Below are 69,486 nucleotides of genomic sequence, written 5' to 3' on the forward strand. Positions count from 1 at the left end.
TTTACTTAGAAAAAGTAAAAACTCAGCAACGAGTGAGACTCTGTTGCTATGACTGACGTCAACTCTCATGGATGAGCTCGCTTGCAAGAACCACAGCCCCCACCTGTTTTAATGTAGCTGTGGTCCTGGCTGTGGGTTGAGGTAGGGTGTGATATCCACTGTCCCTCACCAAGTGACATCCAGCTGGAATATGATGCTTTTCAAACAGCTGCCTCAGGCCACTCTCCATTAAGATCCAGGAACCGTGTGTAGATCCTGGCCACTTTGCAACAATGTCTAGATTTGTATAGGTAACATCGAATTCAATCCGTGTGTAAATAGTTTGATTTTTACATTTTTTTTCTTTTGTCTGTAGTTGGCGAAGATCTGAAGGAAATCATGTCAATTGCCCTTTGATGTGGAGTTTACAGAGCTCATTTATTGTTTGGTGATCAGATTACAGACAGATGAGAGATCTTCAAGTTGTCAGAAATACAAAGTTGCATTTTCCCTGTTGTCAGGTAGCACAGCCTTGCAAAACACTTGGATTTTGGTTGATTGGCGATTGAGTCTGTATCTTTTCAGTGTTTCAGCATCATTTAAGGTTTCCAAAACACTACAATTCTGTGTGACTTGGTCTTAGTGAGTTTGGAGTCCTCTTGACTACTTCTAACTTCTACCAGACTTAGGTGCTACTTTTGGCACTAAGTGGCTTTGTGAATTAGTCTTAATCAAGGAAATTAGAAAAAAAAAGTCATAACTAAGTCGTGACTGACACGCCCATTAGGAGTTAGGATCTACAGGTTAGGATCTACTTTTAACCTTAAGATGCTTTGTGAATACAGACCCAGATCTCTAACTAGTCTTGATGTTATGGCTCTGATCTCTGAATTAACACAAGCATTATTATATTTTAGCAGGAAGGTGAAGGAACAGCAGTGAACTATGCAGCACTGGATTTCTCTGCAAGAAGAGTGAAAAGAGGAAAGAAGAAGACAGATCCACCAAAAGAGTGTGTGTACTCTGTTGTTAGAGCAGATTACCACAACCAGCAACACCCCTCTCTATAGGCAGAGCAGGGCCTGAGCACCACACACAAGTTCTCACCTTAGGTTATGTTGGGTGGGTGTGGGGTGGAATGTGGGGTTGGGGGATTCATATACCAACTTATCTGAGGACCTCTGTTTGTTTTTATTGTTGTGTTGTTTTTAAGTTTCTGGAGACTGATTAATTATGTCTTCATTCATTTATTGAAAAGATCTGCACTGAAGGATACTGAAGAATCCATGTTGAAAAGAACTTTGTTTTAAAAGATATTCATGTGAAAAAAATGCAACATGCTTTCAGAAAACCACCGAGCAATCAATCCTGTTAAGTCCCTCTGAAGCTGTCAAAGTTTAAAACTTGGTAAAGACTGTTTTGTATTGTTGAAGTGTGGCGTGGATTTCAGTGATTCTGACGTCTGTTTGTAAATCTCAAGAATAACCAACACTTCTTTCCCACAATGACAGATCGTAGCAGGAGCAAACAATTTTTTTATTGACGTAGTTTAATATAGTTTCAAATCACATTCACAAATAGTTGAAATGGTCACACAACAAAAACAATCAGATACTGTCGGCCACTGAACAACAGTATAGTTTGATGTCCTCTAAGAGTTTCCTGAGTGATACAAAACTGGGTTAAAAATCGAAGACCCAAAACATATTCAGGGAATTCAAAAAAGCTTATAGATGCTGAAAAAATTTTTAAAAAATTGATCACATTATTACTTTTTAGTATCAAATATGTCCCCTCCATACAGGAATACTAATCCACTCTGTGATAGCACAGTGATACAGTCCCTCATCTTCTTGAGTCGTCCTCACTATGGTCAGGTTGATAAAATTCTTATCATCATATACCTTCAGTCTGGATTCAGAAAACTCTGGTGCATACTCAGGTTTTGCAAATTTCTGCTATGTCACAATTCATTTCAGAGTATCCCCGGCACTTTGCTTGTACCAGCTGAGTTGTCTGCTGCTGATCCCAACATGAAGCAAAGTACATGTGAAGGTCACAGGTTCCCCAAGCTGAACTGTGATCACTGGAACCAGTGAGTCTGAATCAAAAGAAAACATTCAATAAAAAATTGCATACAATGTGGAAAAGTTATGATGCGAGATGATGCAGCTGGTGAGATGATCGTGAGGTCAGACCACCAAAGCATCTGATTGGTTATAACAGAATATAGATTCAAAGCTGCTTCCTGTCTCACTGGTCAAGAAGTGTTCACTTCGTTGAAACTGTCATTTTTCATTTCATCACACATTCCTTTTTTGCATGTGTGTTTGTTTTGGGGTCAATTGCTTTTGATGAACTCTGTTCTTGATCACTCTTTTGTTTGTGTGAGATAGTAACAGTTGTCATTGTGGCTCTTATCGCTTCACATCTGTATTAAAAAGAAAATAAAAAAACAAGACTAATGCCAGTTTAAGAGTAAATGGTCATGAACAAATAGTTTGCATTAGGCAAAATGAAGAACAACAACATCATTCTGCTAAGCAGCTAATTTGGATGCTGAATGTGAATGTGAATAATCACAACATAAATGTCCCAACCTTGTATCCCCACCCACCCTAATAATTTCTGGGTTAAGGGTTAGAGAGAATAGAGTTTAAAAAAAACTAGAGGAATACAGAAATGTACCTTTTGCCATTTCTCCTCTATAATAAATTTGTTGTTGTCATAATTGACAGATCCTAACAATAGCAGAGTCCCATTGGACAATGCTAACACTGTAACTGTGAATGTTTACCACTGTAACTGTTCAGCATTTTAGCACGCTAATGTTTTCTAACTAGCACTAAACACAATGTGTAGTTTGGCTGTAGTTTGGCTGTAGTTTGGCTGTAGTTACAGTAGTTTGGCAGGTATTTAATCATAAATCAGTGTATTGGACCAATTGAAAGTTTGATTTGATGATGCCACTGGAAAAATCAGAGGATCACCAGTGTTATTACAGAGCTGTCCACGCCTGCTCCACAGGCCTTTGGGAGCAGTGGGACATTTCCTGGTGGTCTGGGTCATTTTGACCTGCTATGAACAGTCAACCTTCCAGTGATAATAGAGCAAGCAGGAAAGAGATGACAGGCCTCAGACATCAGACACCACTCTCTCACTCTCACCACAGTGTAAAGATTACGTCCATATGTCTCTTGGCAACGCACATACCAACTGACCTACCTGCTTCTAGATTAATATGTGCTTTATTTATGCAATTATCAGTCTGACTGTAAACCGAGGTCAGACAATCAATGACTGCACAAAATGCAAGTTTTCTCATTCTGGAAATGTGCAGTGAGATAGAGAGACGTTCAGGAACAGGGAAAAATTAATGCACTGAAAGTCCATTTGATTAATTTGCCAATCCTCTGTCCAAGGATTTTGACTTCATTTATTCCCAGTGTATTCCACTCTAAAGATAGAAGATGACTGATATAAAGTGAAGTAACTCATTATTTGTACTGCTCAGTATGTTTTACATTTGCAACCTTCAGCCAACAACTGTATTTGTCAAACAGGGGCTTCTGTGCATTGCTGATAGGAGCATCTCCTAACCAAGTACACATATGGTGTTACTCACAAGTCTTCTACCTTGTGCTAACTGGCACCACTGGAGTTGATGTGGCAAGTGAATCACTTCCTCACTGAATCATATTGCAGTAATCAAACAAACACATAAACAGATGAAACTAGTGAGGACAGGAGATATAGATGAATTGGAGTAACTGGTGAACCCTGTTGGTGGGTCAGAGACGAGGCCTTGAGGAAAGTATTGCGTCCTCACTATGGAAATATTTGAAGTATGTAACCATAACACCTCAAGGGTACAAGGATGCTCTCCTAAGGTATGAAACCATAATTACAGCTGAAGTTTTTCTCAGGAATTTTGAGCAGATGTTGGATATCCTAACAGCATAGAGCCTGGCAATGGGAACAGAGGATAATGTCAGGGGATCATCAAATAACTTACCAGCTTACATCTTCAGGAGACCACGAATGTCTGTACAAACTTGAATGCCAAACATTTGTCAGGATATTTCATTCTGGGCCAAAAGTGGTGGACAAGCAAATTGCATACAGTCCCCATGAGGCTTTTAGTCTACATTTGATTTTTTTTTGTTTTACCCCTAAATGCATATTTTTTATTTGCAGAGTGGCATGCATTTGTTTTTCTTTTCCAGGAAAAAAATGTTGCACTGTGAAGTGTTGATGGCAATGAAAAGCTACTGGGATTTTTGTGTTAACAGATCAGTGTCTTTTTTGTAAATGCAAAAAGGTGAGAGCAAGCAATAACAAACAAGCAAACAAATGTAAAACTGTTATGCCCTTCGAACATGAGTTACTGTAAAATGCTATAGTTGTTTCTATTGTGTTATACTCTAAACATGATATTCAACACTTTCTTACTCCAGCTGCTTCCTGAAGTGATTGAAACTAAGTCTTTTCAAAATAATCACATACTGTATATGTACATACACATTACTATTAAGAAAACAGACACTGCATTTTAGATGTTGGTTTATTAACAAATGAAACATCACAAGTTTACACATGTTGATTATCTTTAGTACAGGTTTTGCACTGAGAAAGAACTGAAAGTCTTGGCAGGAAATTAACACCCATAAAACAGAATAAGAGATAAAAGAGACAACAGAAACTATTCTCATGGCTTTCTCAAGACTTTGAAAATCTTTGAAAACACCATAATAAAATGGACACAAAATTATAGGGAGGACATGCACATAAGTATTAAATGTTCTTATAATGTTGTGTCATAAACAAAACACAAAAAATATTATTCAATGTTTTCAAACAGTTTGTCCAAAATATCTAGAAATAATGTCAAAATTATGCATGATGCTCATTTAAACACAGTTTATCCAAAGTATAATATTATGTGAACAACTGCAAAGGTGAAATGCAAGCACAAGTGCTGCCACATTGGTGTATTTCTGACATTCTGTGCCACACATTTTTTTTTAACCATCATAAAGCCAGTGTTTGTTAATCAATTACAAAAGCCCTGACATCAGTGTAGCTCATCTCCTCTGTTTCTTTCTTTCTTGCTGCTTTGCCAGGTTTTCTCCTGGTAAAATTTACTGAAGAATAACTGAGAGACTCCTCATTTCTCTGAGGAAATAAAGTGCAAAATTTAAAAGAGGTACATAAAACAAAAAAAAGAAAAACCGATAAAGTTTTTTAGCGACATCTGTATATTCCTTACCTGCTGACTTTGCTGATTACCACTGGCTGCTGCAGCATTTGTTTGCAGATTGACACGAGCTACATTGATAAAAATAAGTTATAGTATTTATTTTTTGCAAAGTTTGCTTATACATGGGACAAATCGAATGATCAAATCAATCAAATGATTAATAGTTTGATATACGAGTGACTTTTCTTACCGTTGCAACAATCACAAGATTTTTTAATAATGGCACAAGCAAGGACGACTATAACAATCAGACTTATAGCCAAAGCAGCAAACAACAGAGGGACCATTGCATCATTCTCTTGTGAGTCACACGTGCTGACAACTGAAATATTGAATAAAGAAAATATTTATTTTAAGATATAGATATAGATAGATTAATAATTTACAAAATTTGATAATGTTATGTGAATAAAATGATTATTTCCTCATCATAAAGAAATATGTTGTGGTTATCTTCAATGTCCAGTTTTATTCCATTTCCAAATAATATCTCTCCACACGTGGCCACAGCACAGTAATGAGTCCCAGCATCAGAGGAGCTGACGGTCTTGGAGAAGTTGTAGACACATTTCTGTGTCGACTGAGCCTCAGGACTCTTTTCACATTCATCACCACTGTTTCCATGAGCATAGATTAAACTGGGATGAGATTCATCTGTTCCAGCTCTGAACCAGTACACACTGTGATCTCCTGCACATGTTTTCTTCTCAGAGTTAGAGAGGACTGAACACTGCAGAGTCACTGAGTCTCCTGGACGGACTGGATCAGATGGAGGGACTTGAATGATGGTAGTGATATCAGATTCTGGTCCTGGGAAATACAGCACAAAAATAATTCTGCTTTACTCAGTTAAATTAAAAGAAAATTATTTAAACATATTAATGTAAAAACTTATGAATAAATTACAGAAATATGTACTATGTTTTTATAGACATGTAGGAAAACTGCTACATTTTCTTAATGAACGTCAAATGTCTGTGTACTGTATTTTATTTACCTTTAATAATCAGAAATGTTCCTGTTAAAAATTTCATATCACGCCATGTCACTGTCATACAGTAGTACAGTCCAGTATCACTTAGCTCTGCTCTACTAATATGCAGAAGAAAAGTTCCAGGCTCTTGTTTTGCTGTGATGCGAGTAATCTTATTAACACCATCATGAGCTGATGAAAATGTTTTTCCCAAGAATTCAGGAAAGTTTCCAGAAACAAGCCTGATCCAAAATAAGTTGGCATCAGATGTCTTGCGGGTACACGTCAACTTCACATCTTCTCCAACATCAACAGTCTTTGTCTCAATGATCAGATCATCTGTGCATCCTAAAAATACAGTTAGATAGAGATTAATAACAGAGATAGATTCATTTATGTCCTGTGCTAAACTGATGCAAGAAGATGAATATTAACTTACAACAAATATTCCAGAATATATATGGAAAAAAACTGACTTTATATACTTACGTCCTGCTCTGAGGAGCAGCGCTAAAAGGAATATGATCAGCATTTTCCTGAGACTGCAGTTAATTTAAACCCTATTTTAAGATGATTTGCCTTAATGTAGTTGCATGAAGTGGGAGGGAACAATATGAGAGCAATCTGATTGGTCTCTCATCATGCTGGTCTGTCAGTTTGCCACCACAGTGGAAATACTATCGACCATCTTTCCGGCTTAAACAAGTGAAACACCAACAACAAGCTTTTGTTTCATGTTTGTTTCAGATTTCTGTAACTGACACTGAGAGTAAACACAACAGATGATTTGATTTGATGTGAACAGTAAGTGTGCAGTGATCCACAACATTTTCCTTTAGATTTACACAATTGTTTATTGACTTTTCAGCTGATACTACATCACCAGTAGTGTAATTTTACCTAGAGGTTCATGAATTAGAGAATTTTCCTTAACACAAGGAAGCAGAGACAATATGACCCAATACTCCACATTTTTTTCTGTTGTACATATTTTGTGTGTTGCTTTAATTCACTGTTGTATGACCATTTTTATTGGGGTTGTAACACAGTTTCCAGAAACGTTAAGATAAATGGCAGGTGCTAAATTTTTAGATTCACAGGTTTTGTCCCTGTCACACATCAATGTATTTTACTAATGTCACAGTTTGTCCCATAGTGTGATCCATGAAACCAACATGTACAGCACAAAATTAAATCAAAAGAAGTTCAGAGACATGTTGCCAGACAAAACGTTAAGTTCAGATGTGATGATTTCAAATGTTCAGTGCCATTTTTCTTTCATGATATTGGTTAAGGTGAGAAAGATATGGTCATGGTAAATTAACTGATTAAATCCTCTGCACACCCAAAGTCGACAGGTGTTTTTACTGATGTTTCATTTCACCTCTTCTCAGAACTGTGGATGTGTGCACTTGATTGACACATACAAATCAAACTATTGATTTTGTTGTTGGGCAACAAACATCTTTATCATTCTCAGTAGTACATTGAATTTGATGACACCATGTAATTTCCTTTAAAGCTCCACCCAGCCTCCACCTCACTAGAGGCCTGTTCAGTCAGGGTGGTTACAGTAGTTCCTATATTGCCACTAAACATTATCACTGGATGTAAATGACTCACAGCAGAAAAGTCAGTTTAATTCTGAGAGCGACTTAATCACTGCTACTCTACATGTTTCTGTGTCCAAACATTTACATTAAATAATTAGGGGACCAACTCCCGCTCCCCTCTACCCTCACTCGTGAACAAGACCCCGAGATACTTAAACTCCTCCACCTGGGGCAGCAACTCCCAGCTGACCCAAAGTGGGCAATCCACCCATTTGCGGCTGAGTACCATGGCCTCGGATTTAGAGGTGCTGATCCTCATCCCTGCTGCTTCACACTCGGCCGCAAACCATCCCAGTGCCTGCTGGAGGTCACAGATTAATTCAGCCAACAGGACCACATCATCCACAAAAAGCAAACAGGTGGCCTCAGGATTGCGGTGACAAAGAGCAGACCTAGCGGAGTCCCACACATACCGGGAAAAAGTCTGACTTACTGTTGGCAATGTGAACCAAGCTCCTGCTCTTGTCATACTGGGACCGAATGGCCCACAGTTGTGGGCCCCGACCCCCGTACTCACGAAGCACCCCCCACAGGGCACCACAAGGGACACGGATGGTTCAACTATTGACCAGACTCTCCTCTCCAGCACCCTGGCTGAGAAATACGATACCCTATAGTTGGAACACACGCTCCTTCTTAAAAAGGGGGACCACCAATCCGGTCTGCCAGTCCAGAGGCACTGTCCCTGACCTCCACGCAATGTTGTTGAGGTGTGTTATCCAGGACAGCCCAACAACATCCAGCGCCTTGAGGCACTCAGGCCAAATCTCATCCACCACCGGAGCTCGGCCAATGAGGAGCTTTTTAACCACCTCAGCAACCTCAGCCCCAGTGATGAGTGACTGCCCCCAAGCACCCTCGGGCTCTGCAACCTCCTCGGATGGCAGGCAGGATTGAGAAGATCCTCGAAGTATTCCTTCCACTGCCGGAAGATATCCCCAGTTGAGGTCAACAGCACCTCCATCCCCACTGTAAACAGCTGGGACAGAGCACTGCTTCCTCCTCCTGAGCTGCTGGACGGTTTACCAGAATCTCCTCGCGGCCGACCGAAAGTTGCTCTCCATAGTCTCACCGAGCTCCACCCACACCCTGGTTGTTGCTTCAGCAACCGCCAGAGCCGCCTTCTGCCTGGCATGCTGGTACGTGTCAGCAGTCTTCAGGGACCCACAGGCTAACCAATCTCAATAGGACTCCTTCTTCAGCTTGACAGCTCCCCTCACCACAGGTGTCCACCACCGGGTTCAGGGGTTACTGCCACGACTGGCACCAACAACCTTGTGGCGGACTCAATAATTTAATCAAATCAAAGTACTTTAATGATCCCAAACTGGGAAATTGTTGCGTTGCAGCAGCAGCATAACTTACAATATGTACAATGCGATACAGAAAGTCCCCATCCTACCCCGTATTGGAGCTGCATCGGGGCGGCGTCAGCAGTGATGCAGATGCTAAACCGGTCTCTCGTGGTGAAGAGAGAGCTGAGCCAGAAGGCAAAGCTCTCAATTTACTGGTCCATCTACAACCGTACCCTCACCTATGGTCACGAGCTATGGGTAGTGACCGTAAGAATTAGATTGCGGATACAAGCAATCGAAATTAGTTTTGTCTAATTTCATGATGCAGTTCATAGTCACTACAGAGCCGCCCCTGATATGTTTTTTCTAAGTTTGTGTTTGTATTTACATGTCAAAGATACATTCAGTGTAGCTACTTTAAAATATAAGGACAGTGGAAATTTATTATTTTCATAAATATCAAATAAGCTAAATGACTGTGTAAAGTTTTGAAATCCGAAGTAGGCCAATGATGCAGAATTACTTTATTTGCAAGAAAGGTCTGGTCAGGTGGTGACCGAGGGAAGTTAGTGGCAAAGCCGGACATCTGAGTGAGAGACGCTTGGTAAAACATCATGGAAAACAGTCGTTGGAACAAATGGAGTAGAAAATAGACAGCCAGAAAAAGAAAAGAGAAACCAACATTTGGGAAAATATACCACCTATCTCTACATTTTGGAAAACTCTGCCTGCTAGCATTAGCAACGAGCCTTGAGAGGACGATGCTAATGTCGAAAAGGGGGAGGAGGAAGAGCACAGTAACCAAAAGTTACTTTTATCTCACAGTTTAACAGGATGAAGTGACTGAGGGAGATGTAAAAAGTTTTAAATATATTAAAATATTGATTTAACAGCATGACTAAAGAACAGCAACACAATGTCTATATAGTGTTTTTCTTTGGCAGAACAGCATTGGTTGTTTATGGGAAACATTTAGGTCATTGCATCTCTACGCCAGGATGTGTGATGTGGTGGAAACCCTGTATGATACAGGTTACATATATCATTATATATTTTAAATCTAACTATGCAGAGCAGTATGAATCAATAACTGTGTGTTTGTGTGTGTGATGGAAGAAGCCCATTCACCTACAGTGTGTTGCTGAACGGCATAAGCAAGCACATACTGCCTCACCTCCACCAATACAGTTCTTTGATTCAGATTCTTTTATCACACACACACACACACACACACACACACACACTGGTTTCAAAGCTGGATGGGGACCCACTTTTTGAACATCACTTGTGGGGACCACCCCTTGTAGAGGTGTAGAGGTCCTAGAGGTACAGCCTTGTTAGCTCATACACAACTTCAAACATCTGAATTGAACACACACACACACACACGCACTGTGACTGACTCATTCTGCTCTGCATATGTAGACCTAAAACATATAATAACATATATAACCTACATAGACAAGGATTTCCACCATATCACACATCCTGGCAGAGAGATGCGGTTTTATTTCCCTGGGAGCCGGTGCACATCTCATGTGTTCTCCTTTTGTTTTAACCGTACAAGTGAGTAATTTTGAGTTTACTCACAAATATCACACAGTCACCTTCTACAATGACACATAAAATAACAGAACGATACTTTAGATAAACCTCTGAAAGATTTAAAGTAAAAAAAATGCAGAGAAATGAAGCAAGAATTAATAGAAATGAGATATGCAGAGTTGTAGAATCTCCCATATTAAAATATGGATATTTATCCATCATGATAATTGATGTCTTCTTATAAAATATTAGCAAAAAATCAATTCAGTTATGGAAAGAGAATGGACAGAATATAATTTCACAATGATACATTAAACCCTTTTAAGCTTATCCAAATAAATGTTGTTACCTATTGTTACCCATCAGATGTGAAATTTATGTGACACAGATATAAATTTTATTAGCTTTAACTAGCAAATCAACTGTTTGGATTGTTAATCTATCACAAAAGTCCTGACACCAGTGTAGACTGTCTCTCCCTCTTCTGTTTTTACATTCCTTCACTCTGCTTTGCCAGCTTTCCTCTTGGTGAAGGTTGCAGCAGAATAAGTCAGTGAGTCCTCCTCTCTCTGAGAACATATATAACGAAGAAGGTTATGAGATGGTAAAATCTAATAACATTTACATATGTATAGAGAAAACATGCCAATGACTCTCCAACTACATACTTTATTCATATAACTTACCTGCTGACTTTGCTGATAACCACTGACTGTAGTAGCATCTGCAGCTGTATAGATTTAAGATGAAAGATGAATTTACACAGATGAGTCATGTAAATCATGTGAAATTATCTTTTACAAAATACTTTTTCATGTATAAAAACTTCTGTTACCTTTGCAACAATCACAAGTTTTCTTCTTGATGATATAAATCAGGAAGGCAAAGCCAATCAGACTTACAGCCAAAGTAGCAGACAACACAAACAGAACTGTATTGGCCTTCTGCAAATCCCACATGTTGAGTTCTGAAATTATATAAGAACCAAAAAATAAAACTTTATTCTGATTTGATAAGATGTGACGATGCAATAGAAACAAATATTTTGTGATATATGATATTAGTGAATTCTTCCAGATTCCAAAATTAAACAAATAAATATGTTATATTCACAATTATGTTGAAATGTTGTGCAGTTACCTTTAATGTCCACTTTTGTTCCATTTCCAAATAATATCTCTCCACACGTGGCCACAGCACAGTAATGAGTCCCAGCATCAGAGGAGCTGACGGTCTTGGAGAAGTTGAGGACACATTTCTGTGTCGACTGAGCCTCAGGACTCTTTTCACATTCATCACCACTGTTTCCATGAGCATAGATTAAACTGGGCTGAGATTCATCTGCTCCAGCTCTGAACCAGTACACACTGTGATCTCCTGGACAGGTTTTCTTCTCAGAGTCAAAGAGGACTGAACACTGCAGAGTCACTGAGTCTCCTGGATGGACTGGATCAGATGGAGGGACTTGAATGATGGCAGTGATATCAGGTTCTGGTCCTGGTACTTCAAACACAAACATAAACATGCTTTACTCAGTTAAATGAAAAGAAAAATATTTAAACATATTAATGTAAAAACTTATGAATAAATTATAGAAAATATACGATCTTTATATAGACATGTAGGAAAACTGCTGTTATAAATGGTGTTTGGTGTTAGCATGGTAATTACATTTTCTTAATGAAATCAAATGTCTGTGTATTTTATTTTATTTACCTTTAATTATCAGAAATGTTGCTGTTAAAAATTCCATATCAAGCTGTTTCACTTTTATTCAGTAGTACAGTCCAGTGTCACTTAGCTCTGCTCCACTAATATGCAGAAGAAAAGTTCCAGGCTCTTGTTTTGCTGTGATGCGAGGAGTCTCATGAACACCGTCATAATCAAATGAAAATGTTTTCCCCAAGGTTTCAGGAAAGTTTCCAGAAACAAGCCTGATCCAAAATAAGTTGGCACCATGATCAGATGTCTGGCGGGTACAATTTAACTTCACATCATCTCCAACATCAACAGTCTTTGTCTCAAAGATCAGATCATCTGTGCATCCTAAAAATACAGTTAGATAGAGATTAATAACAGAGATAGATTCATATATGCCCTGTGCTCAACTGATGCAAGAAGATGAATATTAACTTACAACATATATTCCAGAATAAAAAGCTGACTTTATATACTTACGTCCTGCTCTGAGTAACAGCGCTAAAAGGAATATGATCAGCATTTTCCTGAGACAGCAGTTAATTTAAACCCTATTTCAAGATGATTTGCCTTAATGTAGTTGTGTGAAGTGGGAGGGACCAATGTAAAAGCAATCTGATTGGCCTCTCATCATGCTGGTCTGTCAGTTTGCCACCACAGTGGAAATAATGTCGACCATCTTTCTGGCTTAAACACATGAAACACCAACAAAAAGCTTTTGTTTCATGTTTGTTTCAGGTTTTTGTAACTGACACTGAGAGTAAACACAACAGATGATTTGATGTGAACAGTAAGTGCGCAGTGATCCACAACATTTTCCTTTAGATTTCCACAATTGTTTATGTGCAGTTTTTTTTATGATATTGGTTAAGGTGAGAAAAATATTGTCATAGTAAAATAACTGATTAAATCCTCTGCACAACCAGAGTCAACAGGTGTTTTTAATGATGTTAATTTTCACCTCTTCTCAGAACTGTGGGTGTGTGCACTTGATTCACACACACTAATCAAACTATTGGTTTTGTTGTTGGGCAACAAACATCTTTATCATTCTCAGTAGTACATCGAGTTTGATGACACCATGTAATTTCCTTTAAAGCTGCACCCAGCCTCCACCTCACCAGAGGCCTGTTCAGTCAGGGTGGTTACAGTAGTTCCTACATTGCCACTAAACATTATCACTGGATGTAAATGATTCACAGCAGAGAAGTCAGTTTAATTCTGAGAGCGACTTAATAACTGCTACTCTACATGTTTCTGTGTCCAAACATTTACACTTGATAACTGTGGGATTTATTTATCAAAACTGCTGCTGTTGCTGTTCAAATAGCACCAAACACAAAATAGTGAATTTTCTCATTATCCTGTAGCTTTGTGGCCTCAACACTATCAATGTTATTGATTAAGTTTGATTTGATCAAAACAATATTATTTGCTCTCTTGTGACTGTCGATGGTACTGTTCATCACTGTCATCAAAAACACATTACATTTTTTTTTTTTTTACTACATTAATGGTTATTTTTCCAACACTGTTGTCACCACTCAGTTATGCCACCATTTGCCACAGTGATACACAAAGACAGAGGAGCCATCTTAAATATCATATGAGCCAATTCAGAAGCTCCACATCATCAGTGACGACCCTCCCACTCTTCATATCAGTCACTTCAGCAGGAAGAGCATAGATACAGAGCTGGGGAGGTGGTTGTGGTCTCACCATCCATCCTCTATACTTCATTTCTTTTCAAGGTGCTGCTGAAAGGCAGTAGCAGAGCACCACTAAGAGAGGTTACTAAGAGAGAGGTTTTTCTCTTGCAGTAACGTAGTAAAAATAGCAAGGTGATCAACAAAAAGAAATCCTGGCTGATGCCATGTCACAGTGTTGGAAAGACTCAGTAACAGTGACAGACTCTGGCATCAGACAATGACTAAAGCAGAGTGGAGGTGTCTGCTACAACTTCAAATACAGAAAACAGATAAATGAACAAACTACAGAGTTAAAACTACAGCAATATTTGTCAGATCAACATATTTTGTTTGGTTTGTGGCCGTCATCAAGGTCAACATGCTGTTGACCACAAGACAGAACATGTTGGTTTGACAATAAAGTGTTTATTAATACTACATGTGTTGTTGGGAAAATTAGCACACAGTTATATTAATGATCATCTGAAACAACACTGTGTCCGGCCCCTGTAAACATAATACACACACACAGTGACATATACAGAAGGATGGACAGAGAAAAACTAATTTCAAACAAAAGCTTTGCAGTAAATACTTTCATCTACTCTGAGTCCTGTTTTGTACTTTCTGCCTTTTCTTTGTGTCCACACTGTTGCTGCATCTGACACACACATTAACACACGTTCACAGTCACCACTGACAAACAAACGATGCATGGAAACTTAAGCGTTGTTGTGGCTGTGGTTTCAAACTAAGGTGTAAATACAAAGCGGTTTTTCTTCTTCTCTCACTCTCTACTTTAGCCTCAGGAAGCTGGGCTTATACTGCTGTTTTACAGCTTTTAAAAAGGCCAGGTGAATACAGTGGTGTAGTCTACATGATATGCAGGTTACACCGTATACCCACTAAGAAAACTAAAGAGTTTTTGCAACCACTTAAAAATGCCCATGGATAATAACAGCACAGTTTGTGACAGATCTTCTACTCTACATGTTGATTGGGGAAGTTTATTAATTAGCAGTAGACTGACAGGCTCTGTGGTTGCCTTCTGCACATATGGATTACAGTACGATGCTGTGGTGTCTCACCAGGTAGAGCACATATCATTACAGCTCCGTTCTGACCTCTTTGGAGTGGGTTCAAGGTCGGCCCGTGGGCTTGTGCTGCATGTCATCTCCTCGCTCTTCCTGTCTCTCTCTCTCTCTCTCTCTCTCTCTCTCTCTCTCTCTCTCTCTCTCTCTCTCTCTCTGTGTCTATCAGAATAAAGAAACAGGCTGTCAGATATAGGGCTGAACGGGAGACAGAGTATCGGTGACTTAGCTCTGTCCTGGTCACACAAACAGCGTTTTGAGTCGCCCATGGAGGATGTTTGATCTTAAACAGCAGCTGCAGATGCCGAGTAGCTAAATATCACACAATACGGTGTGAGTGGAAACGTTCACCTCCTTTAAACCCAAACTTCCCCCGAGGCAGACATGGTTGAATACCACCACTGTATACTGTATTATTGTTCATTAACATTAATTTAAGGGAATACTTAAAGGGTACAGGACACACACACACAGCTGCTCAGTCATGTTGTGCTATGATGATTTTTAATTGCACTTTTCTGTGCTTTTCACTGGTAGCTGCTGTGAGATGGGGGAGGTGTTAATCAGTCCCATCCTTTTTTTTTTTTTGGCGGCAGTTTGTGCTGTGATCTTAAGTTTAGTTTGTCACATTATCGACACACAGGTTTGTTTGTCTTGTTAAAGTCTGTTTCAATGTGCATCACTTGGTGCAGTGATGGACTGACAGCCTGTATAAATTAATGCTGAATGAACTGAAACCCAACATTAAAATAAAACTTGAACGAATATAAAGACTGTACATTTTGTAGATATCTGTAGATCCATCTTTAAAAACATAAGAAAGACAAACATTATTTGTACTTTAAATGAGAACATTAAGTTCAGTTTGATCACCTAAAATTAGCTGCTGAAGCTTCATGTAGCTCCTCCTTCACTTCATATCCTGTTGAAGCTCATAGTCAGGTCTGTTCTTAGTAAACATGTTCAGTGGTTGGTCAGAGGGTGGAGAAATGGCCCACCACAAGCTGTGTGTGTCAGTGTAGCTGCTGCATGTGGCTTTGCTTGTTGTTCTCCAGGCAGACATGCAGAATATCTCTACAAAGTGATGTGAGGTCAGAGAGACAGAGGAGTTTATTCATGTCAGTACATGCACCCTGGCATTTTCATATACAGTATATTATTTTGAACAAAGAAATATTAAATGTGTCTACAAGATAAAATGCTTCCTATATGTTTTTGTTGCCATGCTTCCGTCTACAGTTGTGGGAAGTTGTGGTGGAGAAATACACAGTAGTTCACTGTCAAACCCACTGACTGTATACTGTATCTACTAGTCTCTCTCTTACTCTCACTTTGTGTCTCCATGTGCACTTGGCTCAAATGTGACACCACAGCTGAAACCACTTATTTCACACAGGTACAAACAGACGTGGTTGAGGCCCATGGTTAATGTCAGGTCTATGAGCCTGATTCATCTGGGAACAATCAAAAAACTACTTCAGACTGTGAACAAGACCTGGGTCAGCAAGACTGGTTTACAAAGCAAATGACACATTAAATACAGGATGGACAGACTTTAGTCAGAAAGAAACTGGTGATGCTGATCAAGTAAACATGGTCTTGAGTTCACTGCCAACAGATCAGGAGACATTTGTGTCTTTTGTGAGGAAAAACTCCATTAGTCCAGCTTGTGTTTTACATTGTACAATAGAAACTACTAAGAAACTCAATATTTCTATGGGTTGATAAAATGTAATTACTTCATAGGAAATGTGTCCCTCTGTCTCTCTCACACAAACATTTACCTCTGTGTGGCTTTGCTCACATTTCCTCTCACCTTTGTCCTGCAACTGTCCCTCAAACCCACAGACCACCACCCACACTGCTGCTAACATGACTCCTAACATGATGTCCTAGTTCAGCACAAACAGTGGAGGAAAAACAACCATCCTGCACTGACAGAGGAGAAGGAAGCTTTCAGCAACTCCACTGGTGTCACATTTACATGTTGCATCTCATTAGCTAACAAGCTAGCCTCCACTACATCCGGTGTGTGAGGACATCTGTGCTGCATTAAACAACAGAAATCTTGCTCCATCTAAAAAACGTCCTGTACTTTTGCTAAACTAAGCAAAAAACATAAAAACTAGTTTTCCAGCCAACAAAAACTTCAGTCACGATTAAGTGGTCAGAACGAGGACAACTTGAAATAAAGATATGAAGTACATGTTCATCTTTTATCAAATCAAAATGCATCACAGGTTTGGTAAAAGTGGGAGGGAGGTCATATTCTTCATTTCAGCCAATCACTGACTTTACTTTGTAAACTGTGATGATCTTGTGACTAAACCCTCCACTCAGGTAGGAAGACATCAGCAGTGCAAGAGAAGGGTGCTGTACCACAATGATCGGAAAACTGGCTGCTTTGATTCTTCTTTGCACAGGGTGTAAGTGCACGACTTGTCTGACAAAATACCACTGCAAACTGTTTTTTGTACTATGTTTAAACACATCCACGTATCTCCAGCCAGTCACTGTAATAATCTTTTATGTTAGATGTTTTATTTTGTCTTCTCATGTTGTAACTTTGTTCTCGTTTGTCTCTTTTCTTCAGCTCTGACTCAAACTGCAGAGGTTCCTCACCTGATCTCTTTGACTGTGGTTGAAGTTGGTGACAATGTTACTTTTCAATGTCCAGTCTCTGATGAAGGAGGCGGATTTTACTGGTATAAGCAGCCTCTTGGACATATGGTCCAAAAAGTTGCTGATATAATCAGTGGCAAAATAACAGTTAGTGAAAAATTTGCACGTTTCACAGCAACAAAAAAGGAGGCTCAGTCTCTTCTTACCATCAGAAATGTCAGCAAAGAGGACGAAGCAACTTACTTCTGTCATAGTGGAACTGGATATTTACAGACCTTCAGCAATGGCACATTCTTGGCTGTGAACGGTAAAATATCTACCTTTCAAGGTTTTTGTTGATGTGAATGAAACTGTTTAGATTGTGAAATATTTTTGATGCCTTTTCACTGAATCACACAGATCATAATCAGCAAAAAGATGTTTATGTGCAACAAAGTCCGGAGACAGCATCAGTCCAGCTGGGAGCCTCAATGACTCTCCAGTGTTCACTTCTCTCCACGAACAAAGGAAACAGAGTCCAGTGTCCAGGTGAACACAGTGTGCACTGGTTCAGAGCTGGATCAGGAGGATTTCATCCAGGCATCGTTTACACTCATAGCAGCAGGAGAGAAGAACAAGAGGAAAGAAGCTGTGTCTACAGTTTGTCCAAAACTATACACAACTCCTCTGATGCTGGGACTTACTACTGTGCTGTGGTCACATGTGGACAGATCCTGTTTGGTGAAGGAACTACAGTGGAGACAAGTAGGTGTTTAAAGTTGTTTTTGAAACATGAGTGATTTTTACATGAATTATATTAGCTATAAAAAATGGAAATGGAAATAAATATCAACAATATAAGCCTGTTGGTTTCAGGAGGGTAATTAGATTTAATTTTTTTTACACTGAGACTTTTTTTGACCATTTGTTGTGCAAAAATATTAAAGGGAACTTGATAATTCATAATAATTACAACATGCTTTTTTCCCCCCTTAGAAACCTGTGTGTGCCATTTCAAGCTACATTCATAAATCACACAGCATTCACTATTATCTGTCTTGAAGTTTTTAGCCCAGAACTCAAATAAAACAACAAAGGATATTTTTGACTAAGCATCATATTGTACATTTCTAAATGCTACTGTGTGGTGTTCAAAAAACAAATGATTACTCCCAAAACTCGATATTTTAATAACACGTAATGTCTCTGGAAATGTTTTTCAGATTCAGGATCAGAACTGAGCCCAGTTGTTCTTGTTCTTGGAGGAGTGTTGGCCTGCTGTGTGACTGTGATTGGCTTCTTAATTTTCTACATAAGACAAAGGAAAGTTTGCAAACATTGTCAAGGTATGTTCACCATATTCACCTTCTCATTTCAGTCACTACTTTAAGTCTGAATGTATGAAATCACTTTCCTGTTAAAGCAGAACATGTAGGCTTTTGTTTAGTTGGTTTTCCAAACTAGCTTGTAACTTATATATGTTAGGCCTATAGCACAACACACCAATAAAATTGTGTCGTATAATAAATAAATAAATAACAAATAAATAAATAAAAATCATAATTTCCAATTTTTCAACTCTAGTGGAGTTAAGCAGTGGGTCATTAGAGGGCTGATGCTGCAGGCTGCAGGTTTTAATGTGTGTATTTGTCTAACAATAAAGCAAAAAACTGAAAATTGTCCGTATTTTGTAGATTCTTCTCAGGTTTATTGATATTATCGGAATAATTTAATTAATAACAACTACATTACAGAGACAGTCCATATATATTGTATCCTGTCCCTTGATTTAGATTAATAACGACGTACCCCACCTTGCCTGTAAGGTTAGTGATGGTTGAGACTGTCGGAGTGAAATGATGTAAGGCAGTAGGCAGGTCATGTATGATGGTTTTGATCATATTACTCATGTTCACACACATTGTGAAAGCTTTGTGTTTATTTTTTAACAGGAGCAATGAATCTTTCCCAATGTGGACACAACGAGTCAACTGTGCATCAATCAAATGATCTGGTAAATATGCTTCTGGTGTAGTGTGTCTAGTGAAGTAGGGGTAGGTGGATCAAAAATGTTCTGCCTGCCCTTACCCATTTTATTTAGCCCATCAGATAATCTGGACAGGACACACATAACATTACACTCATGACTCATAACAAGAAAAATACAGTTATATAATGTCTTATACAATATGATAAAGTTTAATGGGCATGAAGTTAAGTACAAATGTAATATGATGATGTTAATTCAGTGTAAAACAATCCTGCCACTTATTTTCTAACTTTACACTCTAGACCAGGGCCTGCGTTCACAAAGCGTTTTATCTGACCACCAAGTCACACTAAAAGTTTCTACCTGAAAGTTTTCTCCTAAATCCTATTCACAAAGCTGCTGAGACAAACTTTTACTTAGAAGAAGTTAAAACTTTAAAGCTATGAGTGAGACTCTGTTGCTATGGCTGAGGTCAACTCTCATAGACGAGCTCACTTGCAAGAACCACAGCCCCCACCTGTTTTAATGTATCTGTGGTCCTGGCTGTGGGTCGAGGTAGGGTGTGATATCCACTGTCCCTCACCAAGTGACATCCAGCTGGAATATGATGCTTTTCAAACAGCTGCCTCAGGCCACTCTCCATTAAGATCCAGGAACCGTGTGTAGATCCTGGCCACTTTGCAACAATGTCTAGATTTGTATTGGTAACATCAAATACAACCTGTGTGTTGATAGTGTGATTTAAAAAAAATGTTCTTTTGTCTGTAGTTGGCGAACATCTACAGGAAATCATGTGAATTCCTCTATGATGTGGAGTTTACAGAGCTCATTTATTGTTTGGTGATTGATCAGATTACAGACAGATGACAGATCTCCAAGTTGTCAGAATTACAAAGTTGCATTTTCCCTTTTGTCAGGTAGCACAGCCCTGCAAAACACCGGGGTTGAGATTGATTGGCAATTGAGTCTGTATCTTTTCAGTGTTTCAGCATCATTTAAGAAAGTGCAGCAGCCCCTTTAAGATTCTGTGTGACTTGGTCTTAGTGAGTTTGGAGTCCTCTTGACTACTTCTAACTTCTCCCAGACTTAGGTGCTACTTTTAGTGCTAAGTGGCTTTGTGAATTAGTCTTTGTCAAGAAATAAAAAAGAAAAAAATCATAACTGACACGTCCATTATTTTTAGGAGTTAGGATCTACAGGTTAGGATCTACTTTTAACCTTAAAATGCTTCGCCCAGATCTCTAACTGGTCTGTTATGGCTCTGATCTCTGAATTAACACAAGCATTATTATATTTTAGCAGGAAGGTGAAGGAACAGCAGTGAACTATGCAGCACTGGATTTCTCTGCAAGAAAAGTGAAAAGAGGAAAGAAGAAGACAGATCCACCAAAAGAGTGTGTGTACTCTGTTGTTAGAGCAGATTACCACAACCAGCAACACCCCTCTCTATAGGCAGAGCAGGGCCTGAGCACCACACACAAGTTCTCACCTTAGGTTATGTTGAGTGGGGGGATGGAGGGTGGGGTTGGGGGGGGGGGTTCATATAGCAACTTATCTGAAGACCGCTCTTTGTTTTTATTGTTGTGTTGTTTTTTAAGTTTCTGGAGACTGATTAATTACGTCTTCATTCATTTATTGAAAAGATCTGCACTGAAGGATATTGAAGAATTAAGAAAAGCAGCGAGCAATCAATCCTGTTAAATCCCTCTGAAGCTGTCAAAGTTTAAAACTTAATAAAGTCTGTTTTGTATCGTTGAACTGTGGCGTGGATTTCAGTGATTCTGACGTCTGTTTGTAAATCTCAAGAATAACCAACACTTCTTTTGCACAGTGACAGATCACAGCAGGAGCAAACATTTTTTTATTGACATAGTTTAATATAGTTTCAAATCACATTCACAAATAGTTTAAATGGTCACACAACAAAAACAATAATCATCACCATGATTTTACTTTTAATTGGAGACAACTTTCATCATGGTGAGTGTGACTGTAGAAGAAATCTGTGTGTCCTCATCTCTCTGAGAAAAGATGTGAGACAACGGAGTGAAAAAACTGAAGAACTTTTATTTTTGTTGCTTTGTTTTGTTATTTTATGTTTGATCAGTTCAACCTGTAAATACTTTAACTTCAGACTCCTCTGACCACCACCGTTTTTGTGCAGGGAGACGGCAGCTGGAGTTTGGAATAGAAAATATGTAGAAAACAATCAATCAGGATGAAGTAGTTTTAATGTAATACTTGGATAAAGAGGTAAATCAAACTTCTATTACCACTGTGATCACTCTTGTTTTCATTTATGGCACAAATGAGGAAGGTTATAACGATCAGATTTATAACCAAGACAGCAAACAGCAGAAATATAACTGCACCAGCCGTCTGTGACCACACGCTGGTTCCTGAAACGTGATGAAAAGGAAGAAACAATGAGCAAAAGTAAATGATGTTTAGTATCATTTACTGGTAAGATGACTTTAAATGTAGAGTAAAGACATTGCTAATGTTTGATCTTTATTGAGTGTGTTTGATTTACTGTATTAGGTGAAACTTTAATTTGTAAATTCCCTCATTCAAAGTAAATACAATTACCTTGAATGTCCAGTTTTGTTCCGTGTCCAAATAAAATCTCCCCACATGTGGCCACAGCACAGTAATAAGTCCCAGCATCAGAGGAGCTGACGTTTTTAGAGAAGCGATAAACACAACTTCTCAGAGAGTCAGATCTTTTCTCACATTCATTTCCATCAGTGTAGATGATGTCTGGGTGTGATTTATCTGCTCCGGCTCTGAACCAGTACACACTATGATCTCTGCACATGTTTTCTTCTCAGAGTCAGAGAGGACTGAACACTGCAGAGTCACTGAGTCTCCTGGACGGACTGGATCAGATACTGTCGGCCACTGAACAACAGTATAGTTTGATGTCCTCTGAGAGTTTCCTGAGTGATACAAACTGTGTTAAAAAATTGAAGACCCCCAAACATATTCAGGGAATTCAAAAAAGCTTAAAGATGCTGAAAAAAATTGTAAAAGTAGATCACATTATTACCTTTTACTACCAAATATGTCCCACTCCATTCAGTATGAATCCACTCTGTGATAGCACAGTGATACAGTCCTTCATCTTCTTGAGTCGTCCTCACTATGGTCAGGTTGATAAAATTCTTATCAGTATTTACCTTCAATCTGGATTCAGAAAACTCTGGTGCATACTCAGGTTGAGCAAGTCTCCGCTGTGTCACAATTAATTTCAGAGTATCCCCGGCACTTTGCTTGTACCAGCTGAGTTGTCTGCTGCTGATCCCAACATGAGGCAAAGCACATTAGAAGGTCACAGGTTCCCCAAGCTGAACTTGTTGGTATTTCAGTGAGGGAAGGAGGTGAGATGATCGTGAGGTCAGACCACCAAAGCATCTGATTGGTTATAACAGAATATAGATTCAAAACTGCTTCCTGTCTCACTGGTCTTGAAGTGCCTTGTATTTTGGTAGGCACAGTCCGCATTCACTTTGACTGTGAAACTGTCATTTTCCTTTTCATCACACATTCCTTTTCTGTGTGTGATGTTTGTTTTGGGGTCAATTGCTTTTTTATGAAATCTGTTCTTGATCACTCTTTAAATAAAATAAATAAATAAAAAAAACAACACTAATCCCAGTTTTAGAGTAAATGGGCCTGAACAAATAGTTTGCATTAGGCAAAATGGAGAACAACAACATCATTCTGCTCAGCAGCTAATTTGGATGCTGAATGTGAATGTGAAAAATCACAATGTAAATGTCCAAACCTTGTATCCCCAGCCACCCTAATAATGTCTGGGTCAGGAGTTAGAGAGAATAGGGTTTAAAAAAAATACAGGAATATAGAAATGTACCTTTTGCCATTTCTCCTCTACAATAAATTTGTTGTTGTCATAATTGACAGGTCCTAACAATAGCAGAGTCCCATTGGACAATGCTAACACTGTAACTGTTTAGTATTTTAGCACCCTAATGTGCTCTAAACACAATGTGCAGTTGAGGATGTAGTTGGCTGTAGTTTGAGTAGTTTGGCAGGCATTTAATCATAAATCAGTGTATTGGACCAATTAAATTTTGATTTGGATCACCAGTGTTATTACAGAGCTGTCCATGCCTGCTCCACAGGCCTTTGGGAGCAGTGGGACATTTCCTGGTGTCCTGGGTCATTTTGACCTGCTATGAACAGTCAACCTTCCAGTGATAATAGAGCAAGCAGGAAAGAGATGACAGGCCTCAGACATCAGGCACCACTCTCTCACTCTCACCACAGTGTAAAAATTACATCCATATGTCTCTTGACAACGCACATAGAAAGTGTCTACCTGCTTCTCACTACCTAAAATATATTTATATAAAATGTATATCTGAAAAATAGAATATTGATGTAAAAAACAGGCATTGGTCAAATGTAAACAGTGGGTTAAATTACAAAAATATATGTTGATCTGAGGTTTTTCTTTGCAAAGCTGGAGAGGGAAGCAGCAGCAGCACTGGTGCTACAGTTGCTCCTGCAGAACTGGAGATGGTGGACAGTTTAGAGTCAGACTCAGAGCAGGAACCTTCGGGTACAATTCAAGAATACAAGGCTTAACATGTAGACTAGGCTTTCAGATTAACATGTGCTTTATTTATGTGATTATCAGTCTGACTGTAAACGGAGGTCAGACAATTGATGACTGCACAAAATAAAAGTTTTCTCATTCTGGAAATGTGCAGTGAGATAGAGAGAGGTTCAGGAACAGGGAAAAAATCCTTACTGAATGATATTACAGTCATCCAACAAGGGCAGGAGATATGGATGACTTGGTGTAATTATTGAACCCTGTTGGTGGGTCAGAGACGAGGCCTTGAGGAAAGTATTGGGTCCTCTCTATGGAAATATTTGAAAAGGATGTAACCATAACACCTCAAGGGTACAAGGATGCTCTCCTAAGGTATGAAACCATATTTACAGCTGAGGTTTTTCTCAGGAATTTTGAGCAGATGTTGGATATCCTAACAGCATAGAGCCTGGAAATGGGAACAGAGGATAACTGGAGAAAGTGTGCAGGTGTGAAGAGGGCAGCAGCAATGACGTTCTGGACGTGCAGCACGACTGTGATGCTGAAGCTCAGAGAACAAACAGAAAAGAAGAGAAAGCTGGTGAGTTGGCAGAAGATTGATTACAGATGGATTACAAAATCACGATCCACAATGTGATACTGGGATCTGCTGCGTTAAGTAGAGTATAAGCTGCCATTATGCAGCAAATGTAGTGGTGTGTGAGAAAAGAATCTTCCAGAAACAACCATGAAGGAGCTCAGGAGAGTCTGATAGACTGCTCTCTTCTCCTGTCTCAGTACAATCTGTTGACAGATGTGCATCACATCACTGGTTTGGGCTACAAGTTCCTCCTCAGCCTGCTCATCTCTCAGGTGGCCTAACAACTTTTCAACAGATTGGGTTAGCCTTTAAAATTAGCAGGTGGTTTGGTCTGGTGGTTCTTGGCCTGATTTATTATTTGAGACTACCCCTGCTATAGCTAACCTGAATGTCAGGGGATCACCAAATAATTTACCAGCTTACGTCCTCAGGAGACCACGAATGTTTGTACAAACTTGAATGCCAAATATTTGTCAGGATATTTCATTCTGGGCCAAAAGTGATGGGCAAGCGAATCGCATACAGTTTCCATGAGGCTTTTATTCTACTTTTTGATATTGTTTTACCCCTAAATGCGTATTTTTTATTTGCAGAGTTGCATGTGTTTGTTTTTCTGTTCCAGGAAAAAAAATGTTGCACTGGGAAGTGTTGATGGCTATGAAAGGCTATTGGGATTTTTGTGTCTACAGATCAGTGTGTTTTTTATAATGCCAAAAGGTGAGAAAAAGTAAACAAATGTAAAACTATTATGCCCTTTGAACTTCAAAATAATCATTACTTTAAGAAAACAGACGTCGCATTTTAGATGTTGGTTTATTGTTTAAAGTTCACACATTTTGATTAGCTTTAGTACAGGTTTTGCACGAATAAGGAAATTAAAGTCTTGGAGGAAATTAAAACCCATAAAACGGCATAAAAGATAAAAGAGACAACAGAAACTATTCTCATGGCTTTCTCAAGACTTTGAAAATCTTTGAAAACTCCAAAATAAAATATACATAATAAAGGACACACAATTATAGGGAGAACATGCACATAAGTATTAAAGGTAGTTTAATCATAAACATAGCTCAAAGATCTTATTCAATGTTTGCAAACAATTTGTCCAAAATATATTTAAAAAATGTCAAAATCATGCATGATGCACATTTACATACACTTCAGTTTATCCAAAGTATAATATTATGTTACCAACTGCAAAGGTGAAATGCAAGCACAAGTGCTGCCATGTTATTTGTTTTTTTTTTTGTTTGTTAGTTAATCACAAAAGCCCTGACATCAGTGTAGATCGTCTCCTCTGTTTCTTTCTTTCTTGATGCTTTGCCAGGTTTTCTCCTGGTAAAATTTACTGAAGAATAACTGAGAGAGTCCTCATTTCTCTGAGGAAATAAAGTGCAAAATTTACATACCAAAAAAAAAAAAAATAAAAGAAAAACTCTTTTTTTTTTTTTTTAGCTACATCTGTATGTTCCTTACCTGCTGACTTTGCTGATAACCACTGGCTGCTGCAGCATTTGTTTGCAGACTGACACAAGCTAAATTGATAAAAATAAGTAATAGTATTTTTTTTTAAAGTTTGCTTTTACATGGGACAAATCAAATGATCAAATGAATCAGTTTAATAGTTTGATATACAAGTGACTTTTCTTACCGTTGCAACAATCACAAGATTTTTTAACAATGGCACAAGCAAGGACGACTATCACAATCAGACTTATAGCCAAAGCAGCACACAACAGAAGGACCATTGCATCGTTCTCTTGTGAGTCACACGTGCTGACAACTGAAATATTAAATGAAGAAAATATTTAATTTAAGATATAGTAATAAATAATTTACAATAGTTGATAATGTAATGTGAATAAAATGATGATAATTTCCTCATTATAAAGAAATATGTTGTGGTTACCTTCAATGTCCAGTTTTGTTCCATTTCCAAATAATATCTCTCCACACGTGGCCACAGCACAGTAATGAGTCCCAGCATCAGAGGAGCTGATGGTCTTGGAGAAGTTGTAGACACATTTCTGTGTTGACTGAGCCTCAGGACTCCTTTCACATTGATCACTACTGTTTCCATGAGCATAGATTAAACTGGGATGAGATTCATCTGCTCCGGCTCTGAACCAGTACACACTGTGATCTCCTGGACATGTTTTCTTCTCAGAGGCAGAGAGGACTGAACACTGCAGAGTCACTGAGTCTCCTGGACGGACTGGATCAGATAGAAAGTTTTGAGCGGTGACATCTGGTTCTGGTCCTATGAAAAAGAAAAGACAATAAAACAATTGTCAACAATTCAGTTCAACTAGGATACATTACAGGAGGGTATATGTACCACAATTTATATATAGAAATAGAGAGCTATTTGTGCTGGATTTACCTTTGACTCTCAGAAATATTCCTTTCAGAAATGTCATGTCTTGTTTTTTGACTTTTATGCAGTAGTAGACTGCAGTATCGCTGACCTGTGTTTTGGGAATATGCAGAACAAATGTTCCAGGCTCTTGTTTTACTGTTATGTGATGAGTTTTCTTAACACGCTCAAAATCAGGGGCTATTATTCCTCTGAAACTTTCAGGAAAAGTTCCAGAAACAAGCCTGATCCAAAATAAGTGTGTTGAATGCCAAGTGCTATTGCGGATACATGTTAGAGTCACATCTTCTCCAACATCAACAGTCTTTGTCTCAAAGATGTTATCATCTGCACATCCTGAAAATAAAATCAAAACAGAGCAATGGTCATCAACACAGACACAGTCATAAGCCATAAGATGACATAGTATTTCAAATATATCTGGAGTAAATACTTACGCCCAAGTTTGAGCACAAGTAGCATATGTATTATGATTAGCATTCTCTGGTTTCTCCACCTGGGACATCAGTCAATTTAGAACCTGCTATAACACAATTCGCCTTAATGTAGTCATATCAAATGGGAGGGAACAATGTCAGAGCGACCTGATTGGCCTTTTGCTGTTTCACTGTACCACCACAGTGGAAATATGTCAACCAAACTTTCCATACTGAGAACATGAAACAACACCAGAAGCATGAGCTTGTCATATCATATTTGGTTTTCATGGTGGGTTCCTAAATCTGGCACTTACAGTAAACACAGAAGGTCTTACTATAAACATGTCTGTTGTGTTTACAATATTTGTCCTGTGAGGAAATCAACAGCAAAGTGTTTTATAGCAGGAGGCAAAACACTAAAGCAATGATTTGATGAATTTAAAATACTAGCCGTGCATGGGAACTTCAGTATCATTAAGATAGAAGTTAACTATGATTTGAGAACTGAAGGTAACATGAATGTTTGTACCAAGTTTCTTTACAATCTATTCAACAGTGATTGAAACATTTCATTTGAAATCACATGCCAGTCTGTTGGTGGCGCTAGTGAAAAAGTCATAGAATCATCTTCCTAATAAGGATTCATCTTCTGGGGACTATGATTTTCTGTTGCCATGGCAACCCATCTAATAACTGGTGTGATGTTTCAGTTTGGACCAAAGAGATGGTCTGACCCACCAACACTGACATCCCGAAAGCCATGCCGCTGGCAAGGTAAAAAATCTACCCAACTATTTACAACAGAGAAAACAAAAGCAGGACAGGCCAGTTCAAGTGTCCATCATCATCAGTAATGTCCTGCCCACTCTGCCTGTTAGTCCTCTGTGATAAAGCACACCATGCCTATCCCATCATGCATTGGGTGAGAGGCAGACTTTAAGGGCAATTTGCTTCTACTACTACCATCAGGAAAAGGTGGTGGGAGAGCGTGGGGTGGTGTATTGGTTGTTCGTCTCCGCTTAGCTATATGTAAAAGTCACACCACACCACTGTTATGCAAACAGTCTGTGATGCACGGAAACTGAAGCATTGTTGTGGTTGGGCTTTCAAGCTCAGGTATAAAGTCAAAGGGTCTTTTCTTCCAGTTGACCCTTTCTTTTAGTCCCATGAATCCAGGCTTGAACACAGCTTAGCTAAGATAAATGAAGACTTTGATCATTCATCATGAGAATTTTTTTTAAACATAGTGCGACTTTCAGTTTTTATGATGATACTTCAGCTTTTGTTTCCTGTTTATTAAGAATTATATGAGAAAATTTATATCAATTTAATGTCTTTTCATTTTGTAGAGATTGATTCAGTATGTGTTTAAAAGAAGCCTAAAGAATCAACTGAACTCTGAATTGTCTTGTTTACATGGTCTCATTAACTAGCCACAGACATACAATATTCAAAATACGAATTTCAATTTTTTTTATTTTTACATTAGCCTGACCTGACCCCTTTTTTCTTAATTTTATTCAAATAAAACTGAATATGCAGGTTTACAGATGATAGGATGTGCAGGGAGACGGCAGCTGGAGTTTGAAATAGAAAATATAAAGATAACAATCAATCAGGATGTAGTAGTGTTACTTTTGGATAGAGAGGTAAAAACTTCTATTACCACTGTGATCACTCTTGTTTTCATTTATGGCACAAATGAGGAAGGTTATAATGATCAGACTTATAACCAAGACAGCAAACAGCAGAAATATAACTGCACCAGCCGTCTGTGACCACACGCTGGTTCCTGAAACGTGATGAAAAGGAGGAAACAATGAGTTTGATTTACTGTAGAAGGTGAAACTTAACTGTGTAAATTCCCTCATTAAAAGTAAATACAATTACCTTGAATGTCCATTTTTGTTCCATGTCTAAATAAATGTAGTGGTGTGTGAGATTCCTCCTCAGCCTGCTCATCACTCAGGTGGCCTAACAACTTTTCAACAGATTGGGTTAGCCTTTAAAATTAGCAGGTGGTTTGGTCCGGTGGCTCTTGCCCTGATTTATTGTTTGAGACTACCGCTGCTATAGCTAACCTGAATGTCAGGGGATCACCAAATAATTTACCAGCTTACGTCCTCAGGAGACCACGAATGTCTGTACAAACTTGAATGCCAATGCATCCAACATTTGTCAGGATATTTCAGTCTGGGCCAAAAGTTGTGGACAGGTGAATTGCATACAGTTCCCATGAGGCTTTTAATCTACTTTTTGATATTGTTTTACCCCTAAATGCATATTTTGTATTTGCAGGGCAGCATGCATTTGTTTTTCTTTTCCAGGAAAAAAAATGTTTCACTGTGAAGTGAAAGCTATTGGGATTTTTGTGTCTACAGATCAGTTTTTCAAAATGCAAAAAGGTGACAAAAAGTAAACAAATGTAAAACTATTATGATCTTTGAACTTCCTAAGTTATTTCTTTTAAAATGTTGTAGTTGTTTCTACTGTGTTGTTCAACACTTTGTTACTCCAGTTGCTCCCTGAAGTGACTGCAACTAAAAGTCCTTTCAAAATAATCACTTAATGTATATGTACATACACTTTACTTTAAGAAATCAGACGCTGCATTTTAGATGTTGGTTTATTGACAAATGAAACATCACAAGTTCACACATGTTGATTAGCTTTAGTGCAGGTTTTGCACTGAGAAAGAACTGAAAGTCTTGGGAGGAAATTAACACCCATAAAACAGAATAAGAGATAAAAGAGACAACAGAAACTATTCTCATGGCTTTCTCAAGACTTTGAAAATCTTTGAAAACGCCATAATAAAATGGACACAAAATCATAGGGAGGAGATGCACATAAGTATTAAATGTTGTTGTAATGTTGTATCATGAACAAAGCTCAAAGAGATTATTCAGTGTTTGCAAACAATTTGTCCAAAATATCTAAAAATAATGTCAAAATTATGCGTGATGCTCATTTACACACACTTCAGTTTATCCAAAGTATAATATAATGTGAACAACTGCAAAGGTGAAATGCAAGCACAAGTGCTGCCACATTGGTGTATTTCTGACATTCTGTGCCACACAGTTTTTTTTAACTATCATAAAGCCAGTGTTTGTTAATTAATCACAAAAGCCCTGACATCAGTGTAGATCGTCTCTTCTGTTTCTTTCTTTCTCGCTGCTTTGCCAGGTTTTCTCCTGGTAAAATTTACTGAAGAATAACTGAGAGACTCTTCATTTCTCTGAGGAAATAAAGTGCAAAATTTAAAACATGTACATACAAAAAAAAAAGGTAATGTTTTTTAGCTACATCTGTATATTCCTTACCTGCTGACTTTGCTGATAACCACTGGCTGCTGCAGCATTTGTTTGCAGACTGACACGAGCTACATTGATAAAAATAAGTAATAGTATTTTATTTTTTTTTAAGTTTGCTAAAACACAGGACAAATCAAATGATCAAATGAATCAGTTTAATAGTTTTATATACCAGTGACTTTTCTTACCGTTGCAACAATCACAAGATTTTTTAATCATGGCACAAGCAAGGACGGCTATAACAATCAGACTTATAGCCAAAGCAGCACACAACAGAAGGACCATTGCATCGTTCTCTTGTGAGTCACATGTGCTGACAACTGAAATATTAAATGAAGAAAATATTTAATTTAAGATATAGTAATAAATAATTTACAATATCTGATAATGTTATGTGAATAAAATGATGATAATTTCCTCATTATAAAGAAATATGTTGTGGTTACCTTCAATGTCCAGTTTTGTTCCATTTCCAAATAATATCTCTCCACACGTGGCCACAGCACAGTAATGAGTCCCAGCATCAGAGGAGCTGACGGTCTTGGAGAAGTTGTAGACACATTTCTGTGTCGACTGAGCCTCAGGACTCTTTTCACATTCATCACCACTGTTTCCATGAGCATAGATTAAACTGGGATGAGATTCATCTGCTCCGGCTCTGAACCAGTACACACTGTGATCTCCTGCACATGTTTTCTTCTCAGAGTCAGAGAGGACTGAACACTGCAGAGTCACTGAGTCTCCTGGACGGACTGGATCAGATGGAGGGACTTGAATGATGGTAGTGATATCAAGTTCTGGTCCTGGGAAATACAACATAAACATAAACATGCTTTACTCAGTGAAATGAAAAGAAAATTATTTAAACATATGAATGTAAAAATTTACTGATAAATTACAGAAATATGTACTATCTTTATGTAGACATGTAGGAAAACTGCTGTTATAAATGGTGTATGGTGTTAGCTTGGTAATTACATTTTCTTAATGAACATCAAATGTCTGTGTACTTTATTTTATTTACCTTTAATTATCAGAAATATTCCTGTTAAGAATTTCATATTAAGATATGTCACTTTTATACAGTAGTACAGTCCAGTATCACTTAGCTCTGCTTTACTCATATGCAGAAGAAAAGTTCCAGGCCCTTGTTTTGTTGTGATGCGAGGAGTCTTTTTAACACCGCCATCATCAATTGAAAATGTTCCTCCCAAGAATTCAGGCAAGTTTCCAGAAACAAGCCTGATCCAAAATAAGTTGGTATCAGATTTCTGGTGGGTACACATCAACTTCAGATCTTCTCCAACATCAACAGTCTTTGTCTCAAAGATCAGATCATCTGTGCATCCTAAAAATACAGTTAGATAGAGATTAATAACAGAGATAGATTCATTTATGCCCTGTGCTAAACTGATGCAAGAAGATAAATATTAACTTACAACATATATTCCAGAATAAAAAGCTGACTTTATATACTTACGTCCTGCTCTGAGTAACAGCACTAAAAGGAATATGATCAGCATTTTCCTGAGACTGCAGTTTATTAAAACCCTATTTTAAGATGATTTGCCTTAATGTAGTTGTGTGAAGTGGGAGGGAACAATGTGAGAGCAATCTGATTGGCCTCTCATCATGCTGGTCTGTCAGTTTGCCACCACAGTGGAAATAATGTCGACCATCTTTCCGGCTTAAACACATGAAACACCAACAACAAGCTTTTGTTTCATGTTTGTTTCAGGTTTTTGTAACTGACACTGACAAATTTGGGTTGTAATACAGTTTCCTAAAATAAATGGCAACTGCTAATTTGTGAGTGATTCATCGATACTGTCCCTGTCACACATCCACATGTTTTGCTAATGTCACGGTTTGTCCTATAGTCTGATCCATTAAACCAACAACACACAGCACACAGTCAAATCAAAAGAAGTTCAGAGACATTTTGCCAATCAAAACGTTCAGATGTGATGATTTCAAATGTTCAGTGCCATTTTTTTTTCATGATATTGGTTAAGGTGAGAAAAATATTGTCATGGTAAAATAACTGATTAAATCATCTGCACACCCAAGGTCAACAGGTGTTTTTCATTTCACCTCTTCTCAGAACTGTGGGTGTGTGCACTTGATTGACACACACTAATCAAACTATTGGTTTTGTTGTTGGGCAACAAACATCTTTATCATTCTCAGTAGTACATCGAGTATGATGACACCATGTAATTTCCTTTAAAGCTGCACCCAGCCTCCACCTCACTAGAGGCCTGTTCAGTCAGGGTGGTGACAGTAGTTCCTACATTGCCACTAAACATTATCACTGGATGTAAATGACTCACAGCAGAAAAGTCAGTTTAATTCTGAGAGCAACTCAATCACTGATACTCTACATGTTTCTGTGTCCAAACATTTACATTTAATAATTTGGGGACCAACTCCCGCTCCCCTCTACCCTCACTCATGAACAAGACCCCGAGATACTTAAACTCCTCCACCTGGGGCAGCAACTCCCAGCTGACCCAAAGTGGGCACTCCACCCATTTGCAGCTGAGTACCATGGCCTCGGATTTAGAGGTGCTGATCCTCATCCCTGCTGCTTCACACTTCAATCCTGAGGCCACCAAACAGGAGACCCTGTGCCCCTCCGCTGCGCCTAGAAATTCTGTTCAGATTATGAACAGAACCGGTGACAAAGAGCAGCCCTGGCAGAGTCCCACACGCACCAGGAATGAGTCTGACTTACTGCCAGCAATGTGAACCAAGCTCCTGCTCTTGTCATACAGGGACCGAATTGCCCGCAATTGCAGGCCCCAAACCTTATACTAATGAAGCATCCCCAATAGGGCACCACAAAGGACATGGTCGTAAATCTTCTCCAGGTCCAAAAATCACATGTAGACCCTTGCAAGGGTAAAGAGCTGGTCCTGTGTTCCACGGCCAGGGCAAAAGCCACATCTTTCCTCCTGAATCCAAGGTTCAACTATTGACCGGACTCTCCTCTCCCTGGCACATGCCTTGCCAGGGAGGCTGAGAAGTGTGATCACCTATAGCTGTTACAAACGCTCCAGTTCCCCTTCTTAAAAAGGGGGACCACCACCCCAGTTTGCCAGTCCAGAGGCACTGTCCCTGACCTCCATGCAATGTTGAAGAGGTGTGTCATCCAGGACAGCCCAACAACATCCAGCACCTTTAAACACTCAGGGCAAATCTCATCCACCCCGGAGCTCGCCACCAAGATGCTTTTCAACCACATCAGCAATCTTAGGCCCAGTGATGAGCAAGTCCCCCCAAGTACCCTAAGGCTCTGTGGCCTCCCCATGGAGTTCAGAATGAGAAGATCCTCAAAATATTCCTTCCACCACCATACAATAACCCCAGTTGAGGTCAACAGCACTCCATCCCCACTGTAAATAGTCAGGAAAGAGCACTGCTTCCCCCTCCTGAGCTGCCGGATTGGTTTACCAGAATCTCCTTGAGGCCAACCAAAAGTTGCTTTCCATGGTCTCACTGAACTCCTCCCACACCCAGGTTCTTGCTTCAGTTTTCTGCCTGGCCCGCCGGTACACGTCAGCTGTCTCCAGAAGACCCACAGGCTAATCGAGTCCAATAGGACTCCTTCTTAAGCTCGACAGCTCTCCTCACCACAGGTGTCCACCACCGGGTTCAGGGGTTACCGCCACGACTTGTGGCCACAGCTCCACACGACTGCCTCAGCAATGGAGGTGCAGAACATGGTCCAGTCGGACTCAATTTCTCCTTCCTCCCCCGTATCAGAGCTGTATCAGGTCAGTGTCATCAGTGATGCGCACGCCAAACCGGTCTGTCGTGGTGAAGACACGTCCCCACCCTCACCTATGGTCATGAGCTATGAGTAGTGACCACGGATACAAGCAATCAAAATGAGTTTTCTCCCTAGGAGATAGGTTGAGAATCTCGGTCATTCTGGAGAGGCTCAGAGTAGAGCCGCTGCTCCTCCACATCGAAAGGAGCTAGTTGTTCAGGCATCTTGTCAGGATGCCCTCTGACGTCTTCCAGGGGAGGTATTCCGGGCATGATGAGACACTGGGGCAGACCCAGGTCATGCTGGAGAGATTAAATTTCTCGTCTGGCCTGGGAACGTCTTGGTATCCTCCTGAAAGAGCTGGTGAAGGTGGCTGGGGAGGTCTGGGCATCTCTGCTGAGGTTGCTACCCCCGCGACCTGGACCCAGATACGCAGTAGAAAATAAACTAAGCACTAAAAGTAAGGAAATTTGTGTTTGGTTATTTCTTTGTTGTAACAATGCTTCTTGGCAATGAATCTTATACTGTTGGAAAGCCTGTTCATTTCCCTTTTAAATGGTACCACATTTGTAAGGAACATGCATTTGTGGGATGAGCAGCAGAGCTGAGTATGTGGGTCGCGCCCATGAAAGATTTGTCAAATCTTCTCTGGCAATGCCAAACAGCTTTTTTTTTTTTGCCATAGACTCTTGTTTGGTGTTGATTAGTGGATTGGATGATTGAAGTCTGAAGAAACAAGATATACTGGCAATTTACCAATTTATTCATTTAACAAACAGAAGCCTCAGAAGTGTGTGGAAGAACTATACACAGCCACAACAGCCTGGCACCTCCTCCTCATGCTGGTCACCAGCCTGGTCACACACTGCTGTGGGATGGCATCCCATTCTTCAGCCAGCATTTGTCGCAAGTCAGCCAACATGGTTGTGTTGATCACTCTGGCAAGAAGTGTTCAAGGGGGTTGAGGTCAGGACTGCTGGCAGGCCATTCCATCCTCTCCACTCCCAAATTCTGGAGATAGTCTCTGATAAACCCCGCTCTGTGGGGGTGAGCACTGTCATCTTGGAGTTTGGTCCCAGACTTTGTAGATATGGGATTGCCACTGTTTGCAGAATTTCAGCTCAATATCTCTCTGCATTGAGATTGCCTTCAATGATGACAAGCTTCCAGTGAGGGAGATGCCACCCCACACCATCACATTGCCTCCACCAAAAGATGTTACTCTGTTGGTGCAGCAATCACCAAAGCATTCTCCGCTTTGACTCTACGATCCAAGTGCCACAGGCAGAATCTGGACTCATCGCAGAACATAACATTCCTCCACATGTTCAGGTTCCAGTGCACGTGTTGCTGATACCAGTGCAAATGGGCCTGATGGTGAAGGGCAGCCATGGTAGGCCTCCTGGCAGCCCTATGAGATCGGAGATTGGCTGCATACAGTCTGGATTGTCTGGGCAGAGAGCCATCAGGCATATAGTCCTGCAAAACTTGACTGCAAATCTGTAGAAGACTGCATACGGCTCCTAAGTGCTGACAAGATGAGGAAACGGTCTTCTTGGGGTGCCGTCTTCTTGGGACGCCCACTTTGCGTTCTGTTTCTGACATCCCCTGTTATATGGAACTTGGCCTTCAGTTTGCAGATGGTACTAGGCCTTACTCCAAATAATGCCGCAACTTGGTTTCATGGAACACCAGCTTGAAGTTGCCCTATCGCACGGGCCCCATCCAGATCAGTCAAACGTGGCCTGCTGATTATTGGAGCAGACACCAACTGACCACTGTAACAGGGCCCATGCTCACAGGTGCTCACCTGGGGATACCAGAAGCCCAAAACAAGAGTCAATAGCAACAGCAAAAAAAGCTGTTTGGCATTGGTAGGGAAGATTTGGCAAATCTCAGCTCTACTGCTCATCCCACAAATGCATGTTCCTTACAAATGTGGCAATGTTTAAAAGGGAAATAAACAGGCTTTCCAATGGTATAAGATTTATTGCCAAGATGCATTGTTACAACAAAGAAATAATCTATTAAACACAAATTTCCTTACTTTTAGTGCTTAGTTTAGATCGATGGAGGGAACTCCTTCTGTTGCTGTTCAAATAGCACCAAACACAAAATAATCATTTTTTTCATTATCCTGTAGCTCTGTGGCCTCAATATCACTATCAATGTTATTGATTACGTTAGATTTGATCAAAACAATATTATTTGCTCCCTCCTTACATCACTGTCATCAAAATCAGATTTAAAAAAAAGTTTAAAATATCTACATTAACTGATTTGAGGAAGAGTTCTGAACCCCAAAAGTTTTCAATTATAAATGTATGATATGTATGTATGTATATATATATCACTTAATATCAAAATCTAACATCCTACACTTTAAACCATTCAGACCAGGCACCAGGATGAAGTGACTCTGGGAGAAGTTAAACATTTTAAATATATTAAAATATTGATTTAACAGCATGACTAAAGAACAGCAACACAATGTCTAGATAGTATTTTTCTTTGGCAGAACAGCATTGGGTGTTTATGGGAAACGTTTAGGTGTTACGTCATTGCATCTCTACGCCAGGATGTGTGATATGGTGGAAACCCTGTATGATACAGGTTACATATATTATTATATATTTTAAATCTAACTATGCAGAGCAGTATGAATCGATAACTGTGTGTTTGTGTGTGAGATGGAAGAAGCCCATTCGCCTACAGTGTGTAGCTGAACGGCATAAGCAAGCACATACTGCCCCACCTCCACCAATACAGTTCTTTGATTCAGATTCTTTTATCACACACACACACACACACACTGATAGATTCATACTGCTCAGCTACATATAATAACATATGTAACCTGTATCAAAAAGGATTTCCACCATGTCACACATGCTGGGAGCTGGCGCACATCTCAGGGGCAGTACCAGTCCTCTCCCTTTGTTTTCACAGGAAAAGTGAATAATTTTCTATAGAAGCTGGAGTTTACTCACAAATATCACAAAGCCACCGTCTACCATGACACATAAAATGACATAGAACGATATACCTCAAATAAACCTCTCAAAGATTTAAATTCAAAAAATGGTGAGAAATGAAGCAAGATTTACTCGATAGTGCTTCAAAGTATCACTCATATTAAAATATGGTGATTTATGCATCATGATAATCCATGCTGATATTTTATTCTTATCAAATATTTGGAAAAAAACCAATACAGTTATGGAAAGAGAATGGACAAAATACAGTATAATGTCACAATGATACATTAAACATTTTTAAGCTTATCCAAATAAATATTGTAACCTATAGTTACCCATCAGATGTGAAATTGATGTGAGCCAGTATATTTTCCACTGTGTTTCAGGTATACATTTTATTAGCTTTAACTTGCAAGTCAACTGTTTGGATTGTTAATCTATCACAAAAGCCCTGACACCAGTGTAGACCGTCTCTCCCTCTTCTGTTTTTACATTCCTTCTCTCTGCTTTGCCAGCTTTCCTCTTGGTGAAGGTTAGAGCAGAATAAGTCAGTGAGTCCTCCTCTATCTGAGAACATATACAACGAAGAAGGTTATGAGATGGTAAAATCTAATAACATTTACAAATGCAAGGAGAAAGTATGCCAATGACTATCCAGCTACATACTTTCTTTATATAACTTACCTGCTGACTTTGCTGATAACCACTGACTGTTGCAGCATCTGCAGCTGTATAGATTTAAGATGAAAGATGAATTTACACAGATGAGTCATGTAAATCATGTGAAATTATCTTTTGCAAAATACTGTTTGATGTATAAAAACTTCTGTTACCTTTGCAACAATCACAAGTTTTCTTCTTGAGGATATAAATCAGGAAGGCAACACCAATCAGACTTACAGCCAAAGTAGCAGACAACACAAACAGAACTGTATTGGCCTTCTGCAAATCCCACATGTTGAGTTCTGAAATTATATAAGGACCAACTAATAAAACTTTATTCTGATTTGATGTGACGATGCAATAGAAACAAATATTTTGTGATATATGATATTAATGGATTCCATCAATTTACAAAATTAAACAAATAAATGTGTTGAATTCACAATTATGTTGAAATGTTCTGCAGTTACCTTCAGTGTGCAGTTTTATTCCATTTCCAAATAATATCTCTCCACACGTGGCCACAGCACAGTAATGAGTCCCAGCATCAGAGGAGCTGACGGTCTTGGAGAAGCTGTAGACACATTTCTGTGTCGACTGAGCCTCAGGACTCTTTTCACATTGATCACCACTGTTTCCATGAGCATAGATTAAACTGGGATGAGATTCATCTGCTCCGGCTCTGAACCAGTACACACTGTGATCTCCTGCACATGTTTTCTCCTCAGAGTCAGAGAGGACTGAACACTGCAGAGTCACTGAGTCTCCTGGACGGACTGGATCAGATGGAGGGACTTGAATGATGGTAGTGATATCAGGTTCTGGTCCTGGTATTTCAAACACAAACATAAACATGCTTTACTCAGTTAAATGAAAAGAAAATTATTTAAGCATATTAATGTAAAAACTTACAGAAATATGTACTATCTTTATATCCAGACAGGGAAACTGCTGTTATAAATGGTGTTTGGTGTTAGCATGGTAATTACATTTTCTTAATGAAATCAAATGTCTGTGTACTGTATTTTATTTACCTTTAATCCTGAGAAATGTTCCTGTTAAAAATTCCACATCACGCCATTTCACCTTTATACAGTAGTACAGTCCAGTGTCACTTAGCTCTGCTTCACTAATATGCAGAAGAAAAGTTCCAGGCTCTTGTTTTGTTGTGATGTGAGGAGTCTTATTAACACCGTGATCATCAATTGAAAATGCTCCTCCCAAGAATTCAGGAAATTTTCCAGAAACAAGCCTGATCCAAAATAAGTAGGCATTGTGATCAGATGTCTGGCGGGTACACGTCAACTTCACATCAGCTCCAACATCAACAGTCTTTGTCTCAAAGATCAGATCATCTGTGCATCCTAAAAATACAGTTAGATAGAGATTAATAACAGAGAGATTTATTTATGTCCTGTGCTAAACTGATACAAGATGATGAATATTAACTTACAACATATATTCCAGAATATATATGGAAAAAAGCTGACTCTATATACTTACGTCCTGCTCTTAGTAACAGCGCTAAAAGGAATATGATCAGCATTTTCCTGAGACTGCAGTTAATTTAAACCCTATTTTAAGATGATTTGCCTTAATGTAGTTGTGTAAAGTGGGAGGGAACAATGTGAGAGCATCTGATTGGCCTCTCATCATGCTGGTCTGTCAGTGAGCCACCACAGTGGAAATAATATCGACCATCTTTCCGGGTTAAAGAGATGAAACCCCAACAAAAAGCTTTTGTTTCTTGTTTGTTTCAGGTTTCTGTAACTGACACTGAGAGTAAACACAACAGATGATTTGATTTGATGTGAACAGTCAATGTACAATGATCCACAACATTTTCTTTAGATTTACACAATTGTTTATTGACCTATCAGCTGATACTATATCACCAGTAGTGTAATTTTACAGAGAGAGGCTCATGAATTGGAGAATTTTTTTTAACACAAGTGGGCAAAGAAGAGACAATTTGACCCAATACTGCACATTTATGTGTGTCGTTTTATTTCACTGTTGTATGACCATATTTATTGGGGTTATAACGCAGTTTCCAGAAACACTAAAATAAATGGCAGGTGCTCATTTTTTAGATTCACAGGTACTGTCCCTGTCAAATATCAGTGTGTTTTACTAATGTCACTTGATTGACACACACTAATCAAACTATTGATTTTGTTGTTGGGCAACAAACATCTTTATCATTCTCAGTTGTACATTGAGTTTGATGACACCATGTAATTTCCTTTAAAGCTGCACCCAGCCTCCACCTCACTAGAGGCCTTTTCAGTCAGGGTGGTTACAGTAGTTCCTACATTGCCACGAAACATTATCACTGGATGTAAATGACTCACACCAGAGGAGTAAGTTTAATTCTGAGAGTGACTTAATCACTGCTACTCTACATGTTTCTGTGTCCAAACATTTACATTTAATAATTGTGGGATTTATTTATCAAAACTGCTGCTGTTGCTACATTAATGGTGATTTGAGGATGAGTTCTGAACCCAAAAAGCTTTCAATCATAAATGTATGATATATATGTATATGTAATATATCAGTTAATATCAAGATCTACCATCCTAAAACACTGTTGTCACCTCATAGTTACGTTGCCATTTGCCACAGTGATACACAAAGACAGAGGAGCCATCTTAAATTTCATATGAGCCAATTCAGAAGCTCCACATCATCAGTGACGACCCTCCCACTCTTCATGTCAGTCACTTCAGCAGGAAGAGCACAGATACAGAGCTGGGGAGGTGGTTGTGGTCTCACCATCTCTATATTTCATTTCTTATCAGGGTGCTGCTGAAAGGCAGTGGCAGAGCACAACTCTCACTGTATCATAAATACAAGCACAAACGATGCATGGAAACTTAAACGTTGTTGTGGCTGTGGTTTCAAACTAAGGTGTAAATACAAAGCAGCTTTTCTTCCTCTCTCACTCTCTATTTTAGCCTCAGGAAGCTGGGCTTGTACTGCTGTTTTACAGTTTTTAAAAAGGCCAGGTGAATGCAGTGGTGTAGTCTATATGATATGCAGCTACAGGCTGTAAACCCAGTAAGAAAGCACACAAACAGCGTTTTGAGTCGCCCATGGAGGATGTTTGATCTTAAACAGCAGCTGCAGATGCCGAGTAGCTAAATATCACACAATACAGTGTGAGTGGAAACGTTCACCTCCTTTAACCCCAAACTTCCCCCGAGGCAGACATGGTTGAATACTGTACACTGTATACTGTATTATTGTTCATTAATATTAATTAAAGGGAGTAGTTAAAGGGTACAGGACACACACACACACACACACACACAGCTGCTCAGTCATGCTGTGCTATGATGATTTTTAATTGCACTTTTCTGTGGTTTCATGCTTTTCACTGGTAGCTGCTGTGAGATGGGGGAGGTGTTAATCAGTCACTTGTCCCACCCTGTGAGCTTAAGTTTAATTTAACATTATAACATTATCGACACACACAGGTTTGTTAGTCTTGTTAAAGTCTGTTTCAATGTGCATCACTTGGTGCAGTGATGGACTGACAGCCTGTATAAATTAATGCTGAATGAACTGAAATCAAAATTAAAATAAAACTTGAACTAATATAAAGACTGTACATTTTGTAGATGTCTGTAGGTCCATCTTTAAAAACATGAGAAAGACAAACATTATTTGTACTTTAAATGAGAACATTAAAAGGGAAGTAAAACTAAAAGAAGCATTTCAGTTTGATCACCTAAAATTAGCTGCTGAAGCTTCATGTAGCTCCTCCTTCACTTCATATCCTGTTGAAGCTCATAGTCAGGTCTGTTCTTAGTAAACATGTTCAGTGGTTGGTCAGAGGGTGGAGAAATGGCCCACCACAAGCTGTGTGTGTCAGTGTAGCTGCTGCATGTGGCTTTGCTTGTTGTTCTCCAGGCAGACATGCAGAATATCTCTACAAAGTGATGTGAGATCAGAGAGACACAGGAGTTTATTCATGTCAGTACCTGCACCCTGGCATTTTCATACACAGTATATTATTTTGAACAAAGAAATATTAAATGTGTCTACAACAGAAAATGCTTCCTGTATGTTTTTGTTGCCATGCTTCTGTCTACAGTTGTGGGAAGTTGTGGTGGAGAAATACACAGTAGTTCACTGTCAAACCCACTGACTGTATACTGTATCTACTAGTCTCTCTCTTACTCTCACTTTGTGTCTCCATGTGCACTTGGCTCAAATGTGACACCACAGATGAAACCACTTATTTCACACAGGTACAAACAGACGTGGTTGAGGCCCATGGTTAATGTCAGGTCTATGAGCCTGATTCATCTGGGAACAATCAAAAAAACTGCTTCAGACTGTGAACAAGACCTGGGTCAGCAAGACTGGTTTACAAAGCAAATGACACATAAAATACAGGATGGACAGACTTTAGTCAGAAAGAAACTGGTGATGTTGATCAAGTAAACATGGTCTTGAGTTCACTGCCAACAGATCAGCTCCTCTCACCTTTGTCCTGCAACTGTCCCTCAAACCCACAGACCACCACCCACACTGCTGCTAACATGACTCCTAACATGATGTCCTAGTTCAGCACAAACAGTGGAGGAAAAACAACCATCCTGCACTGACAGAGGAGAAGGAAGCTTTCAGCAACTCCACTGGTGTCACATTTACATGTTGCATCTCATTAGCTAACAAGCTAGCCTCCACTACATCCAGTGTGTGAGGACATCTGTGCTGCATGAAACAACAGAAATCTTCCTCCATCTAAAAAAAGTGTCCAGTACTTTTGCTAAACTAAGCAAAAAGCACAAAAACCAGTTTTCAGGAAAATAAAACTTCAGTCACGATTAACCCTGTAATGCCTGACCCCAGAAATAATGGACAGAAAATTCTTATTTATTGAATCTGGAGCCTTTATTTGGTTTAGGTTTTTCCAAATTGTATACATGATTTTACTACATACTAACATGCAAAACATTATGTTATGTTAGAATATCACAAAAAATTTCAAAGAAAATGTCACTGGAAAATCGTAAAAATCACAATTTTCTTTACCTTGATCCAGTGAGTTGGAAACTATCTGAAGGTGGCCAACTTGGATTGTCCCATGTGCTGTGTTTGAATTGTTGTAGTGATAAAGGGATCCACCAGGGGCTGGAAAACAAGTATCAGATTGGACACAAGAGGGTTTTGAGTGAAGTTTTTACGATAAGGTGATGCAATAGGTCTCAGAAATGCTTGTATCAAATTTGATGCATTTGGCATTATAGGGTTAAGTGGTCAGAACGAGGACAACTTGAAAAAAATAATACTAAGTACATGTTCATCTTTTATCAAATCAAAATGCACCACAGGTTTGGAAAAAGTAGGAGGGAGGTCATATTCTTCATTTCAGCCAATCACTGACTTTACTTTGTAAACTGTGATGATGTTGTGACTAAACCCTCCACTCAGGTAGGAAGACATTAGCAGTGCAAGAGAAGGGTGCTGTACCACAATGATCGGACGACTGGCTGCTTTGATTCTTCTTTGCACAGGGTGTAAGTGCTCGACTTGTCTGACAAAATACCACTGCAAACTGATTTTTGAACTATGTTTAAATGTAGCCACGTATCTCCGGCCAGGCCCTGTAATAACCTTTTTATGTCAGATGTTTTATTTTGTCTTCTCATGTTGTAACTTTGTTCTTGTTTGTCTCTTTTCTTCAGCTCTGACTCAAACTGCAGAGGTTCCTCACCTGATCTCTTTGACTGTGGTTGAAGTTGGTGATAATGTTACTTTTCAATGTCCAGTCTCTGACAGAGGAGGCAGATTGCACTGGTATAAGCAGCCTCTTGGACACATGGTGGAAAAAGTTTCTGATGTAATCAGTGGCAAAATAACAGTTAGTGAAAAATTTGCACGTTTCACAGTAACAAAAGAGGAGGCTCAGTCTCTTCTTACCATCAGAAATGTCAGCAAAGAGGACGAAGCAACTTACTTCTGTCATAGTGGAACTGGATATTTACAGACTTTCAGCAATGGCACATTCTTGGCTGTGAACGGTAAAATATCCTACACTTTCAAGGTTTTTGTTGATGTGAATGAAACAGTTTAGATAGTGAAATATTTTTGACGCCTTTTTACTGAATCACACAGATCATAATCAGCAGAAAGATATTTATGTCCAACAAAGTCCGGAGACAGCATCAGTCCAGCTGGGAGCCTCACTGACTCTCCAGTGTTCACTTCTCTCCATGAACAAAGGAAACAGAGTCCAGTGTCCAGGTGAACACAGTGTGCACTGGTTCAGAGCTGGATCAGGAGGATTTCATCCAGGCATCGTTTACACAAACAGCAGCAGGAGAGATGAACAAGAGGAAAGAAGCTGTGTCTACAGTTTGTCCAAAACTATACACAACTCCTCTGATGCTGGGACTTACTACTGTGCTGTGGTCACATGTGGACAGATCCTGTTTGGTGAAGGAACTAAAGTGGAGACAAGTAGGTGTTTATAGTTGTATTTAAATAATAAATGATTTTTGCATAAATTATATGAGCTATTAAAATTTTAATGTAAATAAACATCAACAATATAAGCCTGTTGGTTTCAGGAGGGTAATTAAATTTAATAATTTTTACACCGAGACATGTTTTTGACCATTTGTTGTACAAAAACATTAAAATGGATCTCGATAATTCATAATAATTACAACATGCTTTTTTTCCCCCCTAGAAACCTGTGTGTGCCATTTCAAGCTACATTCATAAATCACACAGCATTCATTATTATCTGTTTTTAGGTTTTTAGCCCAGAACTCAAATAAAAACACGAAGGATATTTTTGATTAAGCATCATATTGTACATTTCTAAATGCCACTGTGTGGTGTTCAAAAAACAAGTGATGGCTCTCAAAAGCTGATATTTAAAAGCACTTTATGTCTCAGTAAATGTTTCAGATTCAGGATCAGAACTGAGCCCAGTTGTTCTTGTTCTTGGAGGAGTGTTGGCCTGCTGTGTGACTGTGATTGGCTTCTTAATTTTCTACATAAGACAAAAGAAAGTTTGTGAACATTGTCAAGGTAAGTTCATCATATTCACCTTCTCATTTCAGTCACGCTTTTAAGACACTACTTTAAGTCGAATTAATGTATGAAATTACTTTTCTCTTAAAGCAGAACATGTGAGATTTTGTTTAGTTGGTTTTCAAAACTAGCTTGTAACTTATATATGTTAGGCCTATAGCACAACACTTCAATAAATGGTGTGGTATAACAAAAAAATAAAAACAAATAAATCAATAAATCAATAAAAGCCATTATTAGCTTGATAGCTTAAGTGGAGTTAACCAGTGGGTCATTAGAGGACTGAAGCTGCATCCAGTATATTACGGGTTTTAATGTGTGTATTTGTTTCACAATAAAGCAAAAAAACGAAAATTTGTCCGTTGTTCATTCAATCTTGTTACTTTAATGAAAAGTTGCCAAATGAGATATATTTTGTGGATTCTTTTCAGGTTTATTGATAATATTGGAATAATTTGATTAATAATAACTACATTACAGAGACAGTCCATATATATTGTATTCTGTCCCTTGATTTAGATTAATAACTACGAAATCCACCTTTCCCATAAAGTTAGTGATGGTTGAGTGACTGTCGGAGTGAAATGATGTAAGGCAGTAGGCAGGTCATGTATGATGGTTGTGATCGGTGCTCAGTTGTCCTACTGTTGAGCCAGACATTAAAGTGGTTCAGGTTACCCAGATGAGACTGTCCCTGTGTCATTGCTCTACCTACAACCTCAAAGTAGGTTAATTCAGTAAGAAATAGGTTTATACTTCATGCTAACCAGCGTTACACTATGACAGCAGTGATCATATTACTCATGTTCACACACATTGTGAAAGCTTTGTTTTATTTTAACAGGAGCAATGAATCTTTCCCATCGTGGACACAACGAGTCAACTGTGCATCAATCAAATGATCTGGTAAATATGCTTCTGGTGTAGTGTGTCTAGTGAAGTAGGGGTGGGTGGATCAAAAATGTTCTGTCTGCTCTTACCCATTTTATTTAGCCCATCAGATAATCTGGACAGGACACACATAATATTACACTCATGACTCATAACAAGAAAAATACAGTTATATAATGTCTTATACAATATGATAAAGTTTAATGGGCATTAAGTTCAGTACAAATGTGATATGATGATGTTAATTCAGTGTAAAGCAATCCTGCCACTTATGTTCTCACTTTACACTCTAGACCAGGGCCTGCGTTCACAAAGCGTTTTATCTGACCACCAAGTCACACTAAAAGTTTCTACCTGAAAGTTTTCTCCTAAATCCTGTTCACAAAGCTGCTGAGACAAACCTTTATTTTGGAAAAGTAAAAACTCCTCAGCTATAAGTGAGACTATGTTGCTATGGCTGACGTCAACTCTCATAGACGAGCTCGCTTGCAAGAACCACAGCCCCCACCTGTTTCAATGTAGCTGTGTAGCCGTGTGTAGAACTGTGTGTAGATCCTGGCCACTTTGCAACAATGTCTAGATTTGTATAAATAGCATCGAATACAACCTGTGTGTTGTCTGTAGTTTGTCTGTAGTTGGTGAAGATCTGAAGGAAATCGTGTCAATTGCTCTATGATGTGGAGTTTACAGAGAAACATTTATTGTTTGGTGATTGATCAGATTACAGACAGATGAGAGATCTCCAAATTGTCAGAATTAAAAATTTGCATTTTCCCTTTTGTCAAGTAGCACAGCCCTGCTGAACACTTGGATTTTGGTTGATTGGCGATTGAGTCTATATCTTTTCAGTGTTTCAGCACCATTTAAGAAAGTGCAGCAGCCCTTTTACGATTCTGTGTGACTTGGTCTTAGTGAGTTTGGAGTCCTCTTGACTACTTCTAACTTCTCCCAGACTTAGGTGCTACTTTTAGTGCTAAGTGGCTTTGTGAATTAGTCTTAGTCAAGAGTCATAATTGACACGCCCATTATTTTTAGGAGTTAGGATCTTCAGGTTGGGATCTACTTTTAATCTTAAAATGCTTTGTGAATACAGGCCCAGATCTCTAACTAGTATTGATGTTATGGCTCTATCTCTGAATTAACACAAGCATAATTATATTTACATAATTATACAGGAAAGTGAAGAAATGGCAGTGAACTATGCAGCACTGGATTTCTCTACAAGAAGAGTGAAAAGAGGAAAGAAGAAGACAGATCCACCAAAAGAGTGTGTGTACTCTTAGAGCAGATTACCACAACCAGCAACACCCCTCTCTATAGGCAGAGCAGGGCCTGAGCACCACACACAAGTTCTCACCTTAGGTTATGTTGGGTGGGGGTGGGGGGGAATGGAGGGTGGGGTTAGTTGGGGTTTACATGCCAACTTATCTAAAGAGACCTCTTTGTTTTTATTGTTATGTTGTTGGTTTAGTTTCTGGAGACTGATTAATTACGTCTTCATTCATTGATTGAAAAGATCAGCACTGAAGGATACTGAAGAATCCATGTTGAAAAGAACTTTGTCTTTAAAGATGTTCATATGAAAAAAATGCAACATGCTTGAAGAAAACCAGCGAGCAATCAATCCTGTTAAATCCCTCTGAAGCTGTCAAAGTTTAAAACTTGATAAAGACTGTTTTGTATCATTGAAGTGTGGCGTGGATTTCAGTGATTCTGACGTGTGTTTGTCAATCTCAAGAATAACCAACACTTCTTTTGCACAGTGACAGATCACAGCAGGAGCAAACATTTTTTTTATTGACGTAGTTTAATATAGTTTCAAATCACATTCACAAATAGTTTAAATGGTCACACAACAAAAACAATAATCATCACCATAATTTTACTTTTAATTGGAGACAGCTTTCATCATGGTGAGTGCGACTGTAGAAGAAATCTGTGTGTCCTCATCTCTCTGAGAAAGGATGTGAGACAACAGAGTAAAAAAAAACCTGAAGAATTTTTTTTTTGTTTGTTTGATTTATTTTTGATCAGTTCAACATGTAAATACTTTACCTTCAGACTCCTCTGACCACCACTGTTTTTGTGCAGGGAGACGGCAGCTGGAGTTTGGAATAGAAAATATGTAGAAAACAATCAGTCAGGATGAAGTAGTTTTAATGTAATACTTGGATAAAGAGGTAAATCTAACTTCTATTACCACTGTGATCACTCTTGTTTTCATTTATGGCACAAATGAGGAAGGTTATAACGATCAGACTTATAACCAAGACAGCAAACAGCAGAAATATAACTGCACCAGCCGTCTGTAATACAATTACCTTGAATGTCCAGTTTTGTTCCATCTCCAAATAAAATCTCCCCACATGTGGCCACAGCACACTAATAAGTCCCAGCATCAGAGGAGCTGATGTTCTTAGAGAAGCAATGAACACAGCTCCTCAGAGAGTCAAATCTTTTCTCACATTCATTTCCATCAGTGTAGATGATGTCTGGGTGTGATTTATCTGCTCCGGCTCTGAACCAGTACACACTGTGATCTCCTGCATATGTTTTCTTCTCAGAGTCAGAGAGGACTGAACACTGCAGAGTCACTGAGTCTCCTGGACGGACTGGATCAGATACTGTCGGCCACTGAACAACAGTATAGTGTGATGTCCTCTGAGAGTTTCCTGAGTGATACAAACTGTGTTAAAAATGTGTCAACCCAAAACAATTTCAGGGAATTCAAAAAAGCTTAAAGATGCTGGAAAAATGATTTAAAAAATTGATCACATTATTACCTTTTAATAACACACAGTGATACAGTCCCTCATCTTCTTGAGTCGTCCTCACTATGGTCAGGTTGATAAAATTCTTATCAGTATTTACCTCCAGTCTGGATTTAGAAAACTCTGGCGCATACTCAGGTTTTGTAGGTTTCCACTGTGTCAAAATTAATTTCAGAGTATCCCCGGCACTTTGCTTGTACCAGCTGAGTTGTCTGCTGCTGATCCCAACATGAGGCAAAGTACATGTGAAGGTCACAGGTTCCCCAAGCTGAACTGAGATCACTGGAACCAGCGAATCTGAATCAAAAGAAAAAATGCAATACATTCAATAAAAATGAGTGTGCAATGTGGAGAAGTTATGATGCGAGATGATGCAGCTGGTACATAAAGTCTTAACTGAGAAAACAGAATAGAAACACACTTACATCCATGATGAAGAAAAAATAATGTAACCCACAAGGGGATCATCTTGGCAACGAGAGGTTCAGGAGCAGGGAAAAATAAACTAAGTCCATTTGATTATTTTGCCCAACCTTGGATTTTGACTTCATTTATTCCCAGTGTATTCCACTCTAAAGGTGGAATACACTGGGAAGTGACTCATTATTTGTACTGCTCAGTTTGTTTTGCATTTGCAACCTTCAGCCAACAACTTTATTTGTCAAACAGGGGCTTCTGTGCATTGCTGATAGGAGCATCTCCTAACCAAGTACACATATGGTGTTACTCACATGTCCTCTACCTTGTGCTAACTGGCACCACTGGAGTTGATGTGGCCAGTGAATCACTTCCTCACTGAATGATATTGCAGTAATCAAACAAGCACAAAAAAACAGATGAAACCAGTGAGGACAGGAGATATAGATGACTTGGTGTAATTGGTGAACCCTGTTGGTGGGTCAAAGACAAGGCCTTGAGGAAAGTATTGGGTCCTCACTATGGAAATATTTGAAAAGGATGTAACCATAACACCTCAGGGGCACAAGGATGCTCTCCTAAAGTGTGAAACCATATTTACATCTGATGTTTCTTCTCAGGAATTTTGAGCAGATGTTGGATATCCTAACAGCATCGAGCCTGGCAATGGGAAAAGAGGATAACTGGAGAAAGTGTGCCAGAGACTTTCAGGGTGTGAAGATGGCAGCAGCAATGATGTTCTGGAGGCACAGCACGACTGTGATGCTGAAGCTCAGAGAACAAAAAGAAAAGAAGAGAAAGCTGGTGAGTTGGCAGAAGATTGATTACAGATGGATTACAAAATCATGATCCACAATGTGATACTGGAACCTGTTGTGTTAAGTACAGTATAAGGCGCCATTATGCAGCAAATGTAATGGTGAGTGAGAAAATAACCTTCCAGAAACAGCCATGAAGGAGCTCAGGAGTGTCTGATAGACTGCTCTCTTCTCCTGTCAGTGCAATCTGTTGACAGGTGTGCATCACATCACTGGTTTGGGCTACAAGTTCCTCCTCAGCCTGCTCATCTCTCAGGTGGCCTAACAACTTTTCAACAGATTGGGTTAGCCTTTAAAATTAGCAGGTGGTTTGGTCTGGTGGTTCTTGGCCTGATTTATCGTTTGAGACTACCCCTGCTATAGCTAACCTGAATGTCAGGGGATCACCAAATAACAGCTTACATCTTCAGGAGACCACGAATGTCTGTACAAACTTGAATGCCAAACATTTGTCAGGATATTTCATTCTGGGCCAAAAGTGGTGGGCAAGCGAATTACATACAGGTCCCATGAGGCTTTTAATCTACTTTTTGATATTGTTTTACCCCTAAATGCATATTTTTTATTTGCAGAGTTGCATGCATTTGTTTTTCTTTTCCAGGAAAAAAATGTTGCACTGTGATGTGTTGATGGCAACGAAAAGCTACTGGGATTTTTGTGTTAACAGATCAGCATGTTTTTTTAAATGCAAAGAGGTAAGAAAAAGTAAACAAATGTAAAACTACTATGCCCTTTGAACATGAGTTACTGTAAAATGTTGTAGTTGTTTCTACTGTGTTATACTCTAAACATGATATTCAGCACTTTCTTACTACAGCTGCTTCCTGAAGTGATTGAAACTAAGTCTTTTCAAAATAATCACATTTTGTACATGTTCATATACATTACTTTAAAAAAACAGATGCTGCATTTTAGATGTTCATTCACAAATGAAACAACACAAGTTCACACATGTTGATTAGCTTTTGTACAGGTTTTGCATGAATAAGGAACTGAAAGTCTTGGCAGCGAATTAACACCCATAAAACGGCATAAGAGATAAAAGAGACAACAGAAACTATTCTCATGGCTTTTTTAAGATTTTGAAAATCTTTGAAAACTCCAAAATAAAATATACACAATAAAAGACACAAAATTATAGTAAGAATATGCATATAAGTATTAAAGTTAGTTATTTTTGTATCATAAACAAAACTAAAAGATATTATTCAATGTTTTCAAACAATTTGTCCAAAATATCTAACACACACATTTAAAGTAAAATATTATGTTAACAACTGCAAAGGTGAAATGCAAACACAAGTGCTGCCACATTGGTGTATTTCCGACATTCTGTGACACAAATCTTTTTTTTAACCATCATAAAGCCAGTGTTTGTTAATTAGTCACAAAAGCCCTGACATCAGTGTAGATCATCTCCTCTGTTTCTTTCTTCCTCGCTGCTTTGCCAGGTTTTCTACTGGTAAAAGTTACTGAAGAATAACAGAGAGACTCCTCATTTCTCTGTGGAAATAAAGTGCAAAATTGAAAATGAGAGAACAAATTTTAATACATGTACATATAAAAAATGACTGATAATCTTTTTTTTTAGCAACATCTGTATATTCCTTACCTGTTGACTTTGCTGATTACCACTGGCTGGTGCAGCATTTGTTTGCAGACTTACACAAGCTAAATTGATAAAAAATAAGTAATTGTAAAAAATTAGTGCCAAAAATTTTTTGTTTTTGAAGAGTGCTTATGCACAGGACAAATGTGAATCAAATGATAAACATCAGCAGTTTAATAGTTTGATATATGAGTGACTTTTCTCACCGTTGCAACAATCACAAGATTTTTTAATAATGGCACAAGCAAAGACGACTATAACAATCAGACTTATAGCCAAAGCAGCACACAACAGAAGGACCATTGCATCGTTCTCTTGTGAGTCACACGTGCTGACAACTGAAATATTAAATGAAGAAAATATTTAATTTAAGATATAGATAAATAAATAATTTACAATATTTGTTTATGTAATGTGAATAAAATGATGATAATTTCCTCATCATAAAGAAATATGTTGTGGTTACCTTCAATGTCCAATTTTGTACCATTTCCAAATAATATGTCTCCACACGTGGCCACAGCACAGTAATGAGTCCCAGCATCAGAGGAGCTGACGGTCTTGGAGAAGCTGTAGACACATTTCTGTGTCGACTGAGCCTCAGGACTCTTTTCACATTGATCACCACTGTTTTCATGAGCATAGATTAAACTGGGCTGAGATTCATCTGATCCGGCTCTGAACCAGTACACACTGTGATCTCCTGCACATGTTTTCTTCTCAGAGTCAGAGAGGACTGAACACTGCAGAGTCACTGAGTCTCCTGGACGGACTGGATCAGATGGAGGGACTTGAATGATGGTAGTGATATCAGGTTCTGGTCCTGGGAAATACACAAAAAAACACAAAAATAAACATGCTTTACTCAGTTAAATGAAAAGAAAATTATTTAAACATATGAATTTAAAAACGTACTTATAAATCACTGAAATATGTACTATATTTATATAGAAATTTAGGAAAACTGCTACATTTTCTTAATGAATGTCAGATATCTATATCGTGTCTTTTATTTACCTTTAATTATCAGAAATGTTCCTAAAAATTTCATATCAAGTATGTCTACTTTTATACAATAGTACAGTCCAGTATCACTTAGCTCTGCTTCACTAATATGCAGAAGAAAAGTTCCAGGCTCTTGTTTTGTTGTGATATGAGGAGTCTTATTAACACCGCCATCATCAATTGAAAATGTTCCTCCCAAGAATTCAGGAAAGTTTCCAGAAACAAGTCTGATCCAAAATAAGTTGGCAGTGTGATCAGATGTCTTGCGGGTACACGTCAACTTCACATCTTCTCCAACATCAACAGTCTTTGTCTCAAAAATCAGATCATCTGTGCATCCTAAAAATATAGTTAGAGATTAAAAACAGAGATAGATTCATTTATGGCCTGTGCTAAACTGATGCAAGAAGATAAATATTAACAACATATATTCCAGAATATATATGGAAAAAAGCTGTCTTTATATACTTACGTGCTGCTCTGAGTAACAGCGCTAAAAGGAATATGATCAGCATTTTCCTGAGACAGCAGTTAATTTAAACCCTATTTTAAGATGATTTGCCTGAATGTAGTCGTTTGAAGTGGGAGGGAACAATGTGAGAGCAATCTGATTGGCCTCTCATCATGCTGGTCTGTCAGTTTGCCACCACAGTGGAAATAATATCGACCATCTTTCCGGCTTACATACACATACAATACACAGCACACAATTAAATTAAAAGAAGTTCAGAGACATGTTGCCAAACAAAACCTGAAGTTCAGATGTAATGATTTCAAATGTTCACTGCCATTTTTCTTTTATGATATTGGTGATCATGGTAAATTAACAGATTAAAGCCTCTGCACAACCAAAGTCAACAGGTGTTTTTACTGATGTTCAATTTAATCTCTGGATTTAAAAGACTCACAGCAGAAAAGTCAGTTTAATTCTGAGAGCCACTTAATAACTGCTACTCTACATGTTTCTGTGTCCAAACAGTTACATTTAATAATTGTGGGATTTATTATCAAAACTGCTGCTGTCTAACTCCTGCTCTCCTCTACACTCACTGAACAAGAACAAGACCCGGAGATACTTAAATTCCTCCACTTGGGGCAGCAACTCCCAGCTGACCCAAAGTGGGAACTCCACCTGTTTCTGGCTGAGTACCATGACCTCGGATTTAGAGGTGCTGATCCTCATCCCCGCTGCTTCACACTTGGCTGCAAACCATCACAGCACCTGCTGGAGGTCACAGATTGATGCAGCCAACAGGACCACATCATCCACAAAAAGCAGAGATGCAATCCTGAGGCCACCAAACTGGACACCATCCGCCCCTCGGCTGCGCTTACAAATTATGTCCATAAAGATTATGAACAGAATCAGTGACAAAGGGCAGCCCTGGCAGGGTGCCACACGTACCGAGAATGAGTCTGACTTACTGCCGGCAATGCAAATCAAGCTCCTTCTCTTGTCATACAGGGACCGAATGGCCCACAGTTGTGGGCCCCGAACCCCGTACTCACGAAGCACCTCCTACAGGGCATCACCAGGGACACGGTCGTAAGCCTTCTCCAGGTCCACAAAACACATGTAGACCAGTTGGGCAAACTCCCACGCACTATGTGAAGCTCCCATGTAAAGAGCTGATCCAGTGTTCCACGGCCAGGGCAAAAACCACACTGTTCCTCCTGAATCCGAGGTTCGACTATTGACCGGACTCTCCTCTCCAGCACCCTGGCATATGCCTTCCCAGGGAGGCTGAGTGTGATCCTCTATAGTTGGAACACACGCTCCAGTCCCCCTTCTTAAAAAGGGGGCCCACCACCGTGGTCTGCCAGTCCAGAGGCACTGTTCGTGACCTCCACGCAATGTTGAAGAGGCGTGTCATCCAGGACATCCCAACAACATCCAGGGACTTTAGGCACTCAGGGCAAATCTCATCCACCCCTGGAGCCCGGCCAGTGAGGAGCTTTTTAACCATTTCAGCAACCTCACCCCCAGTGATGAGCGAGTGCCCCCAAGCACCCTTGGGCTCTGCAACCTCCTCAGATGGCGTGCAGGCAGGATTGAGCACTCCATCCCCACTGTAAACAGCTGGGACAGAGCACTGCTTCCTCCTCCTGAGCTGCTGGACGGTTTGCCAGAATCTCCTCGTGGCCGACCGAAAGTTGCTTTCCATGGTCTCACCGAACTCCACCCACACTGTGGTTGTTGCTTCAGCAACCGCCAGAGCTGCCTTCCGCCTGGCACGTCGGTACGTGTCAGCTGTCTTCAGAGACCCACAAGCTAACCAAACTCAATAGGACTCCTTCTTCAGCTTGACAGCTCCCCTCAGCACAGGTGTCCACCACCTGGTTCGGGGGTTACCGCCATGACTGGCACCAACAACAATTTTTTTTACTACATTAACTGATTTGAGGACGAGTTCTGAACCCCAAAAGCTTTCAATTATAAATGTATGATGTATATGTGTATCTAATATATCAGTTAATATCAAAATCTACCATCCTACAACACTGTTATCACCACTCAGTTAAGCTGCCATTTGCCACAGTGATACACAAAGACAGAGGAGCCATCGTAAATATCATATGAGCCAATTCAGAAGCTCCACATCATCAGTGACGACCCTCCCACTCTTCATGTCAGTCACTTCAGCAGGAGGAGCACAGATACAGAGCTGGGGAGGTGGTTGTGGTCAGACCATCCATCCTCTATTCTCACTTCATTTCTTTTCAAGATGATGCTGAAAGGCAGTGGCAGAGCACCACTCTCACTGTATCATAGACACAAGCACAACACAAGTAGTGTTTGTTTTTTTTTTTTACACTTGCAGTAACATAGTAAAAATACCAAGGTGATCAACATAAAGAAATCCTGGCTAATGCCATGTCAAAGTGTTGGAAAGACTCAGTAACAGTGACAGACTCTGGCACGTTCACACTGGCACGTTGCAGTTCATGGTCACTACAGAGCCGCCCCTGATATGTATTTTCTAAGTTTGTGTTTGTATTTAAATGTCAACGATACATTCAGTGTAGCTACTTTAAAATATAAGGACAGTGGCAATTTATTATTTTCATAAATATCAACTAAACTAATTGACTGTGTAAAGTTTTGAAATCCGAAGTAGGCTTATGATGCAGAATTAGTTTATTTGCAAGTAAGAAAAATATTATGAATGTTTTTCTGGCTGTGTCTGTATCATGATGAAGACTGAGGTCTGGTCAGGTGGTGCAAGCCGGACATCTGGGTGAAAGACACTTGGTAAAACATCATGGAAACAATCGTTGGAGCAGATGGAGTAGCAAATAGAAAGCCAGAAAAAGAAAAGAAAAACCAACATTTGGAAAAACATACCATCTATCTCTACTTTTTTCAAAACTCTGCTCGCTAGCATTAGCAACGAGCCTTGAGAGGACGATGCTAATGTCGTAGAGGAGGAGGAGGAAGAGGACAGTAACCAAAAGTTACAGTTTAAACCATTCAGACCAGGCACCAGGATGACGTGACTGAGGGAGATGTAAAAAGTTTTAAATATATTAAAATATTGATTTAACAGCATGACTAAAGAACAGCAACATAATGTCTATATAGTGTTTTTCTTTGGCAGAACAGCATTGGTTGTTTATGGGAAACATTTAGGTGTTACGTCATTGCATCTCTACGCCAGGATGTGTGATGTGGTGGAAACCCTGTATGATACAGATTACATATATTATATATTTTAGGTCTCACTATGCAGAACAGTATGAATCGATAACTGTGTGTTTGTGTGTGTGATGGAAGAAGCCCATTCACCTACAGTGTGTTGCTGAATGGCATAAGCAAGCACATACTGCCCCACCTCCACCAATACAGTTCTTTGATTCAGATTCCTTTATCACACACACACACACACACACACACACACACACACACACACATGCATTGTTATTGATTCATACTGCTCTGCAAAGGTAGACCTAAAAAATATAATAACATATGTAACCTATATCAAACAGGATTTCCACGTCATTGCATGTCTATGCTAGGGTGATATGGTGGAAACCCAGTATAATCCCACCTCCACCAGTACAGTTCTTTGATACAGATTCTTATCACACACACACACACACACACACACAAACTGGTTTCAATGCTGGATGGGGACCAACTTTTTGAACATCACTTGTGGGGACCACCCTTTCGAAAGGTCCTCGAGGTGTGAAAAAAATCAGGTACACCAACTACAGCCATACACATCTTCAAACATCTGAATTGAACACACACGCACTGTGATCGACTAAATCTGCTCTGCATAGGTAGACCTAAAACATATAATAACATATATAACCTACATAAACAAGGATTTCCACCATATCACACATCCTGGTAGAGAGATGCGGTTTTATTTCCCTGGGAGCCGGTGCACATCTCATGTGTTCTCCTTTTGTTTTAACCGTACAAGTGAGTAATTTTGAGTTTACTCACAAATATCACACAGCCACCTTCTACCATGACACATAAAATGACAGAACGATACTTCAGATAAAACTCTGAAAGATTTAAAGTAAAAAAATGCAGAGAAATGAAGCAAGAATTAATAAAAATGAGATATACAGAGTTGTAGAATCTCCCATTTTAAAATATGGATATTTATCCATCATGATAATTGATGTCTTCTTATAAAATATCAGCAAAAAATCTATTCAGTTATGGAAAGAGAATGGACAGAATATAATTTCACAATGATACATTCAACCTTTTTAAGCTTATCCAAATAAATCTTGTGACCAATTGTTACCCATCAGATGCGAAATTTATGTGACACAGGTATAAATTTTATTAGCTTTAACTAGCAAGTTAACTGTTTGGATTGTTAATCTATCACAAAAGTCCTGACACCAGTGTAGACCGTCTCTCCCTCTTCTGTTTTTACATTCCTTCTCTCTGCTTTGCCAGCTTTCCTCTTGGTGAAGGTTGGAGCAGAATAAGTCAGTGAGTCCTCCTCTCTCTGAGAACATATATAATGAAGAAGGTTACGAGATGCTAAAATCTAATAACATTTACAAATGCAAGGAGAAGATATGCCAATGACTATCCAGCTACATACTTTCTTTCTATAACTTACCTGCTGACTTTGCTGATAACCACTGACTGTTGCAGCATCTGCAGCTTTATAGATTTAAGATGAAAGATGAATTTACACAGATGAGTCATGTAAATCATGTGAAATTATCTTTTGCAAAATACTGTTTGACGTATAAAAACTTCTGTTACCTTTGCAACAATCACAAGTTTTCTTCTTGATGATATAAATCAGGAAGGCAACACCAATCAGACTTACAGCCAAAGTAGCAGACAACACAAACAGAACTGTATTGGCCTTCTGCAAATCCCACATGTTGAGTTCTGAAATTATATAAGGACCAAATAATAAAACTTTAATCTGATTTGAGAAGATGTGACGATGCAGTAGAAACAAATATTTTGTGATATATGATATTTGTGAATTCTCCCAGATTCCAAAATTAAAGAAACAAATATGTTATATTCACAATTATGTTGAAATGTTCAGCAGTTACCTTCAATGTCCACTTTTGTTCCATTTCCAAATAATATCTCTCCACACGTGGCCACAGCACAGTAATGAGTCCCAGCATCAGAGGAGGTGATGGTCTTGGAGAAGTTGTAGACACATTTCTGTGTCGACTGAGCCTCAGGACTCTTTTCACATTCATCACCACTGTTTCCATGAGCATAGAATAAACTGGGCAGAGATTCATCTGCTCCGGCTCTGAACCAGTACACACTGTGATCTCCTGCACATGTTTTCTTCTCAGAGTCAGAGAGGACTGAACACTGCAGAGTCACTGAGTCTCCTGGACGGACTGGATCAGATGGAGGGACTTGAATGATGGTAGTGATATCAGGTTCTGGTCCTGGTACTTCAAACACAAACATAAACATGCTTTACTCAGTTAAATGAAAGGAAAATTATTTAAACATATGAATGTAAAAACTTACTAATAAATTATAGAAATATATACTATCTTTATGTAGACATGTAGGAAAACTACTGTTATAAATGGTGCTTGGTGTTCGCATGGTAATTACATTTTCTTAATGAAATCAAATGTCTGTGCACTTTATTTTATTTACCTTTAATTATCAGAAATGTTCCTGTTAAAAATTCCATATCAAGCTGTTTCACTTTTATACAGTAGTACAGTCCAGTGTCACTTAGCTCTGCTCCACTTATATGCAGAAGAAAAGTTCCAGGCTCTTGTTTCGCTGTGATGCGAGGAGTCTTATTAACACCGTCATAATCAAATGAAAATGTTTGTCCCAAGGTTTCAGGAAATTTTCCAGAAACAAGCCTGATCCAAAATAAGTTGGCACCATGATCAGATGTCTGGCGGGTACAATTTAACTTCACATCATCTCCAACATCAACAGTCTTTGTCTCAAAGATCAGATCATCTGTGCATCCTAAAAATACAGTTAGATAGAGATTAATAACAGAGATCGATTCATTTATGCCCTGTGCTAAACTGATGCAAGAAGATGAATATTAACTTACAACATATATTCCAGAATAAAAAGCTGACTTTATATACTTACGTCCTGCTCTGAGTAACAGCGCTAAAAGGAATATGATCAGCATTTTCCTGAGTCTGCAGTTAATTTAAACCCTATTTTCAGATGATTTTCCTTAATGTAGTTGTGCAAACTGGGAGGGACCAATGTGAGAGCAATCTGATTGGCCTCTCATCATGCTGGTCTGTCAGTGAGCCACCACAGTGGAAATAATGTCGACCATCTTTCCGGGTTAAAGAGATGAAACACCAACAAAAAGCTTTTGTTTCATGTTTGTTTCAGGTTTTTGTAACTGACACTGAAAGTTAACACAACAAATGATTTTATGTGAACAGTAAGTGTGCACTTATCTACAATATTTTCCATTAGATTTCTACAATTGTTAATGTGCCATTTTTTTTATGATATTGGTTAAGGTGAGAAAAATATTGTCATGGTAAAATAACTGATTAAATCCTCTGCACACCCAAATTCAACAGGTGTTTTTAATGATGTTAAATTTCACCTCTTCTCAGAACTGTGGGTGTGTGCACTTGATTGACACACACTAATCAAACTATTGGTTTTGTTGTTGGGCAACAAACATCTTTATCATTCTCAGTAGTACATCGAGTTTGATGACACCATGTAATTTCCTTTAAAGCTGCAAACAGCCTCCACCTCACCAGAGGCCTGTTCAGTCAGGGTGGTTACAGTAGTTCCTACATTGCCACTAAACATTATCACTGGATGTAAATGATTCACAGCAGAAAAGTCAGTTTAATTCTGAGAGCGACTTATTAACTGCTACTCTACATGTTTCTGTGTCCAAACATTTACACTTGATAACTGTGGGATTTATTTATCAAAACTGCTGCTGTTGCTGTTCAAAAAGCACCAAACACAAAATAGTGAATTTTCTCATTATCCTGTAGCTTTGTGGCCTCAACACTATCAATGTTATTGATTAAGTTTGATTTGATCAAAACAATATTATTTGCTCTCTTGTGACATCACTGTCATCAAAAACACATACATTTTATTTTTTTTTACTACATTAATGGTTATTTTTACAACACTGTTGTCACCACTCAGTTATGCCACCATTTGCCACAGTGATACACAAAGACAGAGGAGCCATCTTAAATATCATATGAGCCAATTCAGAAGCTCCACATCATCAGTGACGACCCTCCCACTCTTCATATCAGTCACTTCAGCAGGAAGAGCATAGATACAGAGCTGGGGAGGTGGTTGTGGTCTCACCATCCATCCTCTATACTTCATTTCTTTTCAAGATGCTGCTGAAAGGCAGTAGCAGAGCACCACTAAGAGAGGTTACTAAGAGAGAGGTTTTTCTCTTGCAGTAACGTAGTAAAAATACCAAGGTGATCAACAAAAAGAAATCCTGGCTGATGCCATGTCACAGTGTTGGAAAGACTCAGTAACAGTGACAGACTCTGGCATCAGACAATGACTAAAGCAGAGTGGAGGTGTCTGCTACAACTTCAAATACAGAAAACAGATAAATGAACAAACTACAGAGTTAAACCTCCAGCAATATTTGTCAGATCAACATATTTTGTTTGGTTTGTGGCCGTCATCAAGGTCAACATGCTGTTGACCACAAGGCAGAACATATTGGTTTGACAGTAAAGTGTTTATTAATACTACATGTGTTGTTGGGAAAATTAGCACACAGTTATATTAATGATCATCTGAAACAACACTGTGTCCGGCCCCTGTAAACATAATACACACACACAGTGACATATACAGAAGGATGGACAGAGAAAAACTAATTTAAAACAAAAGCTTTGCAGTAAATACTTTCATCTACTCTGAGTCCTGTTTTGTACTTTCTGCCTTTTCTTTGTGTCCACACTGTTGCTGCATCTGACACACACATTAACACACATTCATAGTCACCACTGACAAACAAACGATGCATGGAAACTTGTTGTGGCTGTGGTTTCAAACTAAGGTGTAAATACAAAGCGGTTTTTCTTCCTCTCTCACTCTCTATTTTAGCCTCAGGAAGCTGGGCTTGTACTGCTGTTTTACAGTTTTTAAAAAGGCCAGGTGAATACAGTGGTGTAGTCTACATGATATGCAGGTTACACCGTATACCCACTAAGAAAACTAAAGAGTTTTTGCAACCACTTAAAAATGCACAAGGATAATAACAGCACAGTTTTGTGACAGATCTTCTACTCTACATGTTGATTGGGGAAGTTTATTAATTAGCAGTAGACTGACAGGCTCTGTGGTTGCCTTCTGCACATATGGATTACAGTACGATGCTGTGGTGTCTCACCAGGTAGAGCACATATCATTAAAGCTCCGTTCTGACCTCTTTGGAGTGGGTTCAAGGTCGGCCCGTGGGCTTGTGCTGCATGTCATCTCCTCGCTCTTCCTGTCTCTCTCTCTCTGTGTCTATCAGAATAAAGGAACAGGCTGTCAGATATAGGGCTGAATGGGAGACAGAGACTTAGCTCTGTCCTGGTCACACAAACAGCGTTTTGAGTCGCCCATGAAGGATGTTTGATCTTAAACAGCAGCTGCAGATGCTGAGTAGCTAAATATCACACAATACGGTGTGAGTGGAAACGTTCACCTCCTTTAACCCCAAACTTCCCCCGAGGCAGACATGGTTGAATACCACCACTGTATACTGTATTATTGTTAATTAATATTAATTAAAGGGAATAGTTAAAAGGTACAGGACACACACACACACACACACACACACACCTGCTCAGTCATGCTGTGCTATGATGATTTTTGATTGCACTTTTCTGTGGTTTGATGCTTTTCACTGGTAGCTGCTGTGAGATGGGGGAGGTGTTAATCAGTCACTTGTCCCACCCTGTTTTTTTTTGGCGGCAGTTTGTGCTGTGATCTTAAATTTAGTTTGTCACATTATCGACACACACATGTTTGTTAGTCTTGTTAAAGTCTGTTTCAATGTGCATCACTTGGTGCAGTGATGGACTGACAGCCTGTATAAATTAATGCTGAATGAACTGAAATCAAAGTTAAAATAAAACTTGAACTCATATAAAGTCTGTACATTTTGTAGATGTCTGTAGTTCCATCTTTAAAAACATAAGAAAGACAAACATTATTTGTACTTTAAATGAGAACATTAAAAGGGAAGTAAAACTAAAAGAACCATTTCAGTTTGATCACCTAAAATTAGCTGCTGAAGCTTCGTGTAGCTCCTCCCTCACTTCATATCCTGTTGAAGCTCATAGTCAGGTCTGTTCTTAGTGAACATGTTCAGTGGTTGGTCAGAGGGTGGAGAAATGGCCCACCACAAGCTGTGTGTGTCAGTGTAGCTGCTGCATGTGGCTTTGCTTGTTGTTCTCCAGGCAGACATGCAGAATATCTCTACAAAGTGATGTGAGGTCAGAGAGACACAGGAGTTTATTCATGTCAGTACCTGCACCCTGGCATTTTCATACACAGTATATTATTTTGAACAAAGAAATATTAAATGTGTCTACAACAGAAAATGCTTCCTATATGTTTTTGTTGCCATGCTTCTGTCTACAGTTGTGGGAAGTTGTGGTGGAGAAATACACAGTAGTTCACTGTCAAACCCACTGACTGTATACTGTATCTACTAGTCTCTCTCTTACTCTCACTTTGTGTCTCCATGTGCACTTGGCTCAAATGTGACACCACAGCTGAAACGACTTATTTCACACAGGTACAAACAGCCGTGGTTGAGGCCCATGGTTAATGTCAGGTCTATGAGCCTGATTCATCTGGGAACAATCAAAAAACTACTTCAGACTGTGAACAAGACCTGGGTCAGCAAGACTGGTTTACAAAGCAAATGACACATTAAATACAGGATGGACAGACTTTAGTCAGAAAGAAACTGGTGATGCTGATCAAGTAAACATGGTCTTGAGTTCACTGCCAACAGATCAGGAGACATTTGTGTCTTTTGTGAGGAAAAACTCCATTAGTTCAACTTGTGTTTTCCATTTGTAAAATTGAAACTCAGTATTTCTATGGGTTGATAAAATGTAATTACTTCATAGGAAATGTGTCCCTCTGTCTCTCACACACAAACATTTACCTCTGTGTGGCTTTGCTCACATTTCCTCTCACCTTTGTCCTGCAACTGTCCCTCAAACCCACAGACCACCACCCACACTGCTGCTAACATGACTCCTAACATGATGTCCTAGTTCAGCACAAACAGTGGAGGAAAAACAACCATCCTGCACTGACAGAGGAGAAGGAAGCTTTCAGCAACTCCACTGGTGTCACATTTACATGTTGCATCTCATTAGCTAACAAGCTAGCCTCCACTACATCCAGTGTGTGAGGACATCTGTGCTGCATCAAACAACAGAAATCTTGCTCCATCTAAAAAAAGTGTTCAGTACTTTTGCTAAACTAAGCAAAAAACACAAAAACTAGTTTTCAGGTAAACAAAAACTTAAGTCACGATTAAGTGGTCAGAACGAGGACAACTTGAAATAAAGATATGAAGTACATGTTCATCTTTTATCAAATCGAAATGCATCAGAGGTTTGGTAAAAGTAGGAGGGAGGTCATATTCTTCATTTCAGCCAATCACTGACTTTCCTTTGTAAACTGTGATGATCTTGTGACTGAACCCTCCACTCAGGTAGGAAGACATCAGCAGTGCAAGAGAAGGGTGCTGTACCACAATGATCGGACGACTGGCTGCTTTGATTCTTCTTAGCACAGGGTGTAAGTGCACGACTTGTCTGACAAAATACCACTGCAAACTGTTTTTTGTACTATGTTTAAACATATCCACGTATCTCCGGCCAGGCCCTGTAATAATCTTTTTATGTCAGATGTTTTATTTTGTCTTCTCATGTTGTAACTTTGTTCTTGTTTGTCTCTTTTCTTCAGCTCTGACTCAAACTGCAGAGGTTCCTCACCTGATCTCTTTGACTGTGGTTGAAGTTGATGATAATGTTACTTTTCAATGTCCAGTCTCTGACAAAGGAGGCAGATTGCACTGGTATAAGCAGCCTCTTGGACACATGGCGGAAAAAGTTTCTGATGTAATCGTTGGCAGTATAACAGTTAGTGAAAAATTTGCACGTTTCACAGCAACAAAAAAGGAGGCTCAGTATCTTCTTACCATCAGAAATGTCAGCAAAGAGGACGAAGCAACTTACTTCTGTCATAGTGGAACTGGATATTTACAGACTTTCAGCAATGGCACATTCTTGGCTGTGAACGGTAAAATATCCTACACTTTCAAGGTTTGTGTTGATGTGTATGAAACAGTTTCGACAGTGAAATATTTTTGATGCCTTTTCACTGAATCACACAGATCATAATCAGCAAAAAGATATTTATGTCCAACAAAGTCCGGAGACAGCATCAGTCCAGCTTGGAGCCTCAATGACTCTCCAGTGTTCACTTCTCTCCACGAACAAAGGAAACAGAGTTCAGTGTCCAGGTGAACACAGTGTGCACTGGTTCAGAGCTGGATCGGGAGGATTTCATCCAGGCATCATTTACAATCACAGCAGCAGGAGAGATGAACAAGAGGAAAGAAGCTGTGTCTACAGTTTGTCCAAAACTATACACAACTCCTCTGATGCTGGGACTTACTACTGTGCTGTGGTCACATGTGGACAGATCCTGTTTGGTGAAGGAACTAAAGTGGAGACAAGTAGGTGTTTATAGTTATATTTGAATAATAAATGATTTTTGCACAAATTATATTAGCTATTAATGCAAATAAACATCAACAATATAAGCCTGTTGGTTTCAGGAGGGTAATTAAATTTCATAATTTTTACACCGAGACATGTTTTTGACCATTTGTTGTGTAAAAACATTAAAATGGACCTCGATAATTCATAATAATTACAACATGCATTGCTTTTTCCCCCCCTAGAAACCTGTGTGTGCCATTTCAAGCTACATTCATAAATCACACAGCATTAACTATGATCTGTAAAGTTTTTAGCCCAGAACTCAAATAAAACAACAAAGGATATTTTTGACTAAGCATCATATTGTACATTTCTAAATGCCACTGTGTGGTGTTCAAAAAACAAATGATTACTCCCAAAAGTCGATATTTTAATAACACGTAATGTCTCTGGAAATGTTTTTCAGATTCAGGATCAGAACTGAGCCCAGTTGTTCTTGTTCTTGGAGGAGTGTTGGCCTGCTGTGTGACTGTGATTGGCTTCTTAATTTTCTACATAAGACAAAGGAAAGTTTGCAAACATTGTCAAGGTCAGTTCATCATATTCACCTTCTCATTTCAGTCAGGCTTTTAAGACACTACTTTAAGTCTGAATGTATGAAATCACTTTCCTGTTCAATGGTCATTGGAGGACCGAAGCTGCATCCAGTATATTACAGGTTTTAATGTGTGTATTTGTTTAATAATAGAGCAAAAAACTGAAAATGTGTCCGTTGTTCATTCATTCTTGTTACTTTAATGAAAAGTTGACAAAAGAGATTTATTTTGTAGATTCTTCTCAGGTTTATTGATAATATTGGAATAATTTAATTCATAGCAATTACATCACAGAGACAGTCCATATATATCGTATTCTTTCCCTTGATTTAGATTAATAACTATGTAATCCACCTTGCCCGTAAGGTTAGTGATGGTTAGGCTTGTTGTAGTGAAATGATGTAAAGCAGTAGGCAGGTCATGTATGACGGTTGTGATCGGTGCTCAGTTGTCCTACTGTTGAGCTGGACATTAAAGTGGTTCAGGTTACCCAGATGAGACTGTCCCTGTGTCATTGCTCTACCTACAACCCCGAAGTAGGCTAATTCAGTAAGAAATAGATTCATACTTCATGCTAACCAGCATTACACTATGACAGCAGTGATCATATTACTCATGTTCACACACATTGTGAAACCTTTGTGTTTTTTTTTTTTTAACAGGAGCAATAAATCTTTCCCATCGTGGACACAACGAGTCAACTGTGCATCAATCAAATGATCTGGTAAATATGCTTCTGGTGTAGTGTGTCTAGTGAAGTAGGGGTAGGTGGATCAAAAATGTTCTGTCTGCTCTTACCCATTTTATTTAGCCCATCAGATAATCTGGACAGGACACACATAACATTAAACTTATGACATACAAGAATAATACAGTTATATAATGTCTTATACAATATGATAAAGTCTAACGTGCATGAAGTTCAGTACAAATGTGATATGATGATGTTCATTCAGTGTAAAACAATCCTGCCACTTATGTTTTAACTTTACACTCTAGACCAGGGCCTGTGTTCACAAAGCGTTTTATCTGACCACCAAGTCACACTAAAAGTTTCTACCTGAAAGTTTTCTACTAAATTCTATTCACAAAGCTGCTGAGACAAACTTTTACTTAGAAAAAGTAAAAACTCAGCTACGAGTGAGACTCTGTTGCTGTGGCTGACGTCAACTCTCATGGACGAGCTTGCTTGCAAGAACCACAGCCCCCACCTGTTTTAAAGTAGCTGTGGTCCTGGCTGTGGGTTGAGGTAGGGTGTGATATCCACTGTCCCTCACCAAGTGACATCCAGCTGGAATATGATGCTTTTCAAACAGCTGCCTCAGGCCACTCTCCATTAAGATCCAGGAACCGTGTGTAGATCCTGGCCACTTTGCAAAAATGTCTCGATTTGTATAGGTAACATCAAATACAACCTGTGTGTTGATAGTGTGATTTAATTTTTTTTTTCTTTTGTCTGTAGTTGGCGAAGATCTGAAGGAAATTGTGTCAATTGCCCTTTGATGTGGAGTTTACAGAGCTCATTTATTGTTTGGTGATTGATCAGATTACAGACAGATGAGAGATCTTCAAGTTGTCAGAAATACAAAGTTGCATTTTCCCTTTTGTCAGGTAGCACAGCCCTGCAAAACACTTGGGTTTTGGGTGATAGGTGATTGAGTCTGTATCTTTTCAGTTTTTCAGCATCATTTAAGAAAGTGCAGCAGCCCTTTTACAATTCTGTGTGACTTGGTCTTTGTGAGTTTGGAGTCCTCTTGACTACTTCTAACTTCTCCCAGACTTAGGTGCTACTTTTAGCGCTAAGTGGCTTTGTGAATTAGAAAAAGAAAAAAATGGAAAAAAAAAAAGTCTTAACTAAGTCATAACTGCCATGCCCATTATTTTTAGGAGTTAGGATCTACAGGTTAGGATCTACTTTTAATCTTAAAATGCTTCGTGAATACAGGCCCAGATCTCTAACTAGTCTGTTATGGCTCTATCTCTGAATTAACACAAGCATTATTATATTTACATAATTATACAGGAAGGTGAAGAAATGGCAGTGAACTATGCAGCACTGGATTTCTCTGCAAGAAGAGTGAAAAGAGGAAAGAAGAAGACAGATCCACCAAAAGAGTGTGTGTACTCTGTTGTTAGAGCAGATTACCACAACCAGCAACACCCCTCTCTATAGGCAGAGCAGGGCCTGAGCACCACACACAAGTTCTCACCTTAGGTTATGTTGGGGGTGGGGTGGGGTTGGGTGGTTCATATCTGAAGACCTCTTGTTTGTTTTTATTGTTGTGTTGTTGGTTTAGTTTCTGGAGACTGATTAATTACGTCTTCATTCATTTACTGAAAAGATCTGCACTGAAGGATACTGAAGAATCCATGTTGGAAAGGAACTTTGTTGAATCCATGTTGAAAAGAATATGTTCATATGAAAAAAATGCAACATGCTTTCAGAAAACCAATGAGCAATCAATCCTGTTAAATCCCTCTGAAGCTGTCAAAGTTTAAAACTTGATAAGGTCTGTTTTGTATTGTTGAAGTGTGGCGTGGATTTCAGTGATTCTGACGTCTGTTTGTAAATCTCAAGAATAACCAACACTTCTTTTGCACAGTGACAGATCACAGCAGGAGCAAACATTGTTTTATTGACATAGTTTAATATAGTTTCAAATCACATTCACAAATTGTTTAAATGGTCACACAACAAATACAATAATCATCACCATAATTTTACTTTTAATTGGAGACAGCTTTCATCATGGTGAATGCGACTGTAGAAGAAATCTGTGTGTCCTCATCTCTCTGAGAAAAGATGTGAGACAACGGAGTGAAAAAACTGAAGAACTTTTTTTTTTGTTGCTTTGTTTTGTTTTTTTATGTTTGATCAGTTCAACCTGTAAATACTTTACCTTCAGACTCCTCTGACCACCACTGTTTTTGTGCAGGGAGAAGGTCACAGGTTCCCCAAGCTGAACTGTGATCACTGGAACCAGTGAATCTGAATCAAAAGAAAACATGCAAGTGTACAATATGGAAAAGTTATGATACGAGATGATGCAGCTGGTACATAAAGTCTTAACTGAGAAAACAGAATAGAAACACACTTACATCCATGATGAAGAACAAACAATGTAACCCACAACACGATCATCTTGGCAATGTCTCTTGTTAGGAGACTTGTTGGTATTTCAGTGAGGGAAGGAGGTGAGATGATCGTGAGGTCAGACCACCAAAGCATCTGATTGGTTATAACAGAATTTAGATTCAAAACTGCTTCCTGTCTCACTGGTCTTGAAGTGCCTTGTATTTTGGTAGGCACAGTCCGCATTCACTTTGACTGTGAAACTGTCATTTTCCCTTTCATCACACATTCCTTTTCTGTGTGTGATGTTTGTTTTGGGGTCAATTGCTTTTGATGAAATCTGTTCTTGATCTCTCTTTTGTTTGTGAGATAGTAACAGTTGTCATTGTGGCTCTTAACGCTTCACATCTGTATTAAAAAGAAAATTAAAAAAAACAAGACTAATGTCAGTTTTAGAGTAAGTGGTCATGAACAAATAGTTTGCATTAGGCAAAATGAAGACTAATTTGGATGCTGAATGTGAATGTGAAAAATCACAATGTAAATGTCCAAACCTTGTATCCCCACCCACCCTAATAATGTCTGGGTCAGGGGTTAGAGAGAATAGAGT

General features: G+C 39.0%; 8 protein-coding genes, 3 long non-coding RNA genes and 2 pseudogenes across 20 annotated transcripts in view; 4 read left to right on the forward strand and 9 right to left on the reverse strand.

Annotated features, from left to right (window-relative positions):
* Nucleotides 1-3,178, forward strand: part of LOC139606053 (uncharacterized) — a 6,023-nt gene extending 2,845 nt beyond the window's left edge. The window contains exon 6 of one of the 2 annotated variants that reach the window (XM_071458026.1): nt 900-3,178. In XM_071458026.1, the coding sequence (XP_071314127.1) occupies nt 900-1,049 (150 nt within the window). In that variant the 3' untranslated portion in view covers nt 1,050-3,178. Of the gene's footprint in view, nt 1-896 lie in introns of both variants that reach the window. The other variant, XM_071458025.1, reaches the window with a different exon arrangement.
* An 885-nt stretch (nt 3,179-4,063) lies between these two features.
* LOC139606054 (uncharacterized) lies at nt 4,064-5,572 on the reverse strand. The gene is made up of 3 exons (XR_011684540.1): nt 5,430-5,572; nt 5,249-5,307; nt 4,064-5,154 (listed from the first exon to the last, which is right to left on the reverse strand). It is a non-coding gene; the product is annotated as an uncharacterized lncRNA (long non-coding RNA).
* A 5,687-nt stretch (nt 5,573-11,259) lies between these two features.
* On the reverse strand, nt 11,260-12,888 carry LOC139606123 (signal-regulatory protein beta-2-like; annotated as a pseudogene).
* Nucleotides 12,889-17,435: 4,547 nt separating this feature from the next.
* On the forward strand, nt 17,436-29,341 carry LOC139606280 (uncharacterized). Of its 2 annotated transcripts, XR_011684593.1 has the most exons (7): nt 17,436-17,568; nt 17,736-18,071; nt 18,164-18,508; nt 18,967-19,089; nt 19,696-19,757; nt 21,033-21,931; nt 29,296-29,341. XR_011684593.1 is itself a non-coding variant. In XM_071458356.1 (6 exons), exons 1-6 carry the CDS (start codon nt 17,526-17,528, stop codon nt 21,183-21,185), a joined length of 1,059 nt encoding a protein of 352 aa, XP_071314457.1. In that variant the 5' UTR covers nt 17,436-17,525; the 3' UTR covers nt 21,186-21,910. The 2 variants fall into 2 exon arrangements, 1 of the variants encoding a protein (XP_071314457.1); XM_071458356.1 differs by lacking the exon at nt 29,296-29,341 and having other exon boundaries at nt 21,036-21,910.
* On the reverse strand, nt 21,954-23,050 carry LOC139606124 (signal-regulatory protein beta-2-like; the record flags this gene model as incomplete). The annotated part of the gene is given in 4 exon segments (XM_071458145.1): nt 21,954-22,132; nt 22,323-22,544; nt 22,547-22,672; nt 22,783-23,050. Coding segments are annotated over 4 exon segments (786 nt in total), but the record flags the coding sequence as incomplete, so codon positions are not given.
* On the reverse strand, nt 25,820-27,856 carry LOC139606096 (uncharacterized). Of its 2 annotated transcripts, XM_071458120.1 has the most exons (5): nt 27,710-27,856; nt 27,279-27,608; nt 26,805-27,155; nt 26,547-26,678; nt 25,820-26,430 (listed from the first exon to the last, which is right to left on the reverse strand). In XM_071458120.1, exons 1-5 carry the CDS (start codon nt 27,750-27,752, stop codon nt 26,351-26,353), a joined length of 936 nt encoding a protein of 311 aa, XP_071314221.1. In that variant the 5' UTR covers nt 27,753-27,856; the 3' UTR covers nt 25,820-26,350. The 2 variants fall into 2 exon arrangements, with proteins under 2 accessions (XP_071314221.1, XP_071314220.1); XM_071458119.1 differs by having other exon boundaries at nt 27,279-27,856.
* Nucleotides 29,342-30,117: 776 nt separating the features above from the next.
* On the reverse strand, nt 30,118-52,323 carry LOC139605854 (uncharacterized). Of its 2 annotated transcripts, none has more exons than XR_011684483.1 (3): nt 52,196-52,323; nt 31,018-31,076; nt 30,118-30,932 (listed from the first exon to the last, which is right to left on the reverse strand). It is a non-coding gene; the product is annotated as an uncharacterized lncRNA (long non-coding RNA). The 2 variants fall into 2 exon arrangements; XR_011684484.1 differs by lacking the exon at nt 52,196-52,323 and adding an exon at nt 31,197-31,326.
* On the forward strand, nt 43,781-48,324 carry LOC139605918 (uncharacterized). 4 transcript variants are annotated; one of them, XM_071457801.1, is made up of 6 exons: nt 43,781-43,958; nt 44,127-44,462; nt 44,557-44,901; nt 45,346-45,480; nt 46,328-46,389; nt 47,550-48,324. In XM_071457801.1, the coding sequence occupies exons 1-6, from the start codon at nt 43,916-43,918 to the stop codon at nt 47,655-47,657; spliced, it is 1,029 nt and encodes a 342-aa protein (XP_071313902.1). In that variant the 5' UTR covers nt 43,781-43,915; the 3' UTR covers nt 47,658-48,324. The 4 variants fall into 4 exon arrangements, with proteins under 4 accessions (XP_071313902.1, XP_071313899.1, XP_071313900.1 ...); XM_071457798.1 differs by having other exon boundaries at nt 43,781-44,462; XM_071457799.1 differs by having other exon boundaries at nt 43,781-44,462; nt 45,358-45,480.
* On the reverse strand, nt 48,263-49,931 carry LOC139606099 (uncharacterized; annotated as a pseudogene).
* A 58-nt stretch (nt 52,324-52,381) lies between the features above and the next one.
* LOC139606125 (signal-regulatory protein beta-2-like) lies at nt 52,382-54,177 on the reverse strand. Its single transcript, XM_071458147.1, has 3 exons — nt 54,045-54,177; nt 53,007-53,333; nt 52,382-52,812 (listed from the first exon to the last, which is right to left on the reverse strand). The coding sequence occupies exons 1-3, from the start codon at nt 54,175-54,177 to the stop codon at nt 52,382-52,384; spliced, it is 891 nt and encodes a 296-aa protein (XP_071314248.1).
* A 3,594-nt stretch (nt 54,178-57,771) lies between these two features.
* LOC139606351 (uncharacterized) lies at nt 57,772-58,419 on the reverse strand. The gene is made up of 3 exons (XR_011684608.1): nt 58,243-58,419; nt 58,094-58,137; nt 57,772-57,976 (listed from the first exon to the last, which is right to left on the reverse strand). It is a non-coding gene; the product is annotated as an uncharacterized lncRNA (long non-coding RNA).
* A 117-nt stretch (nt 58,420-58,536) lies between these two features.
* LOC139606127 (uncharacterized) lies at nt 58,537-59,629 on the reverse strand. Its single transcript, XM_071458149.1, has 3 exons — nt 59,587-59,629; nt 59,125-59,454; nt 58,537-58,904 (listed from the first exon to the last, which is right to left on the reverse strand). The coding sequence occupies exons 1-3, from the start codon at nt 59,627-59,629 to the stop codon at nt 58,537-58,539; spliced, it is 741 nt and encodes a 246-aa protein (XP_071314250.1).
* A 4,465-nt stretch (nt 59,630-64,094) lies between these two features.
* The window catches only part of LOC139606238 (uncharacterized), a 60,226-nt gene continuing 54,834 nt past the window's right edge, over nt 64,095-69,486 (forward strand). Inside the window, exons 1-5 of one of the 3 annotated variants that reach the window (XM_071458290.1) lie at nt 64,096-64,278; nt 64,447-64,782; nt 64,877-65,221; nt 65,674-65,796; nt 66,466-66,527. In XM_071458290.1, coding sequence (XP_071314391.1) covers nt 64,236-64,278; nt 64,447-64,782; nt 64,877-65,221; nt 65,674-65,796; nt 66,466-66,527 — 909 coding nt within the window. In that variant the 5' untranslated portion in view covers nt 64,096-64,235. Of the gene's footprint in view, nt 64,783-64,876; nt 65,222-65,673; nt 65,797-66,465; nt 66,528-69,486 lie in introns of all 3 variants that reach the window. The other 2 variants (XM_071458288.1, XM_071458289.1) reach the window with 2 other exon arrangements.

The sequence above is a fragment of the Trachinotus anak genome, unplaced genomic scaffold (genome assembly GCF_046630095.1).
Source record: "Trachinotus anak isolate AG129_WGS33_773 ecotype Australia unplaced genomic scaffold, CSIRO_AGI_Tana_v1 ptg000021l, whole genome shotgun sequence".
Classification (NCBI taxonomy): Eukaryota; Metazoa; Chordata; class Actinopteri; order Carangiformes; family Carangidae; genus Trachinotus; species Trachinotus anak.

What these genes read in the sequence shown, in the direction of transcription:
- LOC139606127 (XM_071458149.1), bottom strand. Translation starts at nt 59,629, where the DNA reads ATGCTGATCATATTCCTTTTAGCGCTGTTACTCAGAGCAGGAC. An exon ending in GCTGTTACTCAGAGCAGGAC is followed by an intron (nt 59,455 to 59,586) that starts GTAAGTATATAA and finishes CTGTATTTTTAG; the next exon opens with GATGCACAGATGATCTGATC. An exon ending in AACATTTCTGATAATTAAAG is followed by an intron (nt 58,905 to 59,124) that starts GTAAATAAAATA and finishes TTGAAGTACCAG; the next exon opens with GACCAGAACCTGATATCACT.
- LOC139605918 (XM_071457798.1), top strand. Translation starts at nt 43,916, where the DNA reads ATGATCGGACGACTGGCTGCTTTGATTCTTCTTTGCACAGGGTGTAAG. An exon ending in AGTTTGTGAACATTGTCAAG is followed by an intron (nt 45,481 to 46,327) that starts GTAAGTTCATCA and finishes TTATTTTAACAG; the next exon opens with GAGCAATGAATCTTTCCCAT. An exon ending in TGCATCAATCAAATGATCTG is followed by an intron (nt 46,390 to 47,549) that starts GTAAATATGCTT and finishes ATAATTATACAG; the next exon opens with GAAAGTGAAGAAATGGCAGT.
- LOC139606125 (XM_071458147.1), bottom strand. Translation starts at nt 54,177, where the DNA reads ATGAGGATCAGCACCTCTAAATCCGAGGTCATGGTACTCAGCCAGAAA. An exon ending in CCGGGTCTTGTTCTTGTTCA is followed by an intron (nt 53,334 to 54,044) that starts GTGAGTGTAGAG and finishes CTATATTTTTAG; the next exon opens with GATGCACAGATGATCTGATT. An exon ending in AACATTTCTGATAATTAAAG is followed by an intron (nt 52,813 to 53,006) that starts GTAAATAAAAGA and finishes TGTATTTCCCAG; the next exon opens with GACCAGAACCTGATATCACT.
- LOC139606096 (XM_071458119.1), bottom strand. Translation starts at nt 27,666, where the DNA reads ATGGCTTATGACTGTGTCTGTGTTGATGACCATTGCTCTGTTTTGATT. An exon ending in AATATTTCTGAGAGTCAAAG is followed by an intron (nt 27,156 to 27,278) that starts GTAAATCCAGCA and finishes TCTTTTTCATAG; the next exon opens with GACCAGAACCAGATGTCACC. An exon ending in AACAAAACTGGACATTGAAG is followed by an intron (nt 26,679 to 26,804) that starts GTAACCACAACA and finishes TTAATATTTCAG; the next exon opens with TTGTCAGCACGTGTGACTCA.
- LOC139606280 (XM_071458356.1), top strand. Translation starts at nt 17,526, where the DNA reads ATGATCGGAAAACTGGCTGCTTTGATTCTTCTTTGCACAGGGT. An exon ending in GATTCTTCTTTGCACAGGGT is followed by an intron (nt 17,569 to 17,735) that starts GTAAGTGCACGA and finishes TCTTTTCTTCAG; the next exon opens with CTCTGACTCAAACTGCAGAG. An exon ending in CACATTCTTGGCTGTGAACG is followed by an intron (nt 18,072 to 18,163) that starts GTAAAATATCTA and finishes TGAATCACACAG; the next exon opens with ATCATAATCAGCAAAAAGAT.